Consider the following 71,897-nt stretch of genomic DNA (forward strand, 5'->3'; position numbering starts at 1 on the left):
CCCTGGGGACTGTAACATCTCAGGTTGTGCACCCTCAGGGGCTCTGAGACCCCTGGTGTCTTGAGGTCTGGCCTCTGGGATTTCTGGAGCTGGGGCCTCCAAAAATGTAGGGTATTTGCAAGAGAAGACTGATCAGATAGAAAGCCTTTTTTAGCCAGCAACTACACTGGGTGTTCAGGATCCCAGTTTATCACCAAGCTTTTATCAGGGTGAGCTTGTAAAGACAAAAGCCATACCTTCACTGCGGATTGGTCTGTGCCCTTTGTCATCCTGCCTGGATTAGGCTCTTTCCCAGTGACTTTAATAACAGGACACAGTAATATCTCAAGGATCTCCAGCACTCCAGACATAATCTTTCTTACCTCCATTGTGGAGAAGCAATCCATGATAATATGGATCAGTTAATCCTCCTAACACTGCTATTCCTCTTTTAGCCTGTTGGTTTAAGGGCATTAGAGGCCCGAAGTGATCTGAGGGAAGTCTGAACTTTCAGTTCAATGTGACGTTTGTTGTGAATCCTGGAAGAACCATTTCTTCTTCTGTAACCAAAACTTCTAGGCCACCAGAACGTAGGATCATGGGAACAGGAAGCAAACATTTTCCTTAGTGTTTTACAAGGCGTGATAATGAGTGGAACTGTTCCCTTTTTCATCCCTTGATTCCTAAACCCATGGATCCTGGCTATAGAAGAAACCATATCATACACTGGCGCTGATTCAAGCAAATCATATACTACCTTCTGGAGAACCCTGCTGGATACCTCCAGGTACTGACATCTAATTAGCACTGTAACAGTGTTTCCAAAAGGCTGTTCTGTCTTTTATCAGGCCAGCTGCTCCGGGATGGCAGACAACATTGTGAAACCAGTAGATTCCATGATAGTGAATCCACGGTCACACTTCTCTTGCAGTGAAGCAATACTGTGTTGAATACTGTGTTGAATACCATGACAGCAAATAAGGCATTCTGTAAGTCCAGGGTTGGTGGTGTGGGCAGAAGTATTATATGCAGGAAAAGCAAATCCATAACCAGAATAAGTATCTACTCCAGCAAGAACAAAGCATTGTCCTTTTTCATGTAGGAAGTGGTTCAATGTGGTCAACCCACCACCGGGTTGCAGGCTGGTCACCCTGAGGAATGCTAACATATCTAGAGCTCAGTGCTGGTCTTTGCCATTGTAAATCTAGTACTCATTAGTATCTGCAGCCTGGTGAATGAAAGTCCTTGTTATTGATCTCATGCATATTGGGGCCCTCTGAGTGCCAGCCTCAGTGCCCCCTCAGGGTTCAGACAGGATGCTTACAGCAAGCAGGGATTGGCTAAAGGGATCTGAGGGTGAACAAATCAATTCATACACATCTTCTCATTTCTCTGTATTGTTCAAAAATGTTCCTGCTCCCCACAAGGCTTCCAGTTTATATATACATACAGACACAATTAGCAATTCTTTGGTGATAGCAAGGGTACCAGGCATGCATTTGTAGCAAGGAGGGAGCTCGCTTGTTAGTCCCAGCCACCCAGCAGCTTAGCCCTGAAATAAACACACAGAAAGTCTATTAATTAAAACACTGCTTGGCCCATTAGCTCTGGCTTCTTATTGGCTAACTCCTACATCTTAATTTAACCCATTTCTATTAATCTGTATGATGGAGGAAGGTCATTGGCTAATAAAGGAACTGCCTTGGCCCATTTTATTGGTTAGAACATAGGTAGGTGGAGTAAACAGAACAGAATGCTGGGAGGAAGAGGAAGTGAGCTCAGACTCCACAGCTGTCCTCTCGGCAGCAGACGCCTCAGAGAGACGCCATGCCCCAGCTCCGACCCAGGATGGACTTAGGCTAGAATCTTCCTGGTAAGACCGGTGCTCACAGATTATTAGAGATGGGTTGATTGGGATATCAGAATTAGCCAGTAAGGGCTTGAGCTAAAGGGCCAAGCAGTGATTAAAAGAATACAGTGTCTGTGTAATTATTTCGGGGCATAAGCTAGCCGAGCAGGTGGCTGGGGTGTTGGGGACGCAGCCCCGCCGCCGCTCCTTATTACTACATCTGTATATTAGCACGAGGTCGTTGCCTACCAGCAAAGTTTCAGCACATCTACCTCCGGCACCAAATCCATGGCGTCTCCCTGACTCCGCCCTTCTTTCTCCCAGCATTCAGTCCAGTCCTCCCTGCCTACCTAAGTTCTTCCCTATCATCAGGCCAAGGTAGTTTCTTTATTCATTAATGGCAATCACAACACACAGAGGGGACTCCCACATCATGCATTTCACAGGGCCATGAAGATAAATAAGTCTGACAAAGTCGGGGCCTGTTATCTTACGTATGTCTCTGAGAAGTCGTGGCTGTGAGACTCCCTGGAAAAAACCAAGGTGAAGATAAGTATAGAATATTCATAGCTTGTTAAGGTAGAGCAGGGGCCAGTGGGTGGCACTCTCCTAAGACAGCTGCTAGAGAAATCAGGGTGCCCAGTCCTCCTTCTCAGAGCCTGTCTTTTGAGACTCTGAATGTGGTCTATTTGCAAGGCTTGTCTCCCTGTCAGATGTCCAACCATAAAAGATAATTATGTGTATGGGGGAGGAGTATCTTTATGTAGATTTGACTATGAGAAAAAAAGGTTACTTTGACTGAGTGATTACTTTCATACCAGAGCCCCAAAGTGTGGACAAAGGTCATCCAGTTACCAGTACAGAAGGGAGTTATGCCCAATAAAAGATTAACACACTGCTGAGGGTTGTTTGTTTTTTGTTTTTTCGGGTTTTTTTTTTTTGTAGATGAACCCCACCATGGAAAAGGGAGTGTTATGGCTTCATGGGGTGTTTACAAAAATGAGAACGACTATTCAAAAGGTAAATATTCCCAATGCTCTCTAATTTGGGTGTCCTGGGGGCTGGAGAGATGGCTCAGTGGTTAAGAGCATTGCCTGCTCTTCCAAAGGTCCTGAGTTCAATTCTCGGCAACCACATGGTGGCTCACAACCATTGGAATGAGGTTTGGTGTCCTCTTCTGGCTGCAGACATACACACAGACAAAATACTGTATACATAATAAATAAATAAACAAACAAATAAATACATAAATATTTAATTTGGGTGTCCTCCACTGGAATACGTGGTTCTCCTGGGTTAGCCTAATGATTTTGTCAGCTGTACTCTCACTGTATAATCCTGTGGACCACAGCACATGTACAACCCCCATCTCTGCCATCATGGCCATTTTGTTCATGAGCCCATTGTGTAATGCCAGGAATGGCTGAGGAAATAAGATGACTTTCCCCAGAACTTCACCAAATCTATGTGATTATTAAACTCCTTCTCACCAGAAGTCAGCTTTTGATGAACATCTTTGACAAGTATCTTCACATCCTTTCCCCATTTAGAGCGATCTTTCCACATGCTTCGTCCACAGGTGTCACAATTTTTTCAATCATTCTCTTTCCCTGACCATCCAGCCAATCCATTGGCTACAGCCTACAGATAAGTGAACAGTTTTGCTCATGACCATTTTCCCTTCCATGTGTTGTCCCAGGAAGGGGTTGTAATGCTACAGCGGTCCACTTCTGGGTGGTGTTTTCACAAAGTGCGGAACCGTCAGTAAACCAGCCACTAGTCTTCTCTTACTCAGCCAACAAATCATGCATTCTTGGCAGTGGATGGTATTATAACAGGAGTAGAAACCATAGGCATTTGGGCAACTTCTCTTCATGTAACTTCTTTATGCCTTCAAGACCTTCTCAGACCTGATTGTGTATATAGCCCTCCCATTAATAGATAATAGATTTCTGCTGTGTACATCTCCTTTATGACCTGGTGGGTCCAATAACACCCAGCTCATGATGGGCAGTTTAGGTCACATGGTAACTGGGTGGCCCATTGTCAAATGTTCAGTTTCCACTAAGACCCAATAGTAGGCCAAGAGCTATCTTTGAAAGGGAGAATAGTTGTTTTCAGATGATGGTAGAGTCTTGGTAGATCATCAAATGTCTCTTCTGAAATTCACCTATAGGAGTTTGCCAAAGGCTCCAAACAGCATCCCTATCTGCCAATGATGCCTCAAGTACCATTGGACCTACTGGATCATATGGTCCAAGTGGTAGAGGAACCTGGACCTGTTGAGAAGCCTTCTCCTGTTCTAGGCCCCACACAATGCTAGCAGCTTTCCAAGTCACTTGGTATATACACCCAAGTGGGGAATGTCCTATCTCCAGAATCCAGATAGTCCCACTAAACTTTGTGCTTCTTTTTTGGTGATGGGAGGAGCCAGGTGCAATAGTTTACCCCTCACCTCAGAAAGAATATCTCTGCATGCCCTATACCACTGGTCTACTAAGATTTTCACTGAGGTAGAAGGTCCTTGAATTTTGGTTGGATTTATTTCCCACCTTCCAGTATGCATATGTGTCACCAGTAAATTTCTTCCTGCTCAGTTGGTAAAAATCAGCATTAATGTCATCAATATAGTTCACCAGTTTGGTATTTTGTGGAAGAGATAGATGATGAAGATCACTTCTAAGTTATGACCCAGGGCAGGAGAGTTAATATATCCCTGAAGCAAAACTGTAAAGATGTATTGCTGGCCTTCCAAATGACAGCAAATTGCTTCTGGTGGTCCTCATGGACAGGTACTGAGAAATAGGCATGTGGGAAATCAATGGCTACATACCAGGAGATCTGTTACTTTGCTCAAGTAAGGACACTATATCTGGTACAGCAGCTATAATTGGAGTTGCTACCTAATTGAATTTTCAATAATCAACTGTCATTCTCCATTATCCATTTGTCTTCTGCACTGGACAGATAAAAGAGTTAAAGGGAGATATGATGGGAATCACCATCCCTGCATCGTTCAAGTCCTTGATTGCTGTGAACCCCAAGTTTTCATTTGCATTGATTATATAAAATAAACCTTGGTTCAAGCGACTGAGTTAGCAACTAGTTGACAGAAAGTAATCATAGATCATTAGAGGGCATCTGGGAGAGATAAAGAGACACAGGAAGTAGTAAGGAGGGGGTTGGAATGGTACAGATTTTCTGATTTGGTGATGGGAAGCAAAGGTTTTTTGGAGATAACAGCAAGGAAAGAGGGTTATCTAGTTGCTTCTCAGCCTCTTTGAGCCTGCAAGCTTTCACCCCAACCTTTGAATTCTGAGTCTCTTTTATAAATAAAATGATAGAGATTTAGTTAAAGCTACCTTTAGTAACAGTGACAGACCTGGTGCCGGCTGGAGCAGAATTCCTGCCAGGCTGTGGCCTCAGTGCCACACCACTGTTAGAGAAGCAAGCTTGTAACTGTGTAACTGTGGAGTCACAATTGCTGGCTGAAATAGCAGTAGATTAATGTGCAGTTACCATGCCAAAGATAAACAACAGCGCTCCAACACATGGCACAACCACATGGACAGAGAATTTACGCCAGCTGGTTCTGCCTCCATTGTCATCTCTGTGCACACACTCACAGCTGCTGGCTGCTGCTTGTGGCACTCTGCACAGCAGGCTCATGTTTGGAAATTGTGGGAGGGGTTTGAGTTCGCTGCTGACACTGTACACAAACACTGAGAAGTCAGCAGATTTGGTGAGATACCTGGGAAGTCTTTAGAGGAGAGTTAAATAATATTTAAAAAGCTTTTGTTTATAGTTTATATATGAGTGCTCTGCACGACCAAAGAAGGAATCTGATCCTAGTATAGATGGTTTTATGCCACCATGTGGGTGCCAAAAATTGAACTCAGCACATATGAAGGAGCAGTCAATGTTCTTAACCATTGAGCCATCACTCAAACCAATATTAATAATGGGAAACATCACAATGCAGGGCACTAGGACCCTGTATAGGGTTATTATGGATGGTTTTAAATGGAAAACTGAGATGAGGGGGATAAACGACTTAGCTGGAATTGACAAAATATTGATTGTAATTACTATCAGTTTGGTAATTAATATTTTGTCCTTAAAAAGTGGTTTGATAACTTTGCTAAATATGATAATCTGACAGATAAGATGTAAGCTTTGGAGAGACTTTCCTACGGAAAAGATGCAAGCCTTAGAAAGACTTACTAATGAAAAATAAGAAAAAGTTGGCTGATTAGATAAAAGTCTTAGGACATACTATCGATAAGATATAAGCTTTAAGAAAAACCTGCTAATGAAAATAAGAAAAATACTCACACAGACAGGAGAATTTAGAGTGTAACCTACTGCACCATAGCATTATGAGACTGAAGAGGAGTGGCCTAAATATATTAGAACACCAGCCTTAATTTATAGAATGACAACCAGATGTGAGTCCCCCCAAGGCTATACAGAAGTTAACTGGAATCCTGTGCAAATGTTAGATTTGAAAAGATCTATGAAGCAGCCATTTCATATGGTATGTCTTCACCCTTTGTGAAGCAGATGTTAGATTCATGTGCAATTAGGAAAAGAATTATTACTTAAGACTGAAAATATTTAGCTACAGTAGAAAACATAGTGGCAAGAGGAAGCTAGGGTCCTAGAACAACTATTGGTGGGGCACAAGGAACATCAGTATAATCTTGCCTTGCATTTCTTTCAGAGAAAGTCACCGCTGGTTTAGCAGACACTGAGGATTGCTTTCCTAGGGGAAACAGGCAATATTTTAAGGGGTGGGGCTGAGGATACTACTTTCTTAGGTGAGATAAACCCTTGAGAATGTGAGGGTTCAAAGTTCTCAGCTTCAGTAGGGTCCTCCCACACATCCCCACCCCAGATTATAGCAACCAATCCTTTACCAGTTCCTGCCCTTACTTTCACTGCTGATGCCCTCTGAGGCTCGGACCTGGATTTTCACTGTAGTTCAGCCAACCTTATTGGTGAGGGCTTTGGTTTGATTTTTCTGTAACTCAAACTTTGTGACTGCCGAAGAGAAAATTCTCTTCCAGGGCGCACTCAGAAACTTTTAGACTGTCCATTCACATTTGGATCTGGTCAATTTGAAGGGAGTAAACTTTCCCACTCTCACAACTGAATTTAGGTTTCAGTTCTCTGAGAAGAGCAAAACAGGTGTCTCTCACAAAGACCCATTTATCCAGAATACCCTTGCATTCAGGGATGAGGGAGAGAACAAACACAAGCCCTCAGTCAGGTCAGCCTCACAATATCTCACGGACAAATTCAGCAATTCCTCCGTGTCATGCCCAAACTTGCCCAAACTTGTGCAAGTATGTCCAAAAATGCATACTAGTGTAACTGCTGCTGGCTTAACCAATCATATTTGAGAGAACCTAATCGTACCTGAAACTCCCCTTAGCTGTGCTTAAAAGGAGCCTGCACACTCCTCTCAGGGTTGCCGCCATTTTTCACAGATGGATGAATGATCCTGCATATAGTGGAATATTAATAAATGCTCTTCGCTTTTACATACTATTTGGGTCTGGGGTCTCCTTCAGCATTTCCTCAGACCCTTACAGGTTTTAACACTAAGCTCATTGTTGTTCTTCTTTGTTTACTGATATTGGTTAATTTTATCATGGAGCTTATTCCTATTGTTTATCTGTTTATCCAGAGGTACTAAGAGTAACCAAGCAGCAACATCATTTTCCTCCAAACTGTCAGAAGTTTCATATCCAGGGTCACTAAATCAATTGTTACTCACTACTGATGAATCAAGACAATCAAAGGCATTTATTTCTTTAAGTTTGAAATATAGTTGTGCCTCTAGGATGTGGGCGAGGAAGAGGGAGATGGACAGGCATCCTACTCAGCCAATCTTCACCAGGTTCAACCCTCACTCCCAACCCGCACCCCCGCAGAGACACCAGAAAGCTAGTCAGTCTTTACAAATGTGCTGTGCTGGGAATGAGAGTGGAGTTGGTTGTTAGTTGGGTGTTTTAATGGTATTTGCTAGAGGAGTGGGACTCACATCTCACAGGGGATTCACTATCCGACCAGAAGAGGGCTCCTTGGGTCAGAGAGAGGGCAAATTCTTCTGGAGCCCCAGATCTCACCCTGGAGTCATGCTCACCACATCCGCCATCCCCGCTGCACAACCATGGACGTTCCCCTAATCCTTAATATGCACCCCTGCCCCTCATTGGCTCCGCCCTGCGCCCTGCAAATACTCTCCTCTGCTACTCTGGTGGTGGAGGCTCCAGAGAGCGAAGTAGCTGGTACACACCCTGGTCCGGATCGCTGAAGCCTCGGTGCAGGCCACACAGTCAGCAGCAGGAATCACAAGTTTAGCACCCGGTCCAGGCTGTGCCTGGTGGTTCCCTTTGTATGGCCTCTGGGCTCTCTCTCTCTCTCTCTCTCTCTCTCTCTCTGCTACTCTATCTCTTTCTGTCCACTTTGGTCCCTTGTCACCTTCTGTGTCCGTTTCAGGGGTCTGGAGATGAAAATACACCCCCCCCCCCAAAGCCATCCTGCTAGTGAGGACATGCAGTCCTCCCCTGTTCCCAAACAGGTGATGGGGAGGTGGGGGAACTTCCTTTTCAAATGGGTTGTCAGGTTGACCTCCTTTTCTGTCTTAAGCTTGAGGAGGATCCTCCAGGTCAAATGAATGTAACTGTGGCCCCAGGCCTGAGATGGCCTGCCTACTCAGCAGAAACAGTGCACCATAAGGCTATAGCCGGCCAGTCTTTAGTTGAGCCAGTGCAATAATGTGTTGAGTGTTCTGTAGTGTCCAGGAAAAGAGCCAGTTTTTACTTAACAAGTTGCATTTAACGGGGACAGAGAACAAAGGTAAAGGAGCGCTCCTTACTGGCATTAATAGCCCTGCAAGTTCATGTACTCAGAAGTAGGAAGGTAAGACTTTCTGATAGTAAACTAGACAGCAATTAACAGGTCAAAATCAATAAGCTGTCGATCTAAGCGGTGGAAATGTGTTGAAAAGTTAAAGAAGTTTTAACTGGGAAGAGAGTGGCATTTTATTATTTTTTTTTCTGAGGCAGTGTCTTGCTATGTAGTCTGGGCTGTTGTGGCGCTCCCTTGGAGTCCCCTGCTCCAGAGTCTGGACTGCCAGGATTTTATAAGCACAGGCCACCATGCTTGGCAAGGGAGGGATATTATCACTAACAGATTTAAATCTTTCCTCACTCACTTTGCCTTGGTAAGTAAAAAGCTCTAACAGTGGGAGATTATAATGTTTGTTTTCATTATTTTTAATTATGTGTATAAGTCTCTGTGTGGGTGTGCATGCACAAAGATTCAAGCTTATTATTTTTTCAGGACTCAGAACTATACAAGCTCCACAGTGACCATCCTCGACCCAGCTTCCTTAGTAGCTGGAGTTACAGGCAAGTCTTGGTAAAAACCTTGCAGGAGCCGTTTAAAATGGCTCAACGGTGGCCTCATTTTCTAGTAGAGGCTAAATTGTTATTTTAAAGTTTGATTTTCTAATGTAGGTTAAATTTAGCTATAACAAGTACATGTTTATAATGATCTTCTTTTGTGAATAGTATGTTTCATGAACAATAAACATTTCATGCATACCTGTTGGCCAACTGTCAGAACAGTGGATTGGATCTGAGAAATGTTAGTAATAGTAGAGTCAGTTTATCAGGAAGGAAAAAGGGCACTCTGGAGGGGAAGCGGGAAAGGAAGTTCAGAAGCGCTGACCACCCAGCTTTTCCTTTGATGCCCTCTTGTGTGTGTGTGTGTGTGTGTGTGTGTGTGTGTGTGTGGGTGTGTGTGTGTAGCACGCTTAATAAAAACCCAGAGACAGAAATTGGGGTTCAACCTGAAGGTCGGAAAAGCAAAACTGCCAGTCACTCACTGGCTCTTACCTCTACCTCATTCCTAAATGGCGATCCTGCCACTAGGAATCTCAGAATGAGACTGTGTCTGTCAGTTGTCTTCTCCCATCTTATATTCCTCTAGGGCTGGGATTAAAGATGTACACCACTGGGATTAAAAGTAAAAGCTTAGCGGGCAGGGGAGGGAGGGGAGTGCCTTTACTTGCTGAGTTGGTGTTCACAAGGACACAGTTTCACTGGGATCAATTGTAATATCACTGAGATTCATTACAGCTTTTTTGCTATTTGGGGTAAAATTCATGCATAGAATTTTAAACTGTTGGGTTCACTGTAGATACTATATCACGCAGCCATCACTGCTGTGATTCCAAAACATTTTGTCATGCCTTCAGGCTCCTATAGAGTTAATTTAAAAATTTTAGCTTCTTTCTGATACTTAAAATTTAATTTATGTGCTAGTTGAAGTATTGGGTCCTATGAGAAGTTTGAACAGCTTTAGTTTAGAGTATTTCCATAGCTCTAGCCTTTACTACTTTAGAGTGTTTTGTTCTTCTTCTTTCTTTTTTGTTTTCTTTTTTTAGGCAGGGTCTCCATAGTTCAGGCCATCTGGAACCCAAAATCCTCCTGCCTCAGCCTTTGAAGTTCCAGGGTGACAGTTCCTTGCCATCAAGCCCAGCTTCATTTACCTGGCATTAGTCTGATGGCAGTTGAGATAAAACAGCAGTGTCCCTTTCCTCTTCCAACTCTGGCACACAATCTTCAGGCAACTCTTTATTTAAAAAAAAATGCACGTGTGCACAGATGACCTTGAGATCTCTGCAACTCCTGAGTACTTGGCTGCAGCTACATTTTCAGTGAGTCAGCAAATTTGTAAATATGGATTCAAGCTGTTGAGGAGCCAGTCTAGGTTTAAGTTTCCCATAAAAGGCCCCGGGTGATGTGCGGTCCTGCAATCCCAGTGCTCAGAAAGCAGAAGCAGGAGGGTTATGTGGGTGATGTCAGCCTGGGTATGCAGGGAACCATTGTCTCAAAAATTCGAACAACAGCCTTACCGTGGGGTAAAGAGCTTCTGACATGGTTTTATAGCTTCTGGTCATCTTCTGGAATGTGTTGGGAAAAGAATGTCAGTAACTTCATTTCAGCATATTGATTGATTGATTGATTGATTGGTTGAGATAGAGGCTGTATTCTAGACTGACTGCATGTTGCCATGTAGCTGAGGATAAAAGTTTGATCCACCTGCCTGATGTGGGAGTGTCATATCAATCTGTTGATTTCATTAGCTAAGCAATAAAGAAACTGCTAGGCCCATTGGATAGGCCCACCCTTAGGTGGGTGGAATAAACAGAACAGAACGCTGGGAGGAAGAGGAAGTGAGGTCAGACTCGACAGCTCTCCTCTCCAGAGCAGACGCCTTCAGAGAGACGCCATGCTACCTGCTCCAGGGAAGACGCACACCATGCCCCAGCTCCGACCCAGGATGGACTTAGGCTAGAATCTTCCCGGTAAGCGCACCTAGGGGCGCTACACAGATGATTAGAAATGGGCCAGAGCAGTGTTTAAAAGAATACAGTGTCCGTGTAATTATTTGGGGCATAAGCTAGCCGAGCCAGGCGGCTGGGGTGTTTGGGGACGCAGCCCCGCCGCCGCTCATATTACTACAAATGACGCCCAGACATGTGGCTAACTAAACCCACTTAAAAAACCTGAGAAGGCTTAAAAATAAGGGAGAGAGCATTTAACACAGATTTTTGCTGTTTGTTGGTGGCGTGCTGTAGAGAGATTTCCTGATTCGGCAACAGCAGCATAAAAAACGCTGTGTCATTTCAAAGCGTGGCTTCCTGGGGCTGTGCCGCCAGTGCAAACTCTGGCTTTATGTTTGTGTTCCCGCTTGGGATCTGAAGGAGAGTGCTCTGAGACCTTGACGATGACTCAGAGCTCCCCGCCTGCTCCTGGGCAGAAGGCAGAATCAGGCTTAGGCAGGCGGAAGAGCATGGCGGATTCCTGCTGCCATACAGAGATGTGTTTTCAGACTGCATAGTGCTCTGTGTGTCAGATTTGGACGTAACTTGGATGAAAAGAATTTCTGTGCTGCGTGCTCAGTCTCAGAATTAAAGTGCTGAGTGCCGCTCTTACCTGGTGGCCCCAGAGCTAGCACAAAATGGTACGTCCTCCATTTTGAAATTTTCCTGACTCAGCAGCAGGAACAAACCTGTGTTGTTTTAAAATGCCGGCTTTCTGGGCCATCCTGCCAGGGCAAACTCTGACTGTTTGAGGCAGGAGGGCCGGCTACAGAGAGAGGACTTGAGTGTTGTCTGTTGTAGTTTGCTGGCTGGCAGGGACCTTGAAATGCTATAAACATGGCTACAGCCAGTACCTCAGCCATGAGGCTGAAAAGCTAAGGAATGGGCTACATCTAGCCGTCAAAGCCACGCCTTTAGTCCTACTGAGTGAGATTGCTTGGTAAACTAAAGACTCATGTGGTCAAAAAACAGAGAGATATACAGTAAAGAGAGATTCAGAGACAAAGAAAATTTCTAAATGGTTTACTGTGTGTTAAAAATATATGCAAGCTGAAAGTTAAAGTTCTTAAAGCAAAAAACAAAAAAAGGAAGAGAGTTGTTGTGTGTCTTAGTACACACCTTTAATCCCAACCCTTGGGAGGCAGAGGGAGATAGACCTCTGTGACTTCAAGGTGTGGTAGCACACGCCTTTAATCCCAGTGCCTGGAAGGCAGAGACAAACATATCTCTGTGAGTTCAAGGTATAGTAGCAAACACCTTTAATCCCAATGCCTGGGAGGCAGAGACAGGCGGATCTCTGAGAGTTCAAAGACAGCCTGGTCAAAGATGTATGCTCAAAAAGCAAAAAGTTAACCTAGAAATGTCACAGCTTAGATTCTTAAGCGCCTAGTGATTTAAAGGCGCAAATCAAAAGTGCTCCTGGATAGTAAAAAATTGCAGATTCACAATAGGACAGATTCAGACAACTGAATGAGTCACACTGTTGGATGAATGTACGTAGGCTTGGGACAGAGAAGAAAAAGAATATAGAGAATAAAGTTAATGGTTTAAAAAAATAAAGGTAAAGTCTTTAAAGAGACAGAAAAAGTAAAGTGATAGAGTAAAAATAAGCCGCGTAAAGATGGAAAATTCACAGAGAGTCTGGATTCTTTGTATTATTGTGTTTTCTTTAAAATTTTTGACTGTGAAGGAGCTAAGTACAGAGAGACATTTCATTATATGGGCTGCCAAGTGGAACCAGAACGGATATCATGAGGGTATGACTTTGAAATTTGGATCTAAGGACATGATGCTTTGGAAAGGAGTTTCTTATTTTGTTTTCACAGAGGATGAGACCCTGTTCATTTCTTCTATTCCGATTTGGTATGATGGACCACGTCCTCCTGAAGGGTTGCTGTGAACATCTTCAGAAAATTGCTTCGCTCAACTGCCAACTGAGATGACCCTGGCACACAGGTTATACCGTGAAAGGCCTAATTAACGACGCCCCCATTCAGCAGGAAGCAGTTTGGAGAGAAAAAACTGCGCCCATGTTCCCAAATATGGTTTATAAACGTTCTTTTACATTTAAAGGGGGATATGATATAGATATGAATAATTTGTATTAGTATAGACTTTGCTTTATTGATAGAGATTTACGGTCAATTTTGTTATATGTATAAATGTTTCTGATGTAACTTTTACTTGATAACTGTTTCGTTATATGTAATTTTGCTTTGTTAAAGTTAAAGCCTTTTTTTTGTTTAAACAGAAAAAGGGGAAGTGATGTGGGAGTGTCATATCAATCTGTTGATTTCATTAGCTAAGCAATAAAGAAACTGCTAGGCCCATTGGATAGGCCCACCCTTAGGTGGGTGGAGTAAACAGAACAGAACGCTGGGAGGAAGAGGAAGTGAGGTCAGACTCGACAGCTCTCCTCTCCAGAGCAGACGCCTTCAGAGAGACGCCATGCTACCTGCTCCAGGGAAGACGCACACCATGCCCCAGCTCCGACCCAGGATGGACTTAGGCTAGAATCTTCCCGGTAAGCGCACCTAGGGGCGCTACACAGATGATTAGAAATGGGCCAGAGCAGTGTTTAAAAGAATACAGTGTCCGTGTAATTATTTGGGGCATAAGCTAGCCGAGCCAGGCGGCTGGGGTGTTTGGGGACGCAGCCCCGCCGCCGCTCATATTACTACACCTGCCTCTAGCTCTCAAGGCTTGGGTTACAGGATGTACCATGAAGCCTGACTTCATGTGGTGCTGGGGATAAACACAGGGCCTCACACACGCCAGGTGAGCATTCTACCAACTGTGCGATTCCCCTAACCAGCTTGCTTCTTTTGATTTGCTATATAAAGGCAAACTAATCTTATAAGAGTTTTTTTTTGTATAGTTGCCCTTTTGTTGAACTTTTAATTCACATGTTTCTCTGTTCAGTGCAGCCCAGATAGGAGCCCAATTCAAAGTATTTAAAGAATTAAAAGTTTTTTAGGGTTATATTTTTTAAATGTGTATGTGCCGGTACCCACATGTGTATATGTAAACCATATGTAGGCAGTGCCTTTGTATATGTAAACCATATGTATATGTAAACCATATGTAGGCAGTGCCTTTGGCCACATGGATGATGGGAGCCTAACCCGGATCCTCTTTAAGGGCAGAAAGTGCTCTTTTAATTGCTGAGCTATCTTATCTCTCCAGTCACAAGAAGCAAACAAACAAAAAACGATATTTTCATTGAGTTATATATTTTTCTCCACTCCTCTCCTTCCAATCCCATCCCCTTCTACCCTCTCCCATGATCCCCATGATCCCAATTTACTCATAAGATCTTGTCTTTTTCTACTTCCTATGTAGGTTAGATCCATGTATATCTCTCTTAGGGTTCTCTTTGTTGTCTAGGTTCTCTGGGGTTGTGAATTGTAGGCTGGAAACCAAATTCTTATCTCTCAGTGATTGGTACAGTACTGCTAGAGGTGTATCTGTTTGATTTCATTTTACTTCTTCTGCAAAAGCGAGTCTAGCTTTTGGGCATCAGCTCCCCTGGAGTTGAAGCTACAGATGGTTGTGAGCTATCTGATGTGTGTGTTTGGGAGAACTAGGGTACTCTGGAAGAGCAGCGTCCACTCTTCCCAGCCCTTAATCTACTTATTTCTACAATTAGGTTGCCTTCAGTTTTGAGGTGGGTCTTAGTATTCAGGCACCTGTACTGGCCCGACCTTGGGGTATATATCCTCAGCCTTAGCCACTAAGAGTACCACCTGTGCACATTCACTATGTTCCCTTTTAAGGGCCCTGCCCACCTCTCATCCCTCCCTCTCTTCCTCTGTCTCTCTCCCTGTCTTCTCTTCTCTTCTGTCCCCAGAAGTCGGTTTCCCCACTCCCCTTTCCCTTTTTCCAATCACTTTCTCCCAGTAAAAACCCCTTCCACCGGAGCTTTGTCGCATGACGTCTTTCTTACTCTGCTTTCTCTAAATTACAACAGTGGGTACCGGAGATACAACATGCGGTCTTAACCACGCTACAGAAGCATTACATTTTTCCGCGTGTTTCTGTTTTGAGACAGGGTATCACTAAATTACCTAGATTGACTTTGAACCCAGTTTGTAGCCTTGCTAGACTTTGAACTTCTTATGCTCCTGCCTCAACCTCCCAAGTACTGGAATTACAGGACTCAGCTAGACATTCATTTATAAATTTGGTAGTTTCTGTCCAACCCACGCCCTTTTTAAGTCATTAATAGGTACGCTTAATGTTTTCTTTTAAAATCAATGTTTGGGAAAGCGAAATGGCTCCGCTAGTAAGGCACTTGCTGCTAAGCCCTATGAATTGAGTTCAATCCCTGGGAACCATATGGGAGAAGGGCCCAGCCAAATCTAGCCAATTGCCCTCTTGACTCACACTCTGGCACACATGTGCTTCTCCCACATTTTTAATTAAATACATGTAATTTAAAATGAAATTAACTACGTATAAAAATTCCCGCAGTGAGGAAGGCGATCCCTGCATTGGCCATTGTGTGTCGTGGACAGTGCACGTGAACGACCCTGTGCCTACGGACTATAAGAAGACAACAGGGCCGCTCTGGAGGGCAAAACCTACCCAGAGCTTCTGCAAGTCTGCGCTTTTGGGGTAGTGGCTGCCTGTGTCGCTGGCTCCCTTCTGTCACTCAGGTTTCATTAGCCAATCAGAGCAGCCACACAGGCTGTCCAATAAGGGGCGCTGCTGGACAGCGAGAGCCGGGTTCTTGGCCGCCATGCAGCGGTTCCGCTTTTAGGTTATTGAGGCGCTGCGTGGGCTGCGCTCTGAGCGCCGCTGCCAGGAGCTGTGAGGAGAGGACCAGCGAACTCAGAAGCCGGTCATGGTGAGCGAGGGACCACTGTCCCCAGACAGGGAGGAGCGGCCGGCTGAGCACCGGAGCCCCTGTGACGGGTCCTCCTGGCGCAAGGGGTGGGAGCTGTGTCCTGGTACCCCAGGCTCTGGTCAGCTCCGCCCCTCGGGCTGCGTCTGCGTAGAGCGCTGAGCACCGTGCTGGGAGGCTCCGCCCCGCTCGCCATCCTTGTCGGTGACGTCACTTTGGTGCAGGTCCTCAGGAGGTGTCCATGTGTTAGGGTATCTAGCTTCTCTGAGTTATCTGTAAGAGGTTCTGTACTTCACATTTCATATTTAGGTTTAGGGTGCACTTAGAGTTGATTTTGTAGAGTTATAAAGTCTGTCATTAAATATTTTTACATATGGGTGTTAAATTAAGGTAGCCCACTGTTAATAAAGGAATTCCTTTGTCAAATACAGTTGACCGTATTTTTGCACATTTATTTCAGACTTTTCTCTTCATCTGTTTATTTCGAGATAGAACGTTCGTTTTGGTTTTTGAGATAGAGCTTCTATGGAGTCCTGGCTCTCTGGAGCTTTCTTTGTAGACCAGGATCCTGTCTCTGCCTCCCGATTAAAGGTGTGCTCCGACCACGCCCACCAGAAGTAGTCTGTTTTTATTGTAGTTTTAAAGCAGATGATAGTAACAAGTGAGTGTACTGTTTCCAGTGTCTTCCTTCCTTCCTTCCTTCCTTCCTTCCTTCCTTCCTTCCTTCCTTCCTTCCTTCCTTCCTTCCTTCCTTCCTTCTTTTCTTGAGAAAGACACCCCTAACTCAAGTCTAGCCTCAAACTCACTGTGTAACTGAGGATAGCCTTGAACTTCTGATCTTTTCCCTCTCACTCACCTCAAGAGTGAAAGACTAAAGGTATGTGTCAACCCTGACTGTTTTTATGTGGTGCTTTGAAGGGAACCCAAGGCTTCCTGATACTAGGGATACGTGTGTGTCTGTGTGTGTGTATGTGCGCGCGTGCCCCACATGTGCATCAGATCCCCTGGAACTAGAGTTAGTTTCTGGCTTCCATGAGGATGAATCCAGATCATTTTCAAGAACATTGAAGGCTCTTAACCCATTAGTCTCTCCAAGCCCATAGTGCTGGGGGATCTCCATCAGAGAAGACTGCTTAGACATGGGTTTAAGCAAATAGAAAGTCTTTATTAGCCAGCCAGTGACCACATGGGTGCCAGTGTCTCAGTGTACTACTGAGCCTTTTGCAGAGAGTGAGCTTTTAAACATAAAAACCATATTTTGGATTGACCTACTTCAGTTAACAAAAGCAGTTAGCCAGAACAAAACTACAGAAGCCAAAATGCAAGCTTAGTACATGTACAGACTTTTCCAGAACTGTGTACCTTGATGGATTAGATCTTTGTTTTCATTTTGGCTGGTGGTGCTGCCTGTGTTCTGAGCTGTATGGCCTAAAGGGTGCTTCCATCATGGAGTCAGTTGTGCTAAGGCCTGAGGGTCTGTTACATTCCTCCTGGTCTTAGTGAATGAATGAAATCGTAGCTGCTCTAAAGAGGTGTAGTCCCAACTACTGAGCTGATACATACTTGGCCATGTAGCTTAAGATGTAGGTCCCTGATGTTAATCCAATTAAAATAAGAATAAAAGGCCCCACCAGTGCTGATAGAGTATTTAGCCAGGGGAAACCAAAAGAGCAGAGACTGATATCAGTTATATTTATTATATCAATTTTTCTTGTTTTGAGGTTTTTCCCTTTCCTAATTATTCTTGATCCATTAGCAAAAAGCAACAGGTTTCTCCCAAAGCCATACAATAGTTTCCTTTATCTCTCATCAAAAATGAATGTAAACCTCTTCAATTTTGTAGGACCTTATTGGCAAAGGAATCTAAATGTTTTAATTTAGAAATTAAAACGTTTAATACCTGTAGATCCTGATCAGCCTGTCTACTTAGTTTGGAAAGCATCAGAAGAGACATTTAGTCAAACCATTAGTGTACGCCCACCACAAGATCTCAGGGCCTTGATAATATTGCTGTTAACTAGATGAATTAGCCCATTAGACAGAATAACTGGCATCAGAATAAGGGGAGGTGACTAGGTTAACGGTTTTGAATATTAGGTAAGTTTCAACCTCTTATAAGTCCTCTAGTGTTAATTTGGGCTGTTCCTAGTCATAATGAGTTTTGTCAGTGGATGGGCTGACAATCTGGTTAGCTCCTATCCCTCTGTAGTACGGGAGCTGGGTATCTAAGCATACCAGTAATCCTGACCTATCTGACTGGGAATGATTAACTCTGTCCCTAGATTCCCTTCCTATGGGATAGTCTTGATTCCCCAGGTTTTTCCTGGTGTTTTTTTTTAAGGCCAGAATCTTTATGGAATTTCCAGATTTTAATTTTATAGCTATTGGATTACATTTTCTTTCATATAGTTCTCGGGAGGGGGCTTTCTGTGTATCTATCCATGTATTTTCAGGAAGCCTTTGTTTCAGAAACCCCATTTTGCAATGGAAACTCCCTTGTTGTTGACAACTAGGGGGACCAGCCACAGGGCATGCATAGAATTGTAAAGTGTATTTCTGTATTAAAAGATAAACTCCCACATCCTTCTCCAGTATAACCAGATAACACTCAAAGTAGACATCAGTGTGCAAAGGTCAAGATGGATATGGGATGCTGGTCTGTAGTCACACTAACCGATATCTTCCCTGCATCTCTCTTCCTCAGTTTCCAGGTCTGTGCCTGGAGTCAGTGGGCATGGGACCATGACCTTGTATTCATATCAAACATAAGATTCAGGAGGAGATGGAGGGGCAGGGAGTGGAAGGACCTGGGGCTTAAATTGCTAGTTTTTATTAATTTTTTTTGAGTGTGTGTGCTTTCTGTAGTTTTTTTTCTTTTTCTCGTGTGTGTGTGTGTGTGTGTGTGTGTGTGTTGTGGTAATGGTTAAATCTCAGTTTAAATAGGAGATGATAGCTTTTCTATAAGACATTGTACAGAATTGTACATTTCTAGTTCTTACGTGTTTGGAGGAATTTAAGGATGAGATCATTTGAGTCTTGTTTATCATTTTTTAAAATAGTCATGCATTACTGATTCCCTGTCTTTAATACACATAGGCCTACTCATACTACTTTTCTCTGTTTGTATGTTTTTATGGTAGAAGGTTCATTTCAAAGAATGTATTCATTTCATCTAAGTTACTAACTTTTTTGTTAGGAAATCATTCATTGTGTTTCTTCATGCATGGTCTTTTACATTTTCATGGTAATGATGACCAGAATATGTAACATATATATATTGTGTGTGTGTGTGTGTGTGTGTGTGTGTGTGTGTAACACATGAGTGCAGAGGCCCGTGGAGTTTAGAATAGGCCATCCGATTTCTTGGAACTGGGATGACTGGCAATTGTGAGCTTCCATGAGGATGTTGGAAACCCAACCTAGGTCTGCTACAGGAGTTGTGAGTGCTGTTAACCACTGTGCCCTTCTCCAGCTCCAGCAGCTACTCTTATAAATAAATTTTTTAATTGATAATTTTGCATATTTTTTTCCTAGTTTGGCTATAGGCTAGTTAAATTTTCCTGCTGTTTTTGTCATTGCTTTGAGACAGGGTCTCTTTATATAGCACTGGCTGTCCTGGAATAGGCTTATTAATTTAATTGATGTTTTTAAAGAACCGAGTTTTTCAGTTATTGGTTTTCTGTGTTGATTTCCTGTTTATAATTCAGATGCAGATATTTTGAGGGTGCCGCTTAACTCAGGGGGCTAGGATGGCAGGCAACTAATGGTCACTAAAACCATGCAGAGTCTCAAACTTTTGAGTTCTTGTCTTATACTAAGAAGAAAAAGAAAACATGGACAAGAAGTGAACACAAGTGAGTGCAGACTTATTAAAAAAATGAGAAAGAACTCTTAAGAGTGGGAGGGATGTGTGTGTGCGTGTGTGTATGTGTGTGTGTGTGTGTGTGTGTGTGTGTTTTGCTGTGCCCAGTGCTGTGCCCAAGAGTGGGAGGGATGTATGTGTGTGTGTATGTTTTGCTGTGCCCAGTGATCTTTTATGGGCTTTACAGTAGAAATTGGATGCAAACCTAAGTAATTCTAATTGTAACTGATAACTTTTGAATGCACTGGGAGAGGAACCAGTTAAGAATCCCTAAACTATATTCATCCTCCCTTGTTTATTTGTCCATTTAGGGGAAAGGTTACCTGTGCTAGGTGACTAGCTCATGATCCAACATTAGTCCCTGCTTTTACTGTTTAAGACAGTGGCTTTCAACCTGTGGGTTGCAACCTAGTTGACAAAAGGGTTGCAATATCCAAAAATGTTTACATTGTAGTTCATAACAGTAGCAAAATTACAGTTAGGAACATAGTTCTATGGTTTGGGGTCACAACAACAGGAAGAACTGTAAACTGCAGTGTTAGGAAGGCAGAGAACCACTGGTCTAAGTAGAGCTTAACTTCACTCTCTTTTTCCCTTTCCAGAGGGAAATCCTACTACCAGGGGATGAGGTGATGAGCAATCTGATTGCTTTGTGTTGGTGACAGATACTTTATGTTGGTTAGGAATAGCAGTTACAAATACCACCGGTAAGAATCAAAAGGAAGGCAGAGACAGGAACTCCGTGGGTTCAAGGCCATCCTGGCCTACCGAGAGAGTTCTAGGGCAACATAGAGAGACCCTGTCTCAAAAACAGTCAAGGGAGAAGTGACTTGGTCTTAGCTTGTAGAGTCTGTATAGAGGCAGATGTGTAGATGATGACACCTTGTTGAGTAGTAAAATTTACAGTATAAGTTGTTTTCCTTCAGACTGGCCATTTATACTTTGGGTTACTAAAGATTAGTTTCTACATGGTGGCTTGATAAATTTGGGGAATTTGCTTTTACTTTCGCTGCTTTGTATCTATAATGTATTTCAAATGTCCTCATCTTTGTTAGGCAAGTCATCATATTATTGTTCGGAAGACTTTGACAAGTGCTAGACACTTGTGTTGCTAGAAGGTTTGAAAATGTAGATTTTAGTGACTCTTAAGGACGCTGTTTGAGGGGCTGGAGAGATGGCTCAGTGGTTAAGAGCATTGCCTGCTCTTCCAAAGGTCCTGAGTTCAATTCCCAGCAACCACATGGTGGCTCACAACCATCTGGAATGAGGTCTGGTGCCCTCTTGTGGACATACACACAGACAGAATATTGTATACATAATAAATAAATAAATAAATAAATAAATAAATAAATAAATAAATAAATAAAGGGACGCTGTTTGAGCTGTGATTTTTATACAGGTATAATTTAGAAGAGATAGCATTTTAGTGACACCATCTTCCTCTTCCTCCTCTCTCCCTCCCTCCTTATATAGGAATTTGCAGGCAGGCTTTGAGCTCTTAGATCAAGTGATCCTACATCCCAGGTTCCCCAGTCCCTGGGACTCAGCTACTTTGAGTTCTTGTAAAATCATGTGTCATCTATTTCCTTTGACATTTACTGAATAGCTATTAGAAAGTTGCTGTCTATTGGCGTAATACTCAGGGACCATGATCAAAGAAGGGTTATGAAGAGTTTAGGAGCCAGAGTATGTGGAGGAGAGCTGTGAAATGCTATCTTCTAGGTATGGCATGGACTCAGGAACTCACGGCATCTATGGTTATTTACATAAGATCGTTGAAATCATTGACTAATGAGCTTGGCTTCTCTCAGAGGCACTATTAGCAATTGATAGTTGCTAGGGGAGAGAATTAATTTTTCTTTGGGCGTATGGCTGCTAGAATGTTGTTGGTATACATTCAGAAAGCACTAGTTGGACTTTATGAGTAATAAAAGCAAAAAAGAAAAATAAAGCCTAGAAAAAATGGCTCAGTGGTTAAAAGCATATTTGCTTTTTTTGTTTGTTTTTTGAGACACGGTTTCTCTGTAGCCTTGGAGCCTGTCCTGGAACTAGCTGATGTAGACCAGGCTGGACTCGAACTCACAGAGATCCATCTGCCTCTGCCTTCCAAGTGCTGGGATTAAAGGTGTGCACTGGAGAGCAGCTTTGCTCTTACAGAGGATGGAGGTCTGGTTCCCAGCACTCACACGGTAGCTGTCCATAACTTCAGTTTCAGGGGATATGATGCCCTCTTCTGAGCTCTGTGGTGCATACACATAGGCAAAGTATTCATATACATAAAATAGATAAATCTTTAAAAGCAAAACAAAAAGTGAAGGGAACATGAATTTGGGAGAGGCATATGTTGGGAAGAGGGAGGGATACAGAGGAAATGGAAGAAGTAGTTGGTGGTGAATATGATCAATACATTCTGTATTTATATATGAAATTATCAATATGTATAAATATTAAAAATTGTTCTTTTGGGATCACTATTGGTTATTTCACATTTGCTGCTTTATTAAATTTGACTGAGTGGAAACTGCTTTCAGGATTTTAATGTTTCCCTTGCTGGAGTCACAGCACAGGTGCAATTCCCCACTTAACAAGTTTTGACAACTTGTTAGCCTAAGCGTGTTGTGTGGATAGATTCTTCCATTATTGCTGTTCACTGAATGTTCAGAAAGCTAAAAGGGGTTCAGAAAATGCCAAATGTTTCCCTGAATCATTTCGACTGAGTGACTACTTAGTGACTACCATTTATGTTTGTAATGCCTCCTAGAATCTTCGGTACACTTTCTTCAGTAAAACTCCTATTTGTGCCTAAGAAGTTCCAAGGAAAAGCAACCTCTTGACTGTATTCTATTTTGTACATTACACTCTGTTCTAGAAAGAGAAATTGAAGCAACCCAGTAGCATACTCCAGTCCCTGGATGTGGTCATGAGAAGAATGTTCCTACTTCACCGTTTCCTGCACGAATGTCAGTCATAGCATTAAAACTCCTCTGTCATTGCATAGACATTTGGAGACTGCAGAGTTTGTGAACATCTTATTAGTTATCCCTAGTGCTGTCAATTTCACCCATTTTCTTACGCACACATACGGGATATTCTAGGACTCAGTGACCTTGGAGGATGTGGCTGTGAACTTCACCCAGGAAGAGTGGATTCTGCTGGATCCCTTTCAGAAGAAACTATACGTCAATGTGATGCTGGAAACCTGTAGTAACCTTGCTTCTGTGGGTAAGAATGCTGATGTTCCTTTGCTTTGTCGGTTAGACAAGTGTTTCTTCTTTATGTACTTTGGAATGTGGAAAGGGAAGAATAATGTGAATAAATCAGACATGGGTACAATGCGCATTAACTCTAGAAAACTTACAGTTCCTTTGAGGTTTGTAATAGTTTGTGAAAATTTTTCTGGGTCTGTATTTTAGGAATCAAATCAGAATACCAGACCATTGAAGAGCATTATAAACATCCTGGGAGAAATCTAAGGTAAATTACATGTATTAGTGGGAGAAAATGTATTTTGAGAAAATCTTAATGTGATATGAAAATTTATGAACAAGTAGTAAGGCAAGCACAAATTTAAATTACTCACCATTAGAAAAATTTCACAGAAATATGCAGTTCCATGTAAGAAAGCTGTTCATATTTGAAAAGGAGTTCACTTGTAAACAATATTGAGAAAAGTGTATGTCTGACCTTTTTTGTTCTGATAGTTTTAAGAGCCATACTGCAGAATCCCTAATCCATTTAGTTTGAGAACAGTTAGATTGTGCAGAAGACATACACTTTCCCTGATTTAGGGAATAGTGGAAATCCAAAACCTACTAATGACTAAATAGTCATCAGTGAAGTAACCCCTAGTAATGTGCCTGTCAGTGTTTACAGAAGTCAAATACTAGCTTTTGGTCTTGGGGAGTAAAGAAGGTAATCCATTTTGAGAAACCCCCAAGGTATTGGATATCAATAGAAGTCCATAAATTTCAATTCGAGTGAAACTTTGTGCTTGTAATTTGTTTGAGAAAGTTTTCATGTCTCATTCATCCTTTAATAGGAACATCACATCCCACCCTGGATACACACATGAGCTTGAGGAGTATGGAAAGAAGCAATATACCGCCAGTTCTCTCGCAACTATTCACATATACATGGGAGCCCACAATCAGAGAGGAACCTACGAGTGTGAAGTATATTCCGAATCCTTTGGTTTTCCAAGTTCACGTGGAGTGTATCAGCAGATTCACAGTGGAGAACAGCCCCGTGAGCATCATCAATATGACACAGCCTTTATTGGTCCCAGCTCATTTTGCATTCGTGGAGGGACTCACACCAAAGAAAACCCTTCTGAATCTAAACCATGTGCTGCCACTCTGAGTCCCTTCAACTACCTGCCATCTCCCAGCGGAACTCCTAATGGAGAGAAGCATTCTGGTTGTATGCCATTTGGCAAAGCTTCCAGTTGCCAAAATTCCCTGCAAAGACATGAAATAATTCACACCGGGGGAAAAACATATGAGTATAGGCAGTGTGGTAAAGTGTTCCAAGGTCACAGTTCCCTTCAAAGGCGGAAAATAATTCACGCTGGAGAAAAACCCTATGAATGTACACAGTGTGGAAAGTCATTCATTTATCCCTATTTACTTAAAATGCATGAAAGGTATCATACTGGAGAGAGACCTTATAAATGTAAGATCTGCAGGAAAGCATTTCTTTGTTCCTCTTTCCTGCAAAGACACAAGAGAACTCACACGGGAGAAAAACCGTATAAATGTAAGCAATGTGCTAAGCCCTTTAGAGGGCTCAGTAATCTTCGAGTACATGAAAGAACTCATACTGGAGAAAAGCCCTATGAATGTAAACATTGTGGGAAAGCTCTGCGAAGTCACAGTTCCCTTCAAAGACATAAAATAGCTCATGCTGGAAAGAAACCCTATGAATGTAAGCAGTGTGGTAAGACCTTCATTTATCCCTATTTACTTCAAACCCATGAAAGATCTCATACTGGAGAGAAACCCTACAAATGTAGCATATGCAGTAAAGCCTTTCGTTGTTCATCTTTCCTGCAAAGACATGAAAGAACACATACAGGGGGAAAGCCCTACGAGTGTAAGCAATGCGGTAAGGCTTTCAGAGGTCATAGCTCCCTTCGATTGCATGCGAGGTCTCACAGTGGGGAGAAACCATATAAGTGTAACATTTGTGGTAAAGCCTTTCTGTGCCCCTCTTTTCTTCGAAGACATGAAAGGACTCACTCTGCGGAAAGGCCCTATCAATGCAAGCAGTGCAGCAAAACCTTCAGGGGTCAGAGTTCTCTTCAGCTACATGAGCGAGCTCATAGTGGAGAGAAACCCTATAAATGTAAGGTCTGTAGTAAAGCCTTTCTGTGTTCCTCTTTCCTGCAAAGACACGAAAGGACTCACTGTGAAGAAAAACCCTATGCGTGTAAACAGTGTGGCAAAGACTTTAAAGATCAAGGCTCCTTTCAAAGACATAAAGTTTCTCATGTTGGAGGAAAACCTTACGAATGTAAACAGTGTGGTAAGTCCTTCATTTATCCATGTTTGCTTCAAGTCCATATAAGGACGCACACCGGGGAGAAACCCTATGAATGTAAGCAGTGTGACAAAGCCTTCAGAAGTCTCAGTTACCTTCGTATCCACGAAGGAAGCCACACTGAGGAAAAGCCCTATGAATGTAGACAGTGTGGCAAAACTCTCAGTTGTTCCAGTGCCCTGCAGTTACATGAGAGAACACACACTGGAGAAAAGCCCTATGTGTGTAAGCAGTGTGGGAAGGCCTTCAGAGGCTTCAGTTATCTTCGCGTCCATGAGAGGACGCACACTGAAGAAAGACCCTATGAGTGTAAACAGTGCGGGAAAACTCTGAGTTGCTCCGGTTCTCTTCAGCTGCATGAACGAACTCACACTGGAGAAAAGCCTTATGAGTGTAAGCAGTGTGGGAAGGCCTTCAGAGGTCTCAGCCGTCTTCGGGTCCACGAAATCATTCACACTGGGGAAAAACCCCATGAGTGTAAACTGTGTGGCAAGGCCTTCAGATACCATAGTTTACTTCGAGTGCACGAAAGGACCCACACTGGCGAAAAACCTTACGCTTGTCAACAGTGCAGTAAAGCCTTCAAAAGTCTCAGTAATCTTCGAATACATGAAAAGACTCATAGTGGTTTCTACGGATGTAAACAGTGTGGCAAAACCCTCAGTTCTTCCAGTTCCCTTCGAGCGCACGAAAGAGCACATAGTGGAGAAAGATCGTATGGCTGTAAAGAGTGTGGCAAAACCTTTAGACGCTTCAGTAATCTTCAGGTCCATGAAAAGACTCATGCTGAAGGAAAGCCCTACGGGTGTAAACAATGCGGCAAGTCCTTCATTTATCAGTATTTACTTGAAAAGCACGAGAAGGCTCATACCGCAGAAAAACCCTATAAATGTGTGATATGCAGTAAAGCCTTTATTTGTCCCTCTTTCCTTCAAAGGCATGAAAGAATCCATAGTGGAGAAAAACCCTATGAATGTGTACAGTGTGGTAAGGCGTTCAAAGGCCTCAGCTCCCTTCAGTTACACGAAAGAGCTCATGGGAGAGAAAAGCATTATGACTGTACACAGTGTGGTAAAGCCTTCAGATGTCACAGCCTCCTTCAGGCACACGAACGAACCCATACCGGTGAAAAACCCTATGAGTGTGAAGAGTGTGGCAAGACCTTCAAAAGTGCTGGGTACCTTCGAATCCATGAAAAAACTCATAGTGGTTTCTATGAGTGTAAACTGTGTGGGAAAGTTCTCAGCTGTTCAAGTTCTCTTCAGTTACACGAAAGGACACACACTGGAGAAAAACCCTACGAATGTAAGCAGTGTGGGAAGGCATTCAGAAGTCAAAGTTCCCTTCGAAGACATGAAAGAATTCACGCTGGAGAGAAACCCTATGAATGTAAGCAGTGTGGGAAGTCCTTCATTTATCCCTGCTACCTTCAAATGCACGAGAGGTCTCATACTGGAGAGAAGCTCTATAAATGTAATATATGTAGTAAAGCCTTTCTTTACCCCTGTTTCCTTCAAATGCATGAAAGAACGCACACTGGTGAAAAGCCTTACGCATGTAAGCAGTGTGATAAAGCCTTCCGGAGTCACAGCTCTCTTCAAATGCATGAAAAAGTTCACACAGGAGAAAAACCCTATGAATGTAAACAGTGTGGTAAAGCTTTGATAAGTCATAGTTCTCTTCAGAGGCATAAAATGGCTCATGCTGGAGAAAAACGCTATGAATGTAAGCACTGTAGTAAGTCCTTCATTTATCCATATTTACTTCAAATTCACGAAAGATCTCACACTGGAGAGAGACCCTATGAATGCCAAGACTGTGGTAAAGCCTTTACATGTTACCGTTCCCTTCGAAGACATGGAAAAACACATACCCGAGTGGGGGAAACCCCTTATGAATGCCTACAAACATGCAAGAATGTTTAGAATTTCTAGGTCTTTTCAAATAGTGGAAGTACTGGGAAAAGATCTAATGAATATAAGACAAATGGCGAAGGCTTTAGATTTTTGTTTGTTTGTTTGTTTGTTTGCTTGCTATGGAAAGCTTGGGAGAACTCACTGGAGAAAATTCCGTGACTCTAAGAGATGTGTTAGGATCTTCAATTCCATTTGAAGATATGAAAATATCTGGTGTTAAAGCCCGTGAATGAATGGAGTATGATATTCATTTCTTAAACTCAAATGCATAAACTAATGCACCATGAAGGCAGTTCTATAGAAACAGACATTGGATTGAAATTGCTGCAGTTTGGAAATTAAAGCTTATATTTTAACCACACTAAAAATCATGCGATAACTCCAATTGGAAGAAGATTCTGCAAATTTATATGTATTGAAATACTGAAGCAAACCATGTTCAAAGTGTCATAGCATGAATGAAAAGCTATGTAATTTGTGAATGTATGGTGTTTACCAGTGATTTGTGTTTGAAGAAAATTGCAGCAGCACCCGACATTGCAGGCCTGTCCTCTTGGGGACTGTGGTTTCGAGGCAGGAGATGGTAAATTCAGGGCCTGTTCAGACAACTTAGTGAGACCAATCTTAATAAAAATTGAAAAAGATATTGATACATAGCTCATTCATTTAGCACTGGTCTCCCAGTGTAATTCCCAGTCCCACCATCAAGAGAAATGGGAATGTCCCTAGGTAATGAATTTCTATTTCTTTTGCAGGAAAACATTGAGGCTAAGGTTTTCTAAGTGTAGACACAAACTTTTAGCAGCAGAAATAATTGCTGGTATAAATTGTTAGACAATTTTCTTTTCTTTTTTTTTAAATTAATTTATTTATTAAGGATTTCTGCCTCCTCCCCGCAACCGCCTCCCATTTCCCTCCCCCTACCCCGATCAAGTCACCCTCCCTCATCTGCTCAAAGAGCAATCAGGGTTCCCTGACCTGTGGGAAGCCCAAGGACCGCCCACCTCTATCTAGGTCTCCTAAGGTGAGCATGCAAACTGCCTAGGCTCCCCGAAAGCCAGTATGTGCTGTAGGATCAAAATCCCACTGCGATTGTTCTTGAGTTCTCAGTATTCCTCATTGTCCTCTATGTTCAGCTAGTCCGGATTTATCCCATGCTTTTTCAGACCCAGGCCAGCTGGCCTTGGTGAGTTCCCGATAGAACATCCCCATTGTCTCAGTGTGTGGGTGCACCCCTCGCGGTCCTGAGTTCCTTGCTCGTGCTCCGTCTCCTTCTGCTCCTGATTTGGACCTTGAGATTTCTGTCCCGTGCTCCTCTGTCTCTGTCTCCTTTCATCGCCTGATGAAGGTTAATATTCATGAGGATGCCTATGTGTTTGTTAGACAATTTTCTAATTATAGTGTATCCTTATAGTGTATCCTACCGTACACTTAAACTATGTGGTATAATTTCAAGACTCTTCTAGTCTGTGGAATGTAGCTTCATTCCATATTTTAGTCATAGCACCAATAAATACTATGAAACAAAAGATTTGGTATAAAAATAAATGTTCTACAAATGAAGAATACTTACTGAGAGCAGAATTTTTAAGGACTAGATTTTCTTCTATCAGAGACTTTTAGGTGAATATAAAGTCATTGGACACATTAATCTACTATAACTCTTATCAACAGTGTAGACTTTGTTTGTAGTACGTTCTTTGCCTAAAGACACTGTAGGCTTCATTTATAGCATATTGATGTTTTCCCAAAGAATACATTAGCTTATAACATTTACAGTGTGTATAAATTTAATACTTAGGATTTTTGTAATAACACTGTTTAAAATGTAACCATTTACGATAGCTTAAAACTGTTTCTTTGTATGCTTATTCTTTAATTTTTGCATTGTATATTTTTTAAAAAAATTGTTTGTGAAAAAATGTTATCATTTAGAACACTGAAGCAGGAGGTTGGTGTTTGTAGCTATCCCTGATTAAATGCTGAGACACTGAGATTTAGAATAACCAGGTCATGACAACTGTCACCTTGCACCTTCTTGTCTGTCATGGAAACTTCTCAGGAACAGTAAGATGTTTAGAACTGATGACAGTTCTTCCTTAAGCAGTCCTTTGAGAAGGACCTGTTGACGTTCTTGAGAAAGTCTCACTTTTCTGAAATAAACACATGGTAGTGTCCTTATTGGTCTTTTTCATTGTTGATTTGTTGTAAGCAGGTAAAACACCATGCACATTTCTATGTTAATGGAAATCTTTTGGTATTAAGTTTAAGCTTTCAAATGTATGATGATTCTGTTGAGGTCTGTAAATGCTTTTGAATTCCTTTGGGCTCTTATTTTCCTTCTGCAGTTTCTTTGAGATTGGAGACTTTTGAAATCGAACTAGGTGCATTGTCAGATTTCCATAAGCCCAAGGGAGATAGGACAGAGTGTTTTAATTTGAATATGAAATTATCCCCACAAACTCTTATGGTTGGACACAGATTTTTAGTCTGTGGTTCCTGATTCCTTATTGGATTGCAATAACTGAGATTCAAAAACCATCTGGTAACATGTAAAGGTTTTGAACACAGTGATTAAAACTTCAGATTTATATGTACATTGATTTTTATATCACTGGCATCACTCACCCATGTTTGTATTGTGTGATTTAACTGTACCTCCACTTTGTTTTGATCATGCAATATGTGTATTGCATGTGATGTTATGCCATGCCATGTAATTAACATAACAACTCTTTGAAGCACCTTAGCTCACACAAGACTTGCTGACTGTTGCAAATTGAAATACTTTTACTAAATTCCAAGCGTTTTCTGCTCTTTTGGAAATACTGATTTAATTGTGGAAAACAGACTTTTCTATTTCCCAAGTGTCATTCATCAACATATAAATACCAAATTAATTTATCTTTGTATTGTATAGTATAGTGTAGCTTTAAAAATTGCTTGAATTGCCCGGTTGTGTGTTGCACGCTTTTAATCCCAGCACTTGGGAGGCAGAAGCAGGAGGATTCCTGTAAGTTTGAGGCCAGCCTGGTCTACAGAGTGAGTGTTAGCACAGGCTCTAAAGCTACAAAGAGAAACCTTGTCTCTAAAAACCAATAAAAAAATTGCTTGAGTTACTTACTTTTATTTAAAAAAAAACTCATTCAATGATTATTGCGTAGCAATAAAGAAAAGTATTTTAACAACTTAGGAAATGGCCCTAAGTGTATTTCTGCCTTTATTTATGTGATGTTGTCCATATTTGACAATTATAAAACCAAAGTATCAATTAACTCTGAAAAACATTCTCTATGTGCTACACTATCAAATATTCAGCTAAGATTTTGTTTTATGTAAAAATAAATATGCCCATTCTATTAATACACAAATTTACTTTCATGTTATTAAATGATGAGATATATTCACCAAATTGTTTTTCAGTAGATTTCTTTGATTTAGTAACAATAAATGTATCATTTGAACACCCACTTCATATACGTATGTATATTCTCAGGGTTGCATAACAATTTCTTATACAAAAGGAGTCACAAATAAAAAACTGAATTATTCTGGTGGTGTCCAGCTTATGACACTGTTTGCGGGGCTGGAAAAACCTTTGGCAGGTATGGCCTAGCTAGAGTTAAGTGGGTCTTTGAAAATCAGGCTTTCAGAATTACAACCATGCCCCAGTTCTTGGCTGTCTTTCTCTGTCCTCATACTATTAAGGTGAAGATTTACAGGTACATAGTCTGGCTACCATGGAGATACTGTCACATTATTATTTCCATGCCATGATAGACTGTATCATCTTAAACCACATCAAGAAATATTTCCATAAATTCATTAGTATGGTATTTTTGGCAGCAGACAGACAGGGGAGAGGGAAGGAGAGAGAGAGAGAGAGAGAGAGAGAGAGAGAGAGAGAGAGAGAGAGAGGTCCTTCTGTATATGTATTGCTTTTATTGGTAAATAAAGAAGCTGCTTTTAGCCAATGGCTTAACAGAATATAGCCAGGCTGGGAGAGATACATATAGAGAGAGTAGGTAGATTCAGAGAGACACTATGTTGACGCGCCGGAACCTTGCCAGTACGCCACAGCCACGTAGCAATACACAGATAAATAGAAATGGGTTAACTAAAGATATAAGAACTAGTTAGCAATACTCTTAAGTGATTGGCCAAGCAGTGATTTAAGTAATATAGTTTCTGTGTGGTTATTTCTGGAGTCTGGGCAGCCAGGAAATGAATGAGCAGCCTCCCAACAAATTGGCAAGAGAGTAGGCAGAGTCAGACATCTTGACATGTAGCCTTTGCCGGGGACAAATGCACTGGAACGAAACTAGTAAACCACAACCACTTGGCGATACACAGATTAATAAAAATGGGTTAAATTAAGATGAAAGAGCTAGCCAATAAGAAGCTAGAGCTAGTAGGCCAAAGAGTGGTTTAATTAATACCGTTTTTGTGTGGTTATTTCAAGTCTGGGCAGCCAGGAATGGACAAGCAGCCTCCTACTACAGAGAGAGAATGAATACACCAGGAACTGATTGGTGCATTGTAAAGATCTCCCACATAAAATTTTCCTTCTGCAATGTTTATTTCTAGAGATTTTTGTTTAGTTTAGGCTTTCTCAACGTTTGTGGATCAGAGCAGTGAAAAGGTTAGGTTTAGATTTTGGTTGTGTCCCTCTCTCGATGTCTCTATTCTGTAGCTCTGGCTGTCCTGGAACTTGCTATGTAGACCAGGCTGACTTCAAAATCACAGAGATCCACCTACCTCTGCCTTCCAAGTGCTGGGATTTAGGTAAGGTGCATGCTTTTCACTATTAACTTTGTGGGAGGATGAGTAGCTAAGGCTGTTTCATTCGGGTAGCCAGGATGCATGCTCTGGTCGGAATTCGAGTAACAGAAGGTGGCTCCCATTAAACGCTGCCGTCACGCCTTAAACGCCAGTTTTCCCACTATGAGCAATATTGTTTTTCTTTATTATTGAGTCTGTTATAACCACATCAAAGGATTAGGGCAGAGTTCTCATTTTATACATAGGGAAATCCAGACTCACAGAGATAAGTGTTTTCCTATTATAGTTAAGCACAACTGCTCTTCTTATCCCTCTTTTTTAGTGATTCGTTAAAGTTGAAAATGAAGCCTCCTTCATTTTCACCCCACCTAAGCTAAACAGGGTGAGAGGCCTGTGACCACTTGGAAGGTTGCGGCAGGTTTATGAGGATTTAAGATCAACCGTGGTGCACAACAGAGGGCTGTGCAATCTCCCCGCCCACCTCCACGAACCTCCTAGCAGCTGCCAGAGCCTAAATCCGCAAAAGGCTTGAAACCGGTCCAGGGGGTGGCGAACCAGTGATAAAGCTCAGGCTCCGGAAGGTCCTCCCACTCCCGAGTCTCCCCGGCTCCGCCCCAAGCCCGTCTTCTGGGGTCTCTGCAGTGGCGTTCCGGGGCGGCGGTGTAGACGCGGACGAGTGGAGGAGCCTGGGCGCACTCGGTGAGGAGCTGGGAGAGGGGCTGACCGAGGCGACAATTTAGTGCCAGGTCCGGGGACTGAGGGGGTGTCTCGTTTTGCAGCTACGCTTTGCGTAATCCCCTTTGTACGACCTCAGGGCCGATTGAGGCGACAGGGTCTTTAGTGCCGGGACACTGTGGCCCGGATACTCCCCTGCACTCTGTCGGTTGGCCGCCCACTCGGTCTCCTTTCCCCTTGGGAACCCTGGCATCTCTTCATGTCCCCGGGGATCCCTTCTGAAAGATTTCCAGGCTAGGGTTAAAAAGAGCTCCCAAAACCTCTTTCCGTACCCAGCAGTTTCTTGTCTGTGTGATCCTGAGGATATCTGCCTGTCGTAGGTCCAGTGTAGGACAGGATTGTGTCTTCAGCCCCCTCTGTGGCAGTGTGTGAAGGAGATCGCCATACTTTCTGCCCTTTGTGCAGTTTTCCTCCCTTGTCAGCCCTGCACAAAGATAATAAAGTGAGAGCGGCAGCCTCAGCCCTGCAAACTTGTACTTCCCAGTGAGAATAGGTTTGGAGTCAGGTTTGCGGCGTATTTACAAAAGTTAGTGTTCTATTTGATATAGTGAACAAGTGGCTTGTCCTCAGGATAACAGGTTTTCTGCATTTGTATAGAGTCTGTGTACTCTGCAGCGGGGAATTCTTTTCCAAGTGTGACTCATGTTTCTACTCAAAAACTTTTTACTCTGGCTAGCAAAGGGTTGGGGAAAGGACGGGCAAAACTTTTCCAGGCTTTCACAGCTACTGGGAAAATCACTTTTCATGATTATTATTATTATTTTAAAAAGTTTCTGTTAGGCTCCTCCACGCCTCTGAATTTTAAGATTGTTGTCAAGACCTTGGAAAGTAAATATTTGATACTCTTCGGTGTTCCTTTTATGGGTTTTCCAAATGCGGAGCAAAGCTCAGTCTCTAGACGATGAAATCAATCGCTGGATTCTGAGAAGGTACCTTGATGGTGGAGTAGTGGAAACTTCTCAGGAATGTCCTGTAATGCTCTGTCTAGCTTTTAATTGTTTTAAAAGTATTTTTATCTTTGAGAGGCTCATGCACTATATTTTTATTTTATTTCCTGGGTCCACATTCCACCTCTTACCAGTCTAATCAGTGCTACCAATAGATTTGTTTGTTCTGAGAGAGGTCTTGCTTGTTTTGAGACGCGGTGGAATTTACAGAGATTTACTTGCCTTTGCCTTCCTAGTGCTGGGATTAAAAGCATGCAAAACCACTCTGGACTTCACTGTTGGTTGTTCTTAACAACTTAGTTTGAAAACTTCTAGTTAAGCTATAAATAACATTTGTGTTTTTAGATGGTGGAACAGAAACTGATGTGTGTAATTTTTTTTTTTTTTTGATAGGCTCTTACCTCTTACCTCTCTGGCTGTCCTGGAACTTGCTATGTAGAGCAGGCTAACCTTGAATTCAGAGAGATCCTTCTGCCTCTTCCTGAGTGCTGAGATTAAAGGTATGTACTACTATGTTCAGCCATGTGATGTGTTCTTAAGTATTGCTTACTTATCAGGAACACATAAGAGTGTTACTTCCGATCATTCTGGAATTCGAATGTAGGCTGAAGACCAGCTGAGACACCCAGCCTTGTGGACTGAATAACCCCCAGATTCTTGGCCTTTCCTTTGGGAGACAACTATTGTTAGATGAATCAGATTGATTCTTTTAGTTCTATATCTCTTTAGAGAATCCTCTATGTGAATAAAATCATGCCTTTTCCTTCACTGGGAATTGAATTCTCAGTTGACTTGCTGGTTCTTTTCAGATCTGTAAGGATGATGTTCAACTCTCTTCTGGTTTGTAGTTATTTTTAGATTTATTTCTTTTAAGTGTGAAGTGATTACTTATATTCTATTGCTTGGGAATCAGATATTGGTGTAAAAACCTAATTAATCAGAGAAGCGGCAGAGAAGTGACTAGTGATGTCCCCTCACTTCCTCCTTCCTTCAATCCAAAAGGATCTTTGAATTTTTGGAAGCCCCTCCCTCTTCCTTGCTGTGTCTTTTTGTGTGTCCTGAGTCCTCTAAAACCTTTATGGCCAATTTTGGTTCCCCAGTAGCTAGCTCTACCCTTTGATTCAAGGTCAGAGTGTATTCAAAATATCCCACAACATAGGAGTATGAGTATTTTGCCTGCATGCATGTATGTATCTTGTGACTGAGGAGGCACTGGATTACCTAGACCTGAAGCTACAGATGGTTGTCACCTTCCATGTGGGTGCTAGGAACTCAACCCTTGTCCTTTGCAAAAGCAAGCAGCAAGTGCTCTTAACTGCTGAGCTATTTCTCTTATCCATATTTTTATAAGTATGTTTACAATTGCATTTCTTGTTTCTGCAGTTGGTGACTTCATTTCCCCCCATTGTTTAAATTTTTTTTCTTTTTTTTTCTTTCTTTTCTTTTCTTTCTTTTCTTTTTAATGTGCATGTGTTTTTGCCATGGGTGTCAGGTCATCTGGAACTGGAGTTACAGACAGTTTTGAGCTGTCATGTGGGTGATGGGAATTCAATGTGGGTCCTATGGAAGAGCTGCCAATGCTCTTAAACACTGACTGAGCCATCTCTTCAGCCCTAAAGTTTTCTTCCTCTGCTTTAAGGTGAATTGATGATAGAGGATTTTGGTATAAAATGTGTGTGTGAGAGAGAGGAAGCAAGCGGGGGGGGGGGAGCGAGCACTTTTTGAATCACTTGGTTTATACTTTTAAGTTAATTTGAAAAATTTGGCAACATCGTTTAGATCTTTTTTATCCTTACACCCTTTCAAGGAGGCAGTCGCCACTTGCTCTGGCAGCTCTTTGCAGCTCACTGACACTGTGTTCATATTTTTTTGGAGTCCTTGTCCATTTCTGTTGCTAGAACTTTAGTTTGTTCTTACTTATCCATCTGGTTTTATTTTATTTTTTATAAATCCAAGATATTTGCATCTCTATAGATTTCTGTCTATTTGCTTTTAGTTCTGAAGCATTTTATAGTAAAATATGCATACCTAGGTTTACTGTCTCAGTATTTTAGGGACACAAGTTAAGTACATTTATAATGTCATGCTACTTTTTGAGGGGGTGTAGGTAAAGACTGCTCATTCATTTCCCGGCCTCCCAGATCCAAATAATCATAGAGAAACTATATTAATTACAGTATTGCTTGGCTTATTAGCTCAGGCTTCTTAGTAACTAAATTTTATACCTTAAATTAACCAATTCTATTAATCTGTGTATTGCCATGAGGCTGTGGCCTACTGGTAAGGTTTTGGTATGTCCTCCTTCAAGCAGCTATGTAGTAATATGGAGTGGCGGCGGGGCTGCGTCCCCAATACCCCAGCCGCCTGCTCGGCTAGCTTCCAATGACCTTCCTCCATCACAGCTACATGGCATCTCCCTGACTCTGCCTACTCTCTCTTTCTGTCTCTTCCAGCCTGGCTATATTCTGCCCTGCCATAGGCCATAGTATCTTCATTCATTAAGCAATAAAAGCAACACATATATAGAAGAACATCTCACATCATCTCCCCCTTTCTGTCTCATTAAAAAGGAAGGTTTTAACTTTAACATAGTAAAATTACATATACAAAACAGTTATCAAGCAAGAATTATAGTTATAATATTTCTTTGTGAGTCTAAAATTTCATAGCTAATTTATCTTTTATCATAACTAAGGAAAATAACTATTTGTCTTCAACTCCATCAAAGATGCCAGAAGGAAATAATGTTACTTAAGTAAATGTGAAATGAATTGTAAGCAACTTTCAAAACTCTAGAATTGACAGAGATATCTCACTGCCTGGACAGCCACCCAAAGTTCTTCTGTAACGTTGGGGCATCCATCTTCAGCCTACAGGCCCATAGTATCCAGTAGACTTTTCCATGAAGCAGGAAGTTTGAAGATCTGGTCAGTCTTGTAATGGCAAAGTTTATCAGTTGCTTTCTTCTGTGTCTTGCAAAGTGTCTGGCAGTTCTTTCACGAAGCGGGAACTGTGAAGGACTGTCTCACCTTCTTTTGGCAAGTTCAGTAGTCACTTTTCTGTGGGTACTGCATGCCTTCTCTTAAAGGAGCCACACCTCTGTTTGCCGCCAGCAAACAGATCCTATCTGAAAAAATGAGGCTACCAAAAAGCTGTGCTTAACTTGGTTCTTTTTTGTCTAGAATTCCTTCCCAAGCTCTCTCAGTTTTTATGTGGATGTAGTTGCCCCATGCTGGTGGAGACTCCTCTTTTGTTTCTCAGCTGTCCTGACCCGAATAATCATACAGAAACTGTATTAATTGAAACACTGTTTGGCATATTAGCTTAAGCTTCTTATTAACTAACTCTTACATCTTAAATTAACCCATTTCTACTAATCGCTGTGAGGCTGTGGCCTACTTGTAAGGTTCTTATGTGTCCTTTTTTTTTTGGTTAGTTACATTGCATCTCCCTGACTCCACTTACTCTCTATATATCCTTTCCAGCTTGGCTATATTCTGCCCTGCTATATGCCAGAACAGCTTTATTCATTAACCAATAAATGCAATTCATATACCGAAGGACTTCCCACATCAGAGGCTCTGCAGGTGTCACAGGCAGGGAAGCAAACCTCGAAGAGGTGAGAAAGAAAGCTCAGTTTAGATTGACTTTGTCCATCTGGATCAAACTTGGGGAAGTCTGATACCAGGTGGTTATATAATAGAACAATAACAGAATATCAGACATAATAGAATGTGGGAAAAAGTTTCCAGACACAACAGTCATTCCCATTCCAGGTTTCCAGGCAACAATGAAGTTTAAGGTGAGGCGACCTTGAAGGTGGGTTCTGTATCTAAAAGGCCTAGGATCTGCTGTGGTCTCTGAGATACTATAGAGGTCAGCAGGCCATAAAGTACGCGTGTGACAAAAGATGGGGAGGAAGAGTCTGGGATATGCATTTTTGGTGAGGACACCGGGCCACTAACAGCCTGCACTCTCAGCTTTCTGGGTGGAATGCAGGCATTTTATCTTCTCCATTGAGGAGACCCCCTTACATGTTTAACATTCCTGTTTTCCCTAGTGATCCCTGGGCAAAAGGAGCTTTGTGCCCCTAACAACCATCACTGCTGTCGATACCCTTAACAATTCCTTTTTGTGTTTTTGCTTCTTTGAGATGGAGTCTCTGTAGCTCAGGCTAGCCTGAAACATTTGTTTCTTCTGGCTCAGTCTCTGAAATTCAAGAACTGAGTATAGATGTGCGCTGCTGCATCCAAATTTTTCTCATTTCGAACAGAACCGAGTGGTTTAGTGCCCTGGCTGTTCTTCCCTTTGCCAGGGTGTTTGCTTCTTGGCACTCACATCTGGCAGCTCACAACAGCCTGTAACTGTAGCTCCAGGAGATATGATACTCTACACACACAAGCTATAAAAATATTTTTTAAAAAATCAACTTTTAATATTAGTGCTTTTTTAAAAATTTTTTTTTATTATCCATTTCATGGATTGCTGGTTTAATCTCTATTATTTTTCCTTTTTTTTTTCCTCTTGGAAGATGTCATTTGTTGACAGTCGCATGTAATCCAGCCTAGCCTTGAACTGCTGATCCTCCTAGTGCTACGTGTTCCTATTTTTTCTGGCTAAAAATGTGCAGGGAGAAGGTATGAGCAGTCCTAGGAGTGCCTTACAGAAATTGCTGATCAGTGGAGGACTTTTCAATTTTACCCTTGGTGCACTGGGCACCCTTCCTGTTATGAGGCATCACTCACTGGGCTTTGTGTAATGCGTTATGCTAACACTAGCGACACTGAAGAGGAGGAAGAGCGAAGAGTGCCTACTAACTAAAAATTCAGCTCTCGGGTGCAGAACGAAGTTCCACTTAAAAGCAAACTTTGTTCAGCTACCCGTGTTTTGAGCTCGGCTTCGTCCCTACAGGAGCTGCTCCTGTCACTCAAGCCTCGCTAGCCAATCAGGGTAGTTAAGCAGGCCGTCCAATCAGGATCTCCGGCAGGCGGTGAGGGGCGGGTTCTCTCAGGCTGCTGTGCTGTGGGTTCTCTGTGGCCGAGGGAGGTGCGAGTGTGCTGCGCTGTGTGAGCCGGTACCGGAGCTGTGGGGAGAGCGTGGGCGAGCTCGGAACCGCACCATGGTGAGCGATCGGCCGCTGTCCCCAGACCGGGAGGGCCGGCGGCGGAACCTCGAGCGCTGGTGTAGCCGGGCCTCCTCCTCCTAGTAGGGGCGGGGCGACCTAGGCCCTGGACCAGCAGCTCCGGAGGCCGCTTCTGCGCAGAGCGCTGAGGGCGAGAGGCTCCGCCCTGCTCCCCAAGCTCCGCGCTGGTGACGTCACAGCTGTCGGACCGCTCCTCACGGATTCGTGATTGTGTTGATGGGACGGCCAGCTGCTGAGTTAAGGTGGTCTAGTTTCTGAGTCTTAGACGTTCCGATGTTTGCATTGCTTATTTAGGTTTAGGAGCTGCTTTGAATTAGTTTTTGTGAAAGTTGTAAAGCGTGTCCAAGTTTTTGGTTTGCTACTTTGTTAAATCAGTTACTCTTAGATGTGTGGGTTTGCGTCTGACTTTTTTGTTCTGCTTATTCTTATTTGCGAAATATTGTGCTAATTTGATTATTGTAGTTTGGACACCGTAAAGTCGGATAGTGTATTGTTATGCTTCAGCATGTTGTTAACTTCTTTTTCTTTTTTGAGACTGGCTCAAACTTTATCTTAGCTGAGGATGACCCTGAACTCCTGATCTTGCTACCTAAACTCACCTCCACAGTGCTGAGATTAAGGGTGTGTGTCTGTATGCCTTTTGTTGTTGTTGTTTTGTGTGCTTCTGGGAAAGGAACCTCGGGGTCAAGCACACTACCGGCTGTGCTATATAGCCTTGGTCCTTGTGCTGACCATTCTGCGTATCTCTTGCCATGTAATGTTTAGATCAGCTTTGTCGTTTTCAACATAAATTCTGAGGATTTGTGTTGGAGTGTGTTGACTCTGTGGATCCTAACTTTGAGGCTTCCTTTTCAAGGTCATGGAAATAGCCTCCACTTCTTAAGTACTTGGATTACTTATTCGTTAGAACCGTGTATTTTTTTTTATCTGTGGACTTAGTTACATTAATATACAAATATGTCTCACTTATCTTTGGTGCTGTATAAGCTGCGTGGTGGTTGTAATTTCAACCTCTCGACAGTCTCAATAGTGCTCTTTTTCTGGCAGTGTTTTGTTTGTTTTTTGTTTGCTATTTCTAGTATGATGGCATGATTTTTACTAGCTAACTTGTCAATTTGGTGGATGACATTTTTACCTTTTTCCTTTTTTTGTTGTTGATGGCGATTAAAACATCTTCTTTGCATAGTGCTGGGCATGTGTTTTACCGTGGAGCATTGTTTATAGTCTGAATTTTAAGGTTTGAATTGACTTTCTGTGTCTGCATCGATTCCAGCATGGTTTTAGTATATACTTTGTTTCCAGACAGTCTTTTGTTCTGCAGACCAGGTTGGTTTCAAACTCTTGGCAGTCATTTTATTTCAGCCTGCCAAATACTGGGATTACAGGCATATACAACCACACTGGCTCTGGGCTTTTTTTTTTTAAATAATTTCAAAAATACACTTGAAAGTTGAGGTAGCTGATGTTGAGAGTTTTTTGCGTTGGTCATTCTTTAGGTTCATGCGTTTTTGTTTTGCTTCGTTTTTTCGCCTCTGTTGTTTTGGTGTTATGGTAATGTTGAACTCAAAGTTTGAACTAGGATGTATTTGCCTTTTCAGAGGAAGTTTTGCAGAATCAGTGCCATATCTTAATTGCTTGGAAAAACTGATGGTTGAAATAGTTTGAGTCTTATTTAACCTTGTTTTGAGAGTTTCTTTAGCACATTATAGGCCTACTCATACCGGCCATCTCTCTGTTTACCTTTTGATTATTTCATAGAATTTGTTCATTTCTTCTGAGTCACTAAATATGTGGTCTGGAGTTGTTCATAGGATGCCTATGGTTCTTTTCATCTTCGTGCTAATGATGGCCCTATTTAATTCTCTCATCCAGGTACTGACCAGGCCTGATCCTGCTTAGTTTCCAAGATCAGGTGAGATCAGGTTTGTTCAAGGTGGTACAACCGTATGTAGGTGGTGCTCTATAATTGTAATCATTAATCTTTTTTTAAAGCATGGTTGTAAGCTTATCAATTCTATCAATATTTTTGAAGAACTAGGGTTTGGAGTAATCGGTTGGCTGTCTCTTGATTTTTCTATTCACAATTTTTTTTTAATTCTCTAATTATTATTTTCCTGTGCTTTGATTTATTTCTTTTTCTAATGTCCTATTATGGAAGACTAAATGATTTATTTTTCATCTGTCTTCATTTGTAGTACATGTATTTATTGATTTAATTTCTCACAAACACGACTTGTGTTTTGTGGCATAATTATTCATAAAATGTACTTTAAATTCTTTTGAAATATTTAGATTTCTCTTGAGACCTTTCCTTTACCATGTGTTACCTAAAACTTTGATTTCATATCCAGGTTTTCCAATGTGCTGCCTTTAGTTTAGGAAATCTTAGTGCCTAACATTAAAGGTGCCAAAATCAAGGGGCATTTGCTCTTTCTGTACAGGGTGGATGTGTCCAGGTGACTATCCCAGGATTTGTATTAATTTTTCTTTTTTATAATTTTATTATTTATTTTATGTGCATTGATATTTTGCTTGGATGTATGTCTGTGTGATGGTGTCCCCTGGAACTGGGGATCCATGCAGTTGTGAGCTACCAGGTGGGTTCTGGGAATTGAAGCTGATTCCTCTGGAAGCACAGCCACAGCTGAGCCACCTCTCCAGTCCTGGGATTTGTAGTAAGTTTATAGTGATATCTCAAAATATTTCCTGCTCCTGGGCTGGAAGGAACTTTATTGGCTATGGAAGACAATTGGTGTCTTCATTCCCCTTACTTTACCATAAGTGTCAGGACAAGCTTGGTGTACCTTGGAGACAGCTACTCTTATCATCAGCATATAAATCTGATCCAAAACACAGTTCACAGAATCCCAGCACTTGGGAAAACAGAGGCAGGCAGATCTATGTGAGTGAGTTCGAGGCCAGCTTGGTCTGCAGAGCAAGTACCTGTGTGCAGCCAGGTCTACACAGGGAAACAATGTCAAAAACAAACAAACAAACAACACTACCATTCCCTTAGTTAGCCAAAGTAGAGACTTTTGTCATATTCATGGAAAAAATGAAAGAGGATCAAGAAGTCAATAAAGTTGGAAATATTTAGAGAAAAGTTACCTATTGGTCTTCCAGCTTTTTTTTTTTTTTTTTTTTAATCTAATTCTGGCTCTACTGGAATTTGCCATGGTTTCTTCAGTAGGGACCTTTGGCAGTCCTGTTGTGTGTGTGTGTGGGGGGGGGGGAGGGGGGCTTGTTGCTACAGGGTCTCTATAGACCAGGCTGGCTTCAATTCAGATTTGTTTGCCTTTGCTTCCCAATAGCTGAGAAGTGTGCCACTGTGCCTAGATTTTTTTTTTCTTAACATGCTAACCTGGGTTTCCTAGACAATGAAACTAATGCTAGAATGGGCAGTCTGTTTTCATTGGAATTTAACTCCTCTGAGAGAAAAAAAAATGACAAAACTTACAAGAGTTTTGGAAACTCTCAGGATTGGTGTTTAATTCTTAGATTCAGATTCCTGTCTGGTGCTGTTGTAAAACACCCTGGTGAAAGCAACTTTGGGGAATAAAGGGTTTATTCTGCTAACAAGTCCAGATCACAGTCCATTGAGGGAAAAGCAGGGCAGGAATTTGGAGCAGTCACACCCACAGTAGAGAGCAGAGGGAGAATGATTGTATGCATGCTTACTTGTTCAGCCCCCTCTTTCCATTTATGCGGTGAGATAGTGCCACCTCCTGTGGATGGGTCTTCCTGCCTTAGTTAATATAATCAAGACAGTCCTCCACAGCCGTGCTCAAAGGCCAACCTGATCTAGATAGACCCTCACTGAGACTCTCTTAAGAGGTGATTAGTGTCAGATTGGCTCTTAAAACTAACCATCCCAGTGACTAAACATTTGCTTTCCCAAATCCAAACCTAACATAATCCTAAAATAACACCAAATGAAATTGTTAGTGTCAAGTAAGAGTTACAAGAATTTAGGCATCAAACACCACTCTTTTCTAAAAATCAGAATTAACCATGCTATATGATGTTATACCTATGGAATTGAATAAACTGGCTAGAGAGAAAATTAAAATTACAAGATAATGAATTATTTTCAAATACTCCAAAACATTAAAACATTTTAAAGAATACCAACAATTTTAAAAATTGAGAACCAGATTCAGTATACGTAAAGAGTATGACTTCGAGGCAGAATAATCTGTTTTTAACTGGTGAGACGGCTCAGTAGGTAAAGTCATGCTCTGCACAAGCCTTATGGTCTGAGTACTAATCCCTGGGACCCACATACAAGCCAGATGTAGTGGTACATGTATGTAATCTCAGTCCACATATGGTGAGGTGGTAGGTCGGAACAGAAGAATGCCCTGGAAGCTGGCCTGGAATATGTAGTGTAGTAACAAAAATGAGAGACCTGCCTCAGGTTGGAAAGCAAGGTCCAACATTGAAGATTGTCTTGATACCCATGTGCATGCTACAGTAATGGTGGATATCTCTCAGACAGTAGCATCTGCAACTTAATGGCCTATGGTCTCGAAGGTCTCCATAGTACCAGAAGGTTAAACAAGGTTCTCCCTACTCATAACTCTAGTCAGAACCCATAAACAGGAATTAGGAAAGACAGCTCTAAGTCTCTTGGACCTTGCTACCCATAACCCAAATAATAACCCATAAACAGAAATTAGGAAACCCAACTCTAAGTCTCGCAGAAGAATCATCCCTCCAAGACTTAGCGATGTCAGGTATATGCTTTCAGCCTTTTACCTGTATCTGTATCTAAAGTCATAATGGTGAAAAGTGGCACCCCAGCATGGCTTTGACAGAGGGGTAGTGTGTATGACAGGGGAAGCTGGAAAGGTGGAAGGAATGGTAGGTATAGGAGCTCTGAGATAATGGGATAAAGGAGTAACATGGGCATCATAACTAAAGATCGGTGGTGTCCTTAGTTGTGGCGTAGTTTAAAGCTCCCTGGAGGAACAGGTTTAGGGCAAATTCCCTGAAATGACATCAAGGGAGTAAGAAGGTACGACTTGTGCAATTATAGAAGCCAGAAAGGAGAAAGGAAAGTCTGCAGGTGTGTGAGGGTGTGTTTTACCTTGGGCCTCATTGGGAGAGGACAGAGACATTTCTAAGAGGCTCTCAGGAGTAGGATTTTGGGGGTGAACACTTTTAGGTTTTAGGTTTCAATTTTCGCTTTAGGTTTCAGTTGGGCCTTTGGGGAAAGTCTTTAATGACAGAAGTGGCTGCTAGTGAGCATCTGGGACTAGAGATGCCTCACACTTAAAGGGGAACTTTTTATAAGACGTAGGGTTGTATAATGAGATAAGGGATCTAGACACCCCTGGATATTTATAGGGCAGGAGATTAGTTTTATGAATATTCTAAGGTTCCTTTAAATGTCATAAATGATACTGGAGGTTGGACGCAATGTTTCTACCTAGGAAGGGAATCAGGCAGCTGGGTAGAACCAAAAGGAATGAATGAAAAAGAGTCTATCATACATGTTAAGAGAGGTTTAAGTGGGCTGGTTAGAGTTTCCCATTACTGCTAGGGAGGAAGACTGGGGACAGGAATGTTGAATCAGGAAGGTAGGGAGGAGAATATAGTTCTTATGTTGTAGTATAGTCATAGCCCTTGCCATATCTTGGATCATCAGAGGTTCATACATAGAGTCCCAGGGAAAACTTGGGAGTTGTGTAACCCCAGGGTCATGTCTTCAAAGGGGAAGTTTGTTATTGTCCAGGACCAAAGTTAAGGATGTTGTCAGTTTTCATGTTTGACCCTAGCCTGAGATTTTTAGATATGGGATGGCCCTTTCATGACGGGGGAGGGGGCAGTTATGATTCTAATGGCCCTCCAGTTAGCAGATTATACATGATCTCATAGGAGGTTTATTATGACTGAGCTGTTTTGCGCTCTCACAGCTGAAACACAGAGACTGACTGCAAGGATCATCAGTGGCTCACATGTCACCAAGATAAGGTGGTTCCTCTAGATGGAGTCCTGCGCTTTCTGAGATGGTTAGGGAAAGGGAAGTTGCCACAGCAATCCCTTTAATCTGGCTTGGCTTTTCTGGCCTTTGAATCCTCTTAATTATTAAGTAGAGCTTTGAAGACTGTGTCTGTCTAGAAAATAGCAGGAGAGGAATTTAGTGTCCCTGTTCTGATTTTTGAAACTTTTGTCTAATACCTGAAGAAGTTTCAAAAAATTTACAAATAGGTTGCCTTTGGCCCTTAAGAGTCCAGGTTAGTGTATTGGTTACAAGCCTATCTATATTAAAATAAAAGAAACATGGTATTTAGATGGCTCACTTGTTATGTTTCATAACAGAGCATTGTTAATGGAGTTGATAGCAGCAGCGTTTTGCTTTCTAAGACATGGGGAATCATGTATTCCTGGGGATACTTTCCCCCTTGCTTCCCACAGAGGAGTTCTGATATAATCATCTGAGTTTCCTGTCAGGTACCATAAAGGAACATGTCTTTTCTGTTTTCAGGGTTAAGACTATGGCTCTCATCTCCTCAGCTGCCTGCTAAAGTTTAGGTATGGAACATCTTTGTACACGTATAGCAAGAGTTTAGAATGCTGTAAGTAGGGACTGGAGAGGTGGTTCATCGCTTAGCCCTGGCTGCTCCTCCACAGACTCGGATTTCATTGCCAGCATTCACATGGAAGCTCATAACCATCTATAACTCCAGTTCAAAGGGATCTAGTGTCCAGGTATGGTCTCCAAGAGGACCAGGCATGCATAGGGTGCACAGACATATGTGTGGGCAAACACTTATAAAAATAATTAAAAAGTAAAATGTTATAAATATATTCCCCAGATTAGGTTAAAAGACTACAATTAACCCCTTGAATTCCTTAATGAAGATAGAAGGGACTTTTGGGCAAAATGATCATAGTTGTTAGATTTGGAGCAGATCAGATGGAGAAAGAAACAGGGACTTGATGGTGCTGAGGTCCCCACTAGCCACCTCACAGACAATATATAGATTTCCAAGGGTTAGTGTCACTTTTACTTGGTTCTTGAGTTCTCTGTCAAACTTATGGGTGGATATGTGAAAGGAGTGTATCTGGTTAGGGGCAAGAGTCAGCGGCTTATAGGTGGAGAGAGGCAGTTTTCACAACAAGAGAAATGAAGTTTTTTAGAATTGGAGACTACAGTTAGCTGTCTTTTCTTTTCCTCTATCACCTTAAAATATCAGCAAGGAATTCCTTTGGCCTGTGTCCATCCGTTGTGAATGGGAAGTATATCTTTCTGCAAGGACTGAAAAGGACCTCTTTAGCTTGTCCTGTGATGGGAGACAGTAGTCTGGGATGCAACTTAAAGACTTTTAGACCTTGTTTGAGAGTCTTCTAAATTAGGAGACTTTGACCGTTAACTCACCTCCACAAGCACCAGAGAGATAAGAAGAGAGTTTCTTTGTAAGCTATCAAAATGCTGGGCAAAACAGCATAAGAAATACCAGTAACAGTCAGTCAAAAGTATTATCCACGACATGCACAGACAAAGACTGTTTTGAAATACATAGGAAGCAGTAAGCTCACAGAGGGAAGTTGCGTAGCTGAGAGGGTGAAGGACTTCTTTTCATAACAGTTAGGGAAACTGACTTGGATTTATTTGATGTGGTCCATAGCAGAGTGGATATGTGAAATACCTTTTCTTGTGGAATAGCAAGTTTTGCATTTTTTTCTTTAAGCTGGCTATTTTTATTAAGTCCCAGTAAACCTCCAAAGTATGAAAATTTGTTTTTATTTTTGGTCTTTTGTGTTTACAGAATAGTATGAAAGTCTTTGGTATGTTCTAGGCAAGCCATCACATTACTGTTTAGAAGACTGACAATTGCTAAGAACTTGGACTAGGCGAAAGTTGGAAAACTAATTATTGGTGGCTACTAATAGGTGGATTTTTAAATATCATGTGATTTTATAAAGATATAATCCCTAAGAGGTGACATTTTGGTGACACTTCTCTTCCCCCCCTCTCTCTCATCCTTCACTACCTCTTTCCCTCCTGAGATAGGAGCCTTTAAATAGAGTACGGACTGGCTTTGAACTTCTGGATGCAAGTGATTCTATATACTGGTTTCCCAAATATCTGGGACTATAAGCACATATCAACATATCTGACTATATTGCATTCTTAGTAAAAGCATATGCCATCTAATTGTTTCATGTTATTTTTTTGTTAGGATCATTAGTCATTCTTGCTATGGTAAATTCTAGATGGTATAAATTACCTTTGAGGCTTCTAAATGTTTTCTCTTGGTATAATCACAAAGGATGGGCTCAATTTCCCCACTTAACAAATGAGAATATGTATGAACTGTTGTCTACCAGAAAAATTCTGTAGCCTCATTACCCAGATCATTGGGGGCAGGAGCAGACTGTCTTGGTACCCCTGTGTGTATAGAACATTCATAAAATGCTGTTTGTATAAGTCATTTAGAATAAGAGAACTGTTCTTACCATTTATGTTTGCGGAATGTCTCCCAGGATCTTAGGTTCCCCAATAGTAGAAAAGCCCACACTTTTGTATGTAGAAATATATAAAGAAAAACAATATCTTGAATGCTAATGTTAGTTCTATTCTATATATCATTTGGCAGAACTCTCTTATTATAGGTATTAGAAATCCACTCTAGAAAGAAAAAGTGGGGTGGCCTGGCAGCACATTCAACTTGCAGGCACAGTAATTAGGAGTGTTTCTACTCTGCTATTTCTTCTTTGTTAATCACCCCCGCCCCCAATGAAATCAGAGTCTCGGTATTTTCCTGGCTGATCTAGAACTCTGTTGCTATATCCTTTCTTAACATCTCAGGGCTAGCACTTTGAATTTCAGTTTGACTGAATAAATTCCTGAATACCATAAAATTATATGAACATCTTATCAACTGAGTGTAAATCTCTAAATCTGTTAGTTTCATCTGTTCTTTTCTGTATACATTCGGGATGTTTTAGGATCTTTTGGCCTTCGAGGATGTGGCAGTGAAGTTCAGCCAGGATGAATGGATATTGCTGGGTCCTTCTCAGAAGAAGCTGTACAGAGAGGTGATGCTGGAAACCTGCAGGAACCTCACTTCTCTAGGTAGGAATGCCTCCGTTTATTTTGTCAGGAAACACATGTTCCTTGGTCCTGTGATTGGGAATTTGGAAAGGGAAGAAATCAGTGAATAAACAGGCATGGGTCCAGTGTACATCATACCTAGAAACTCATTTTTCTGTAGTTTCTAACAGTTTGTGATTTTTCTGGGTCTACACTTTAGGCATCAGATGGGAAGACCAGAATATTGAACAGCAGTGTGAACATTCTTGGAGACATCTAAGGTACTTTGAATATACAAGTGGAAGAAAGTTTTGCTTAAAAAACTCTTAATGTGGGGCTAGGCAGAGGTGGTGCACACCTTTAATCATAACACTTGGAGGCAGAGACAGGCACATTTCTGTGAGTTTGAAGCCTGCCTGGTCTACAGAGCAAGTTCTAGGACAGGCTCCAAAGCTACAGAGAAACCCTGTCTTGAAAAATCACCCCGTCACGCAACAAAACAAAGCAAAAAAACCCAAAACCTTCTTAATGTGTTACAGAAGTTTATAAACAAATAAACAACAACAACTAAAGGAGCTGGAGTGAGGGCTCAGTATTTAAGACTACTGGAGGACCCGGGTTCTGGTCCCCACTCCTACCTGATGGCTCACCACCATCTGTTCCACAACTTCCAGGGCATCTAGTATGGTGTGCACACATACATATAGGCAAAACACCCATGTACATAAAATAAATAATGGTGAAATTTTAAATTAAAAAAGAAAATGAGAGCCAGAACATTAAAATTTACTTATTAGAAAAATTTTACCAACAACACATACTTTAGTGTATACATTTAAAAAAAATCACTTGGAAACAGTACTTAGACAACACCCATGCACATATATAAAGATTAATTTGTGTATTTCATATATATGGCTATTTTGTATGCACACCAAAGGCATTGAATTCCATGGGCCTATAGGTATAGGCAATTGTAAGTCACAGCCTGAGTGCTGGGGATTGAACTCAAGACCTCTAGAAGAGTAGCCAGTTCTCTTAACTGATGAGCCAGCTCTCCAGCCTTTGGGGTCCGTTTTGATAGTAACTCTTTTAGGGAGTATAGAATCATCAGTTCATTTTGTTTGAAACCATTCAGGTTGCAAAACATACACTGGTTTTTATGAGTAGTGTAAGTCTAGCACTTACTAGTGTGCGGAGAGTCATTAGTGAAGCAGCCATTGCTAACCTATTTATACTTTTTTTTTTTTTTAACAGAAGTCACATGGTAGATACAATCTATGAGCATAGAGAAGGTGGTAAGTTTCAAGAAACCTTTACCTGGATACCAAATCTCCATAGTAGTACAAACATTTCTACTGGAATAAAACCATTTGAATGTGGTGTGTGGGGGAATGTTTTCACTTGTAATTCACCCTTTAATGAACATACCATGTCTCACTTGAGGGACAAACATTCTGAGCACAAATATGGTAAGAAGCACTATAAATGTAAACAATGTAGGAAAACCTTGAACCCTCAAATATTCGATGATACTCAGATACTTTATAAAAGTCAATTGTTTTAAAAATATTTTCATTTTCCAGGTTCATTTGGAATACAACAGCGACGGCACAGTGGTGAAGAATCCCATAAGCCGTCTGGAATGGCCGTCATTTGCCCCTGTTCATTTTCTATAGATGGAAGAATCAACACCGAAGATAAATGTTCTGAGTGTTTACAGTGCGGTAAAGCTCTAAGTTCTGGTTCCCGTCAAAGTCATAAAAGAGTTCATAGTGGCGAAAGCCCCTATGAATGTGAACAGTGTGGACAGTCCTTCAGACAGCAAAGTTCATTTCATTTACACAAATTAACTCATATTGGAGGGAAACCCTATAAATGTAAACAGTGTGGGAAAACCTTCAGATGTCACAATTATCTTCAGTTACATGAAGTTTTTCATATCGAAGAAAACCCCTATGAATGTAAACAGTGTGGAAAAACCCTCTGTTCTCCCAGTTCTCTTCGATTTCATGAGAGGATTCATAATGGAGAAAAACTTTATGTATGTAAACAGTGTGATAAAGCTTTCAGATGTCAAAGTTACCTCCGAATGCACGAAAGAACTCACAGTGGTGAAAAATGTTACGACTGTAAACAGTGCGGTAAAGCTTTCAGAAGTCACTGCTCCCTTGAAAGACATACAGTAGCTCATCCTGGGAAAAAGCCTTATGCATGTAAACAGTGTGCTAAGTCCTTCACTTATCCATATTTACTTCAGACACATGAAAGATTTCACACTGGCGCAAAACCATACAAATGTAAGCTATGCAGTAAAGCCTTTCTGTGTTCCCCCTTTCTTCAAAGACACAAAAGGACTCATATTTGGGGAGAACCCTATCAGTGTAAACAGTGTGGTGAGGCCTTCAAAAGTCACAGTTCCCTTCGATTGCATGCAAGGGCTCATACTGTCGAAAAACCTTATAAATGTAAGATATGTAGTAAAGTGTTTCTATGTCCTTCTTTCCTTCAAAGACATGAAAGAGCTCACATTGAGGAAAAACCCTTTGAATGTAAGCAATGTAGTAAAGTCTTCAGAGATTGGAATACCTTCCAAACACATGAAAGATCTCATATTGTAGAAAAGCCCTATAAATGTAAGATATGTAGTAAAGCTTTTTATTATCCCTCCTCCCTGGAAAGACATGAAAAGATTCATACTAGAGGAAAACACTATGTATGTAAATATGCATGTGAACAATGTCATCAGACCTTCGTTTTTCCTTGTTTACTTGAGAGGCATTTAAGAACTCACACGGATGAAAAACCCTATGAATGTAAGCAGTGTGGTAAGGCATTTAGGAGTCTCACTTACGTTCACATACATAAAAGAACTCACACTAAAGAAAGACTGTATCCATGTAAACAGTGTGATAAAAGCCTCAGTTGTCCCAGTGCCCTTCAGTTACATGAACTAACTCATATTAGAGAAAAATCCTATGCATGTTTGCAAGTTGATAAAACGGCCAAGAAATTCAGTTATTTTCAAGTACATGAAAAACCTCGTACTGAAGAAAAAGCTTATGAATGTAAGCAGCAATGTACAATTCTCAGTTGTCCAAGTTCCCTTCAGCTACACGAAAGGATCCATCCTGGAGAGAAACCACATGAATGTAAACAATATGGCAAACCCTTCACAGCTCTCAGTAGTTTTCGAGTGCATGAAATACCTCACAATCTTGAGAAACCCTCTGAATGCAAGCAGCATGGTAAAGTGTTCAGTCTTAGTAATATATATGAAAGGAAGAAAGCTGAAGGAAATCCCCGCGAATGTAAGCAGTGTGGCAAGTCCTTTGTTTCTCGGTATTTACTCCAAATGCATGAAAGGGCTCATTCTGCAGAGAAGCGCTATGAATGTAAAGTATGTGGCAAATCCTTCATTTATCCCTCTTTTCTTCAAAGACATGAAAGAACGCATACTGGAGAAAAACCTTATGAATGCAAACAATGTGGTAAGGCCTTCAGAGTTCAGAGCTCCCTTCGATTACATGAAAGAACTCATTCGGAGGAAAAACCTTTTGAATGTCAACACTGTGGTAAAGCCTTCTGGCGCCTCCCTTCTCTTCAAGTACATGAAAGAATCCATACTGGAGAAAAACCCTTTGAGTGTCAACAATGTGGCAAAACATTTAGATGCCACAGTTCCCTTCAAAGACATGAAAGAACTCATAGTCACGAAAAACCATATGACTGTCATCAGTGTGGTAAGACCTTTAGATGTCACCGGTCGCTTCAGAGACATGGAAAGACTCATGCTGGGGAAAAAGCTCCATGAGTCTGAACAGTGCAAAAACTTGTGGACTGTCTAATTTCCTTCTAATGTTTGAAAGTACTCCTGGGAAGAAAATCTGGTAGTGTAAGACTAGTGAAAGCTTCAGGGTTTTTGTTGTTGTTGTTTGTTTGTTTTTTTAATCATAGACTTCCTGGAGAAAAACCTATCAGGAATATGTGTTAACATATTCAGTTCTAAGCTGAACATGGCAATGCATGCCTTTAATCCCCGTACCGGGGTGTCAGACGCAGACAGATATGAGTTCCAGGCTGGCCAGGGCTACAAATGAACAAAAAGATGTTGGTTTCCATTTGAAAACTTGAACATCTCTGGTGGAAGACCTTAGGAATAAATGTAATGTTAGGATACTTCATTTTTCATATGTCCTCTTGAATACATGATAATGAAAATAGGGGTAGCTCTTATAAGAATGGATTTTGGATTGAAACTAGTTTGGAAAGTAAAGTTTGCAACATTTTAACCGTCAAGAGGACTATTGGAAGTAAATTTTAAATATATTGAAATCCTGATGCAAGTTAACCTATAACGTCCAGATTTTTATAATATGAATTTAATGTTATATAGGTTATGAATATATTGTATTTACCAGGGATTTGTATTTATTGATGTTCCTAGAAGGGCTTGATGGTGCAAACCTGTAGTACTAGTTACTTAGGTCACTGACGGAGGAGAATTGCAAGTTCAGGACTTGGCCAAGCAATTTATGTACTGTTTTGTCATCAAAAACTGAAGAGTACTGCATATGTTGTTCATTGGGTAGAATACTTGATGGACATACCTGAAACTGTGAGTTCAGTCTCCAGTACTCTTATCAGAAGAATGAGTTGCCATTTCTTTTAGGCATACATGGAGGTAAAAATGAAGTATAGTCTTCCAACAATAGAGGTAGTTTGTAATAATATATACATTATTAGACAATTCCATAACTGAAGGTCATTGGGTGTTCTCCTGATGTCGTGATAAAGTATTCCATCAAAAGAAGCTAGGAAGGGTTTCTTTTGGTTCAGAGGTTGAGCTGTGTCACAGTTTGACATGGCACAGAAGTCACGGCAGGAAGAGCTTGTTGGAGCTTGTCACGCTGTGTCTACAGTCAAGCAAGGAGTGATGAATACCCACGACTTTCTAGTTTTCTCTCTTTTATGCAAGTCTAGAACCCAAACCCAGGGAATAGTGTCACCTTGAGGGTGGGTCTTCCTGTCTCAAGTTAAATCCCTTACAGACAAGCCCAGAAGCTCATCTCCCAGGTGATTTTAGATTTTCTCAAGATGATAATATCAACTATCACAAATATAGTATAGTTTACCGCAATCTACTCCAAATGTGCAGTATAATGTTTTACTGATTTAGGAAACTGAAAATATTTGGTATAAATATATAAAAGGATAATAGTATAAGGATAATGGAGTCTTCAGGACTGGATACTGCTCTGCGTGTCTGTGGGCTCTAGTTTAGTGAACGTGAATGTTAAGGACCTTACTATACATTAATATTACTGCAATTAACTTTATAGACACTGTAGACTTAGATTTTATTATGTATAAAAGATCATTTTATAGTGAATTAGGTAATAACTTTTTAACTTGCAAAGTTACAATTTTTTGATGCATTTTTACTTTCTTAGTCACCAGTTTGCAAATAAGAAATTTGTATACCTTTGGATTATATTGGGTTGAGAAGCTTGATTTTTTTTTTTAAAAAAAATGCTTTCTAATTTACTGAAATGTATTTTATAAAGATTGTTTAGTGAATTTTGGTTTGGGATTAGCCAATAGTTTCTGAAATGGTCGTAAGTGTACCTTTGTCATTTTGTACTAATTTACATGAAGGGCACTCAACATTGATGATCCAACTCGGGAAAACATCGAGTCTCTAAATTTTGCATTCTCAGATATTCAGTTTTGTTTTTTTTGTTTGTTTGTTTGTTTTCTTTTTTTCGACAGGGTCTCACTGTGTAGCCCTGACTGGCTGGAACTCAGTATTGTATACCATGCTGACCTTTAATTCAGTGATTCACCTGTTTCTGCCTCTTGAGTTTTGGTATGAAAGGTGAGTGCCACATTCAATTAAGATTTAATACCTAATTAAAAATAAGCATCTCGGGGGCTGGATAGATGGCTCAGTGGTTTAGAGCATTGTCTGCTCTTTCAAAGGTCCTAAGTTCAATTCCCAGCAACCACATGGTGGCTCACAACCATCTGTAATGAGGTCTTGTGCCCTCTTCTGGCCTGCAGGCATACACATAGACAGAAAATTGTATACATAATAAATAAATAAATTTAAAAAAATAAGCATCTCATCTCAATTAGTATGAAAATTGGTTTTTATCTTTAATAAATGGTAATGTTTACTAAAGATTGGTTTTAAAATAGATTTTTTTTTTCAAATGCTTTAAGATACAATTATTTTGTATCTCTGTGTGTAAAGAGAGGCAATGTAGCCAGAAGGTGATTCACATACTGTGAAGAGCTGCCAAATAAAATTTTGCTTCTGTTGACACCTGTATATTCTGTTTTGTTCTGTTTGTACATTAGATCATAGAAAGGATTGGGTTAAGATTAAAGATTAGAGTTAGGGTTAAGTAGAAATTAGGTTTCTGGTAAGGGTTAGGGTTTTTATTGTTATACGTTAGGATAAATCATAGTGGTAGGGCCAGAGATTGGGTACTAGGGATAGGGGTTTAAGTTTTAAGTTTAGGTTTTTACATTACAGATTAATGTTTGGGATATGATTAATATTAAGTGTGGTTGAACATGAGGTTGTATATCATTAGGATTCGGGATGGTATTAGAGTTAGGGTATTGGTTGGGTTTAGTGTAATGATAGTGTTAGTAGCTGGTTAGAGTAGGATTCAGGATAGGATTAGTGTTAGGATTTGGGATGTTACGTGTTAGAGTGTTAAGGTTGTCAATAGAAGTAACATTGGGGTAAGAAATTGAGATTAGGTTTAGGCTATGGTTAAAGGTTAGTGTGAAGTGGCAACGCTTTATGTCTTCCAAACAGACCTGTCGTGGCTCGCATAAAAATGGCCCCTATAGGCCCGTAGGTAGTGGCACTATTAAGAGGTTGCCTTGTTGAGGTAGGTTTGGCTTTGTTGGAGGAAGTTTCAATAGGGGCCAGGCTTTGAGGTCTCAAATGCTCACGTCAGGTCTAGTGTGACATTTCTATTCCTGCTGATCTGGGTGTAGAACTCTCAGCTCCTTCTCCAGCTTCATGTTTGCCTGCATACTGCTATGTGTCCTGCCATGATGATAATGGTGTGAACCTCTGAAACTGTAAGCCAGCCTCAATTAAATGATTTTCTTTGTAAGAGCTGCCTTGGTTATGGTGTCTCTTCACAGCAATAAAACCCTATTAAGACACCTCCCTTATGTTTAGAAACTTTTAAATGAAAAGAAGTGGTAGAGAGGTTGGAAAATTCAGAAGACTAACAATATAATATATATGTATTAGTACTCAAGACGTTTCTAATGAGTCATGTTGTGTCAAAACTTAGTTGTCTTAGAAGTGCACTTGCGGGCTGGAGAGATGGCTCAGCGGTTAAGAGCATTGCCTGTTCTTCCAAAGGTCCTGAGTTCAATTCCCAGCAACCACATGGTGGCTCACAACCATCTGGAATGAGGTCTGGTGCCCTCTTCTGGCCTGCACACATACACACAGACAGAATATTGTATACATAATAAATAAATAAATAATTTAAAAAAAAAAGAAGTGCACTTGCCTTAGGCCTTCCTAGGTCAATAGCCACTGTGGGAAGGGACCCGTATTAGGTCTGGACTAAGAGAGTGTTTCAGAGGTCTAAGATTGTTTGCTTCATCTGGTTAATAAGAGAAGTTAAGTATGAGGTAAATCTTACTTAGCAACCCATTCTGTCTTCTAAGTACACATTACATGGTGATTAAAAACATTAAGTTGTGCCTTTAACAGTGATCCTCTGTCCCACTTTTCTATGTAGTGATGCATTGTCACGTCATAGGCCTTCTCTGTCCCACCACTGCGCTCCTCTGGTCCATGCCGGTATGCCAGTCATAATGCTTACCTGTTTTCACAGGTTTCTGCCTATCATAATATTCTTTTGATCCATCAAGATATAAGTTTCATCAGCACTCTGCTCTACCATCTCAGCCCTCCATTGTCCTGGCACAGCGATTTATAGTCTAATCACAGTGTTCTTCTCTCCATCAGCATCAGCATCCAACTTTTCTGTCATTCGCCAGTGGATCAGTCAAGCCACTCAATTGTTCGATCACAGTGTCCCACTGCTCCCGTACTCCACTGTTTCAACACTGCTCCTCTGCTTCATCACCAGGTTCCACCATCATGTCTCAAGTGTCCATGGTCCCATCACAAGGCTTTAGTACTCCCACACAGTAGTACTTCATTGCTGTATAATAATGAGATATTGGGATAATATGATGTTCATCCAGTTTTTAGTTGTTTGCCGCTATGCTCTTCGTTGCTATGACAAGGTACCACTGTGATATCACAGCACTGTTCATGATTTTATCAGTTTCCATTGCTCTATTACAGTGTGCTATTGTTCCACCATTGGTGCCCTTTCATCCTGTTGTCACGCTTCATTGTCGTACCAGTATCTCACTTTGTGTTTGCTTTTGAGATGTGTCTCCATATGTAGTCCTGGGTAGTCTGATACTCGATATGTAGAGCAGGCTGGCCTCAAACTCCCATACCTCCTCAGTGCTAGCATCGAAGGTGTGTGACACCATGTCTGGCCAGCTGTTTCAGATCAGTCCTCTGCTGTCCCACTAGAATGCTGCTTTGTCTGTCACAGTGGTCTACTGGCCAATCAACCAGTCACAGTATTTTTTCTTTCTCCATGTGTTTAGAAGTACTGTCACAACGCTCCTCTCCTACCCTAATGCTCTCTGTCGTATCACAGTGCTGCAGTGTCATTACAGCCCCCCGCTGTTCTGTCAATGGTTTACTGTTCACAGTGCTTCTCTTTCTACGGCAGAGCTCAGTAAGTGTCCACCTACCCACCTCAGTTCTAGTTCTCATAATCCTTTATTCCATTGCGTTTCTCAGCTGTCCAGTCACCGTTTTGCTTTGTCCTATCACGGTCTGTTTTTCTCTCACCTCTGTATTCATCACAATGATTCCTTGTGTCATCACAATTTTAAATAGATCTAAATCGGTCTCTACCCCTGCACTGACCCACACTTCTGATGTTCTTTCACAATGTTTCTTTGCCCCCATCTTATTTTCTTTCGTCCCATTACAACACTCTTATATATCCTCAAAAGCTCACTGTCCCTGTCATAGTGCACCAGTGTTCCATTGTATTCCATTACTGCCCTGACACAATGTCCCCCATCCCATCATAATGTTCTTATGTTCCACCAAATTGGTCCATTATCGTGTCCTAATTCTTTTCTAATAATAGTGCTTCATTATGCCGTCACCATATTCCACTGTCCAGCCACAGCGCTCATTCCTATTGTAATGTAACACTGGGACTCCTGGGGAACTTGGCAACCCAGAAGCTTCCCCACTAAGTTCAAGAAAATAGACAACAATCTCCTTTCCTACAAGAGGCGGGGCCTATAAACAAACTTACTAAGCCTGGGAAGATCTCTGCAGGGAAGCAGGAAGATTCAAGCCCTGGAGAACAAGAGAAGTACTGCTCTGCAGACATGGAACTTGCAGGATCTGAAGAGGTCAAAATGGAGTTCTGAGGGAATTATCAGGAAAGGGTTTTCAAATTCCTCTCCTCTAGAACCACTTGGAACAGCTGCAGAGCCTATTTCCCCCTCTTCCACACAGCACCATGTGCAGCTTGCTAGAACCAGAAGAATCTGAGAATTGCTTTTCAACTCAGTGCAGCTGTGTCAGCAATTTAATTCCCTAAATGCTAAGAAAAATTCTTTTGTGCAATCCCTGTGCTTGCATGTATGTCTCAGTGATTTAGTTTACACATTGTTTTGCTAGGTTCTAGAATTGTTCTGTCTTTTCACCCAGGGACTCCTTACTCTACTTTTACCATCTTATCCATTCTTATTTGTATGTAATTTCCTTCTTCATACTTAGCACCTCCTCTTTTGTACTTAAAAGAAAAAAAAATCTTATAAGTGATTTGCCTGCATGTTTGTCTCTGTACCAAGTGCAGGTTGCCTGCAGAGGCCAGGAGAGTGCATTATAGTCTCTAGAAGTGGAATTTCAGACAGTTGTTAGTGATTATGTGGGTGCTGGGTACCAAATGTAGGCCCTCTGTAAGAGCAACAAATACTTTTAACCACTGAGTAATCTCTCCAGCCCTCTTTGTCCTCTACAACCATCCAGGGTTTTACATATGACCTTCATGGGCATCTGCAGTCACATTTCGGACCATAAATGGTTTGAATTTTAGTATACCTATGTTAATTTCTCAATAGGGTTAGTGTTTAGTTTTGGTATAGGACCATAGTTTGGTTAGCTTAGAGTTAGGGTTATGCTTCAGATTAATAATGCAGTTAGTTTTCATGTCTGGGTTAGGATTAAGATTGGCAGTTTAAGGTTATGGTTAGAATTAGGAATTGGGCTTAGGGATAGGCTAGTGTTAGAATTGTATTATAGGATAGGGTTAGTGCCAGGGTAAAGGGTAGCGTGAGGGTTAGGCAATGTTAGTGTTAGTGTTAGAGTTAGGCTGAAAGTTAGGGATAGGAATAGTGTTAACATTAGGATAAGGGTCAGGTAGAAGACTAGGCCATTGTCAGGGTTATGCTTAGGATAGTGTTTAGGTTGACAGTTAAGGTTCTCTTAGGAATGGAATAAGGTTCAGTGTTAGAGCTAGGGTTAATATTAGGGTTTTGTTATGGTTGGCTCTCTCCATGAACTTTTCTGCTTGCTTCTTATACAGCTCAGAAACACCTGCCCAGGATTGCATTTCCTGTAATGTTCTGGCCCGCTAGCTACAAATATTAATCAAGAAAAATTTCCACAGTCATGCCCACATGTCAGTCTAATGGAGAGTTCTTTCTTTCTTTCTTTTTCTTTTTCTTTTCTTTTTTTTTTTTTTTTGATTTTCGAGACAGGGGTTTCTCCATAGCTTTTGGTTCCTGACCTGGAACTAGCTCTTGTAGACCAGGCTGGCCTTGAACTCACAGACATCCGCCTGCCTCTGCCTCCCAGTGCTGGGATTAAAGGCGTGCGCCACCACCACCCAGCTGGAGACAATTTCTTAATTGAGATTTTGCCTTTCCAGATATGTCTACGCTTATTTCAAGCTGGCAAAAACTATCCAGCCCGGCTAGTGTTAGAATGTGGTCATGATTAGGGTTAGAGTTATTATCTTAGTTACTTTTACACGACTGCGATAAACCTCATTTCCAAGGCAAATTATAGAAAAAAGGCATTTCAGAGTTTAGAGTCCATGAATGCAGGACAAAGATGTGGTACAGGAACAGTTGAGAACTTACATATTGATCCTCAAGTAGGTAGAGAGAGATACACCGAGAATAGCTAGAATCTTTTGAAATTAAAGCCCACCCCCAGTGACATCTCCAGCAAGGCCATACCTATTCTTAAATGGCTCTTCCAGCTGGGACCAGTTATCTAAACATATGATGCTATTGGGGCCATTCTCATTTAAAACACCCCATTAATATTCTCTGTCATGTTAAGTTTGGAGTTAGGGTTCTAATCAGATGTTGGCTAGAGTTAGGATGAGTGCTATTGTTAGTCTTATGGATACACGAGAGTTACATTTATTTAGGGTTTGTGTTAGTCTTAGATTAGGGAAGGGCTAAGATTAGTGTAATAGCTAGGGCTAAGTGTGGGTTAATTTTAGGGCTGGGACTAGGTATATTATTAGGGTAAGTGTTAGGGCTAGGGTTGTGGGTTATGTTTAAATAGGGTTAGGATTAGGGTTTAGGTTTAGGCTAGTTTTAACATCATGTTAGTTTTAGGAGTGAGTTTATATGATTAAGTTCCAACTTAAAGTCAGGGTTAGATGTAGGGCTGGGCCTAGGACCGGATTAATGTTAGGAATAGTAAAGGCTTACAATTAGGTCTTAGATAGTGTTAGAATTTGTTAATACTGTTATAGTTATATGTTTAGAAATGGGACTAGGGCTAGGATTAAGGCTAGACTTGGATTGCACTTATTGCAATGGCTAGAGTTAAAGTCTGTGTTATGGGTAGTTTATGACAATGTGGCCTTGTGATATCATGAAGCTCCATTGTATCTACTATGCTGAACTGTGACACTGAAGTCCTCAGTTGTGCAAGCACAATGCTGTATTATGCCAGCACGCTGCTACCTCGTGCCAGCACAGCTGTGTAAATCAACACAATGCTCATCGTCATCAAAACACTCCATTAGCTTAGAAGGCATCAACAACTCATCCAAACAGTGTGTATTCACAGTGCTCCATTTTGCTATCACAGTATTCTATTGTGATATGAGGTTGTTCCATTGTATCACCACAATCTGGAATTTGACCTCTACTGGACCCTCATAATGCTCGATTTTGACATCATAATGCTGTGTTGTGACAATACAATAAAATAATGTGTCAATACAGTGCTCTATGCTAAACTATAACAACACAATTCTGAAATTTGGTATTATATTGTGGTCACATGACATCAAAAGACTTTACTATGTCCTCTCTATGCAGGATAATGTCATCACAATGATGTCATTTTTATGGTGCCATTACAAAAATTCATTGTATCACCACAGTACTGCCACTGCCTGTTGCCATGGTAATAGTATATAACATCATCATAGTGCTCCATTTTATCACTAGAGTGCTGAATTGTGATATGATAATGCTTCTTTCTGTCATCACTATACTATATTCTGTTGTCAAACTATTCACTTTACCATCCGAATGTCGAATTATGACATTGACATGTTCCCTGTGCCATTGCATTGCAAATTGTGACATATTCCACTGTGATAAAAGATGTTGCATTTTGCTATCACAATAGCATAATTTTCCAACAGAGCTCTTCATCTCATGATCTACAGTCCCATAACAATGCTACACTGTGATGTCACAATTGTGTATTTGTTCTCATAAAGATCAGTTTGCTATTATACTGCTGCACTGTGACATCACAATGCATTATTGTGGCATCATAAGACTGAATTATAAGAAAACAATGCTTCACTGTGCCATTACAATGCTGAGTTTAGCATCAGAGCACTAAACTGTGACATCAGAATGATGAATTGTGATGTCATTAAGTTCCATTGTGCCATCCCAATACTGAATTGTGATATCACAGTGTTCCGTTTCGTTATCACAATTCTTCAATTTGTAATCAAAATGTGGAAATGGAGCATCACATTGCTTAATTTTCACACTACATTGTATCATAATGACATTTCCCTATTGCACTGAGACCGTACAAAGATAGTGACATCATAATTCTATGTTTTATAATCACAATGTTTTTACGATGTCATAGTGCTGAAGTGTTTTGTAATTTAAAGATTTTGTACATGCATGTGATGTGCTTTGATCAAATTCACTCCACTTTCCTCTCTCTGTTCCCTCCCAATGTTTATGTTTTGTTTTTAAAAGCCACGAAATCTACTGTGTGCTGTTTATAAATTCCCAGGTGTGGGGCCATCTACTGTAGCATGGACAGCCTCTCGGGGGCTGCAACCCTAAAGAGAACTGACTCTTTTTAGCCTGAGAGGCACCAGCTGCCAATGAGATCCTCAGCTGGTGATGGGAATGACTTTGTGACAGTTGTCTGCTTCATGTTGGGATTTTATTTGATAGGCTATGGTGTCTAGGTAGATCATTATTCCTCTGTTATAGGGTGACTCCATGTAAATGATTTAAATGTATGTGTATGTATATGGTTTGGGAAGTTTCCACAGTCGTAGGTTCCCATGGTTTTTAGTGTTTAGGCCTTTCCCCACGGACTTTAGTGTTAGTTTTCCCTCATCATACCACCACTGCCTCTACCATGCCCTTCTATCTCCCACTTGACTTAATTCCTGCTTCATCATTCCCCATTCTCCATACCATCTGCATTCTCTCTCCTCTTTCTCCAGTGCCCCCATACTCCCTTACTAGTTTCCTGACCTCTATGGGTACTTTGATTTAAACACATATATTTAAAGAGTCAAAGCTGCCATCTGCATGTGAGAGTGCATGCATTATTTGTCTTTCTGGGTTTGGAGTAATCTATTCAGAATGATTACTTCCAGCTCCATCCATTTACCTGAAAATTTCATAATTTTTATTAACATCTGAATAAGAGTCTATTGTGTAAATGTACACCCATTTTAATCTTCTGTTTATCGGTTGATGGACATCTAGATTGTTTCCATTTCCTAGCTATTATGACTATAACAACAACAAAAATGGATGAACAAATATTTGTAGTGGGATATAAATAGTTTTGAAAATATTCCCAGGAGAGGAATAGCTAGATTATGTGGTAAGTCTGTTTCTAGATTTTTCAGGAACCTTAACACTGATTTCCACAGCAGCTGCACAAGTTTGCACTCCTCTTAGCAGTGAATAAGCATTTCCCTTTCCCCACACTAGCATTGTCTTTAAAATAATACTGAAGCTACTTTTTGGGATTAGATGAAATCTCAAAGTAGTTTTAATTTATACTTTCCTAATGGCTAAGGATGTTGACTTGATTGACTTTCACTACATCGTAAGACTATTCCTTTCTTTTTTAAAAATATTTATTTATTTATTATGCATACAATATTCTGTCTGTGTGTATTCCTGCAGGCCAGAAGAGGGCACCAGACCCCATTACAGATGGTTGTGAGCCACCATGTGGTTGCTGGGAATTGAACTCAGGACCTTTGGAAGAGCAGGCAATGCTCTTAACCTCTGAGCCATCTATCCAGCCCTCTTTTCTTTGTTCTGGTGTATAATTTTTTGTATCGGTAAAAAAGTGGTATCTGTGTCCTTCCTTTAGACAGAGATCTCTGACCTCACCACAACTCCACTCCATGCCATGTGAGAACAATATATTCTGCCTGTCCCTCCTTCATGTATGAACAACCTCTCTCCTGTTACATCTGCCCCTGCCACCCAAGGACTAACTGTAGAGTCTTTTGACCTTTCCGCAGAATTTGGAGGCTCAGAGGTGAGATTCTTCTAATGCTACAGAAAGTATACTCCTGGGCTCAGAAGCTATGCACAGTTATAGCAGATCCAGGACTACTTCTGACACACCATTTACACATCAACACTGAATTGTCCCGAGACTGAACTCCCACTACCATTCAGCTAGTCTCAACCTGAAAAGTTAGAATGTCAGCAAAGAGATTCAAATGCCTACTCAGCAAAGTTAAGACCTGATAGCAATACTAAGAAACACTATCAACAACCTGTGATGGGATGCCTAGGTCTCGTCACAAACAGCATGAATGGCTCCTCCAAAAATTAGTACTCCTATAATAAAATCCCCTGAGAAAACCAATTTGGATGACACATAAGACAAAGTTAATTGTCAACTTCACAGAATTTGGAATTTCCTGGGACACCAGCTTCTAAATATGCCTAAATAATCCTGTGGGGATTATTTTGATGATGTCAGTTGGGATGGGAAGACCCACCCACTGTGGGTGATACAGTTCCCTGGGCCATGATCTTCAACTATGTAAATGGAGAAAGTGGGTTGAGCACTGCATCCATTGCTCTCCGCTGATATGGCTAGGTGCTTCAGGCTCCTGTTCTCTTGAATTCTCTGCCCCAATGGCCTGTGCCCTTGATTTATGAGCTGAAATAAACCCATTTCCCTTGAGTTGTTTTTGTCAGTATATTTTATCGCAGCAACCGGAAATACTACTAAATCAGTAGTATGATGTAAAGAAGGGTCTAAATAAATTTATGCTTAATTTTGAGGACATATACTAGCCAGAGATGAGAAAAGTTCAAATAATGAAGGTTTTAATTTTTTTCAATAAACATTTGAATTCTGCATCCTAAATATGAATAATGACTGTAGTTGGAGGCTGCTTTTTTGTTCTTGGCCACCCAGACCCGAATTAATCACACAGAAACTATATTGGCCTATTAGCTCACACTTCTTATTGGCTAGCTTTTATATCATAAACTAACCTATTTCTATTAATCTTTATTTTGTCATGTAGTTGTGGCCTACTGGTGAGGTTCTTTCTGGGATCTGCTTCTTGCAGTGGCTACATGGCGTCTTCCTGATTCCACCTACTCTCTCCTCCTCTATCTGTTTGGAATTCCCACCTTGCCCTATTCTGTGCTTCTATAGGCACAAAGGAGATTCTTAATTAAACAACGTTATTTATAGCATAGAGGGGAATCCCACATCACCTCCCTAGTTTTGTCTATATAAAAAGAACGGTTTTAACTTTAACACAGTAAAATTGCATATGACAAAATCAGGTGTGGTATCTTAAAGGGGGCACAAGATTGAGGAAATGGGAGATTTAAAGAAATTGAGACAGAAAACACAGGATATATTTGGGAGGTCTGTTAGTTTCTTTCAGAGCCTGTTTGTATACAAAACAGAACAAAGCACAGCATAGTTAATCAGTCAATATCTAACCACAAGACTATTCCTGTTCTTAAGCAAGAAGTGTTTTTTTTTTCTATCTGAATGTTTCCTTTGCTGGCATTCACCAACCTTTCCCATGGGCTTAATCAGAACTTTCTCACAGCCCCCAGGATACTGGAGCAAGCAGAGCAGGCAAGCTTGAACTCAAATGACTTTTTAGCCAGCATGGACTCCAGATGGAAATTGAGTCACGGTGGGCTACCACAGCAAGGCTTGTGTCAGGTCCTGGCTTCAGTAGTCTGTGAGGCTAGATCATCTCAACCAGCTGTCTTGAAATTGCTCTGAGCAGGTTGTAATTCAAAGCCAGTTTTTGGGTGGTCTTTGTCAGTTTAGTGGCATTACCATAGTCCTGGTGAAATCGTTATTGTCAGGTCCCATCCTCCTTTTGGAGACTTCAAAGGTCACTGATAGGCAGGGTCATGGGTCACTACAGAAAGTTTTAATTATTTTAAGTGTCATATACAACAGATCTCAAAGATGGAAAAGGATCATAATCTGTTATGTACATCCAGAGTATAAAAACTTAATTTCTAGTTATCTGGTAGAGACTCAAAGCTGAAGTCATGTATAAGAACCAGATGTAGTCTTTTTCTAGAATTAGTAGTACATATAACCATTAATATCATAACAAAAGGTTTAATATATATTATATATTAGTATATATATAATTTTGATATATTTATATCCTAAGAAAAGCTTTAAGGAGTCAAAATAGGACCAGAAAATTGTGAGATTAGTGGCAATAGAATAGTCCCTTAATTTTGGTGTTTCTTCTGTCCCATATCAAGTGGGTCTTCTTTTATGAGACAGATATTTTGGATTTTCCATTAACAAGAATTCTTGGGTTTACATAAGGAGAGAGTCACACTCCAACTTCAAATTCAGATTCAATTTTTAATTAGACTGGGACTACAAAAAGAACATTTTCATTATATGCCTGTAGAAAACAGAAGAAACAATTATTTGAGAAGATTTATGATATATTATCCTGTTGGAAATGTGATATACCAATATCACATTTACTCTTTTTCTCTGGATGAATTATCCTTTCCCTTCAGATGTCTCATTTGTACAATGGTTTTCAGATTCCTTAATTGGATACCTTCATTCTCCCGGAAAGAGAAAAACAAAACCCTGCCTTAACTCTAACCTTCGGGAGTGTTTTTTTTTGGCAAGTTATATCTGATCAAATGAAAAACATTTGTTAGTCTTATAAGTTAGTTTAGATTGAATGATCACACTGGTTGAAGAACTATCACTTCTTCTAATCAAGAGGTCTTTCTTGTTCGAATCTTATCTTTATAATATTTACTTTATGATTTCTCCTGAGAAACAGAAGGATTGATTGCAAAACTTCAACTGTCCTTTTGCTCCTACAGTCTTAATCCCAGCTCTTTCCTAGGTCTGTAGCAGGGACGTTTCAGTGTGTCTTTCTTCTCTGACCCCATCCCCAGTGGATCACAGAGATTCAAGAATTCCCCTCACAAGTCTCTTTATGAAAGCCAGGAAAATATTATCAAACACTGGGAAGAAATGACTAAAATTGTCCAAACCCTAAGGAAATGAAACCAATAAGAAAACCCAAACTGAAGTAATTCTGGAAATTATAGTTTTAGAAATTCAGTAGGAACTACAGATGCAAGCTTTACCAATAGAATACAAGAGATGGAAGAGAGAATCTCGGGTGTTGAAGATACACTAGAAGAAATGGATACAATAAGTCATACTCTATGTTAAATCTAAAAAACTGCTGACACCAAACATCCAGGAAATCAGAGACACTATAGAAAGATCAAATTTTTCAGAGAAACAGGAATAGAAGGACAGAAACCCAACTCAATGTTCCAGAAATTATCGTCGACAAAATCATAGAAGAAAATTTTCTTAACCTAAAGAAGGAGATCCCTATAAAGGTACAAGAAGAATATGAAACACAAAACAGATTAGACCAGAAAAGAGAATCCCTTTAGCACATAATAATTAAAATACTAAGCATACAGAAGAAATAAAGAATATGAAAGCTACATGAGAAAAAAGATCAAGTGACATATAAAGACAAACCTATTAAAATTACCCCTGACTACTCAATGAAGACTCTAAAGCCAGAAAGGCCTGGACAAATGTGCTGCAGACTTTTAAGTGACCATGGATTCCAGCCCATACTATTATACCCAGTAAACCTTTCAATAACTATAGATGGAGAAAATAAAATGTTCCATGATACAGCCAAAATTAAACAACATTCTATCTATAAATCCAGCCTTATCAAAGTACCAGAAAGGAAAACTCCAATCTAAGGAGGTGAGTAAAATCAAAGAAGGGGAGCACACATACACACACATATATACATAAATAGGTATATATATATAATAGGGTACAGATCTAAAAAGGGAATTCTCAATACAGCAAACTCAAATGGCTAAGAAACATGTAAAGAAATGTTCAACATACTTAGCCATCAGGAAAATGCAAATAAAAACTACTTTGAGATTCCATCTTGCACCTGTCAGAATGATCAAAGACACAAGTGACAGCTCATGCTATTGAGGATGTGGAGTAAACCAAACACTCATTCATTGCTGGTGGGAATACAAATGAGCACAGCCACTGTGGAAATCAACGTGGCAGTATCTCAGAAGGCTGGGCATTGATCTACCTCAAGATTCAGCTATACTACCCTTGGGCATATACTGCATGTGGAGGTTTTTGTCCTGCCAGCCAGCCAGCCAGCTGCCAAATAACCACACAGAGACTTATCATTAATTATAAATGCTTGGCTTCTAGATTATGCTTGTTTTTAGCTAGCTCTTATAACTTAATTTAGTCACTTATATTAATTATGTGCTGCCCAAGGCTCATTTACCTCATCTATATACTTCTAATCCTGCTCACTCAGCATTTTATGGCATCGCCTTGAGACTTCTCCTTTGTTCTTTTCAGCATCCTCCTAATCTGGTTTTTTCACCCAATATCTTCCTGCCTAGCTATAGGCCTGTCATCTCTTTATTAACCAAAAAGTAATATATATATATATATATATATATATATATATATATATATATATATATATGCAGTGCACAAAGATTGTTCCACTATAACATAGTCAAAAGACAATTCATCCAACCATACGGACAGTTGCTCAACTATGTTTATTGTTGTTCTATTCATAATAAGCAGAAACCGTAAACAATCTAGATGCCCCTCAATCAAAGAATGGATAAAGAAAACGTGGTACATTTACACAATGGGGTATTACTCAGATGTTTAAGAAAATGACATCATGAAATTTGCAGGCAAATGGATGTAACTAGAAAAATTATCCTGAATGGGGTAATGCAGACACAGAAAGATACATATGGCATATATTCACCTATATGAGGATTTTAGCTGTAAAGTAAAGGATAATCAAACTACATTCCACAGATCCAGAGAGGTTAAGTAACAAGGAGGGCTCTAAGGGGAACACATGGATCTCCCGGGGAAAGGAAAACAGATTCGATTATGTGGGTAAACTTGGGGAGAAAAGCATGAGAATAGGAGGATGAGTTCTGGAGCATATATTAGTCAGGGTTCCATAGAATAACAGAATGTATAGAATGAATTTATATAGAGAGGGGAAGGAGATATAAAGACTTACAGATTGCAGTCCAGATAATTCAACAAAGGCTGTCTATTAATAGAAAGTTAGAAAATCCAGTAGTTGCTCAGCCCATGAGGCTGGATATCTCAGCTAGTGTTTAGTATATGCTGGAATCCTGATGAAATGGACTCTGTCAGTGAAGAAATGGACTTGTTAGCAAGTTATGAGCAAGCAGAAAAAGAGCAAAAGGTTTCTTCTTGTATGACTTTATGTAGGCTTCCAGCAGAAATGATGGCACAGATTAAAGGCTTATCTTCTAGACTGAAGATCTGGAATCAAGATGTATGACTTCCCACCTGAAGAACCAGAATAGAAGTGAATCTTCCTACTCCATATTTTTAAAAAAATCCCTCAGTTTCATTTTTGGATTTTAATTAGTTCTAGATAAAGTATACAGGATTGAGGGAGATAATGTAGGGAAAGACAACTAGAGTTGAGGGGCATTTGATGTGTGGTATAGAAACCTACTGCAGTGGAAACTTCCTAAAATTTATAAAAGTGATCCTAATAAAGTCTCCAAATAATGGAGGAGACTAAGTACCAACTGGCCATCTCTTGTTAGCAAATGAAGCTTCCGGCACTATGTTGTAGGAGGTTGCTTGTTTGTTCCTGGTTGCTCAGCCCCAAAAATCACCACACAGAAACTATATTATTTGCAATAGAGTTTAACTAATAGTTTAAGCATATTTCTGGCTCACTCTTTTACCTTAATTTCACCCATTTCTATTAATCTGTGTATCACAATGTGGCTATGGCTTACCAGGTAAAGTTCTGTCCTCAGCATCTGTCTCTAGTGGGGCTACATGGCTTCTCCCTAACTCTGCTTGTTTCTCCCAGCATTCAGTTTAGTTTCCCCTGCCTACCTCTATTTTGCCCTGCCATAGGTCCAAAGCAGTTTCTTTATTCATTAACCAATAAAAGCAACACAGAGACAGAAGGACCCCCCCACACCATTTCCTCTTTTCTTTCTTTTTTTTTAATTGAGAAAAGGAAAAAAAACAAGTTTCCACCTCCTCCCAGCCTCCCATTTCCCTCCCCCTCCTCCCACCCTTCTCCCCCTCCTCCCACCCTTCTCCCCCTCCTCCCACCCTTCTCCCCCTCCTCCCACCCTTCTCCCCCTCCTCTCACCCTTCTCCCCCTCCCCCCACTCCTCTCCCCTTCCCTCTCCAGTCCAAAGAGCAGTCAGGGTTCCCTGCCCTGTGGTAAGTCCTAGGTCCTCCCCCCTCCGTCCATATCTAGGAAGGTGAACATCCAAACTGGGTAGGCTCCCACAAAGCCAGCACATTACGTAGGATCAAAACCCCGTGCCATTGTCCTTGGCTTCTCATCAGCCCTCATTGTTCGTCATGTTCAGAGAGTCCAGTTTTATCCCATGCTTTTTCAGTCACAGTCCAGCTGGCCTTGGTGAGCTCCCAATAGATCAATAGATCAGCTCCACTGTCTCAGTGGGTGGGTGCACAAGGAAGGTTTTTTTTTTTTTGGTTTTTCGAGACAGGGTTTCTCTGTAGCTTTGGAGCCCTTCCTGGAACTCCCTTGGTAGACCAGGCTGGCCTCGAACTCACAGAGATCCGCCTGTCTCTGCCTCCCAAGTGCTGGGATTACAGGCGTGCGCCACCACCGCCCGGCTCACAAGGAAGGTTTTTAACTTTAACATAGAAAATTACATATAACAAAACAGGTATCAAGCAAGAATTACAGTTATAATATTTATATTTATTTTATCTTTTATCATAACTAAGAAAAACTATAATTATAACAATCTATTCTTCTATTCCATCAAAGACTCCAGGAGGATATAATATTACCTAAGTAAACAAGAAGTGCATTGTAAGCACCAACTAACCATAAAACCTTTGATGCTAGGGAAATGGTGGCACAAAGCTTGTGAAAATAACTGATAATTTCAGTGAATGAGAGTAAAGGTCATTATTCATTTTTTTGGTTGAATTAAGGAAGTTTTATTTTCTACCAAAAAGGGCCATCTCCCTAAAATGTGGTTAGAAAGGCAGCATAAAACACAGGAAAAACTGGGACTTATATAGTTCAAAACTGCAAGACTATGGATTTCCAGGGAGTTTTGGTTACCTAGAAACTTGACAGAACATATTATTAGTGTGGAGGTCAGGGTATGGTCAAAGGATAGAGTGTGGAACTTGTCAAATTCCAGAAGATTGGTCAAGACATGGTTAAACGTAAGTTTTTATAGAAAACAAGAATGAACTTATTTTGACTTTGCAATAAGATTATTTCTAACATTAAAATGAAGTCAGGCTGTTCCACTAGTAACCATCCAATGCCTGATTTGACTTAAGACAATTCCATGAGAAGAAACCCATACCCAAAACTGCTTAGGTGATGAATAACCTTTGATTAGATAGGCCAGAGACCTAGGGTAACATTAAATATTACTGATATGAAAAGGAATAATAAAATGCTTTATTATGATACTATATTATATCATAAATCAGTGCCTTACTCAGCCAGCATCAGAGAACCTTCTTCCTGCAGCAGAAGGGAACAAATATAGAGACCCAAGGCAGACATTGCACCAAGGATGGAACCTTGGAACACACAGCATTAAATTGGATGTCTCCATCAAATTCCTACCTTTGGAACTCAGGAAGTCATAAGGAAGAGGAAACCAAAAAGTGTGAGAACTATGAGGGGCTCCATTTATAGTGAACGAAAGCTTGGCTGGGTATAGTAGTCCGTGCTTGCATCCATGGTCTATTAGTTTCTGCAGAACATCTATCCAGGACCTTCTGGCTTTCATGGTTTCTATAGAGAAGTCAGGTGTAAGTCTGATAGGTTTACTTTTATAAGTAACTTGGCCCTTTTCCTTTGCAACTCTTAATATTCTCTCTTTTATTCTGTATGCTTTGTGTTTTGATTATTATTATATGGCGAGGGGATGGTTTTTTTTTTGATTCAGCCTATTCGTTATTCTGTATGCTTCTTTAGGTTGGGAAAGTTTTCTTCTATAATTTTATTAAATATATTTTCTGGACCATTGAGCTGCACTTCTCCTTCTTCTACTCCTATTATTCTTAGGTTCGGTCTTTTTATTGTGTCCCATATTTCCTGAATGTTTTGTGATGAGTTTGTTGGACTTGCTGTTTTCTTTCGTCAGTGCGTTCATTTTTTCTATGGTATCTTCAGAATCTGAGATTCTTTCTTCTATCTCTTGTACTCTGCTGGTTATGCTTGTTTCTGTACTCTCTATTCGTTTACCTAGATTTTTCATGTCCAGCTGGCCCTCTGTTTGTTTTCTTCTTTGCTTCCATTTCAGTTTTCAAGTCTTGAACTGTTTCCATTATCTGTTTGATTGTTTTTCCTTGGTTTCCTAGGGTATCATTCACTGATTTATTCAGTTCTTCAAACTTTCTGTTATACTTCTCATCCATTTCTATAAGGGCATTTTTTACATGCTGTTTAAGGGCATCAATCACCTTCATAAAGTCAATTTTTTCTACTTATTCTTGATTAAGGTGTTCACGTCCTCCTGTTGTGAGGTCGCTAGGTTCTGGTGGTTTCATGTTGTTTTTCAGATTGTTGGGTGAATTCTTGCATTGGCGCCTGCCCATCTCTTCCTCCGAATGCTCCCCTATGGATCTTCTTTTACAGGATCAGGTCTCCTTGCCTACTGATGTACCTTCCCAGGGTTGACACTTCCCATTGATGGCTCTCCTGGTGCTCCAGTGATGTCTCTTCTGGTGCTGAGATCAGATCTTTGTGCTGGTTGGGTAGCTCATAAACAAAGCACCTACATTGCTTGCTGCAGGCAGGGTACTGAAACAAAGGAACTCCTGCCCACCCGGTTGCCCTCAGGATTTTGCCCAAGGGCCCAGACAGGCTGAGCT

The 71,897-nt window shown here is 40.9% G+C and overlaps 2 protein-coding genes across 7 annotated transcripts; both read left to right on the plus strand.

The window, feature by feature from the left end:
- Positions 1-15,940: 15,940 nt before the first annotated feature.
- On the plus strand, positions 15,941-30,857 carry LOC142836908 (uncharacterized). Its single transcript, XM_075951607.1, has 4 exons — positions 15,941-16,080; positions 23,035-23,161; positions 23,353-23,413; positions 23,979-30,857. The coding sequence occupies exons 1-4, from the start codon at positions 16,078-16,080 to the stop codon at positions 27,400-27,402; spliced, it is 3,615 nt and encodes a 1,204-aa protein (XP_075807722.1). The 5' UTR covers positions 15,941-16,077; the 3' UTR covers positions 27,403-30,857.
- A 1,926-nt stretch (positions 30,858-32,783) lies between these two features.
- LOC142836747 (uncharacterized) lies at positions 32,784-54,377 on the plus strand. 6 transcript variants are annotated; one of them, XM_075951299.1, is made up of 7 exons: positions 32,784-32,874; positions 34,251-34,357; positions 40,873-40,912; positions 47,959-48,085; positions 48,264-48,324; positions 49,301-49,341; positions 49,630-54,377. In XM_075951299.1, the coding sequence occupies exons 4-7, from the start codon at positions 48,052-48,054 to the stop codon at positions 51,855-51,857; spliced, it is 2,364 nt and encodes a 787-aa protein (XP_075807414.1). In that variant the 5' UTR covers positions 32,784-32,874; positions 34,251-34,357; positions 40,873-40,912; positions 47,959-48,051; the 3' UTR covers positions 51,858-54,377. The 6 variants fall into 6 exon arrangements, with proteins under 6 accessions (XP_075807414.1, XP_075807415.1, XP_075807413.1 ...); XM_075951300.1 differs by lacking the exon at positions 40,873-40,912 and having other exon boundaries at positions 32,790-32,874; XM_075951301.1 differs by lacking the exons at positions 32,784-32,874; positions 34,251-34,357 and adding an exon at positions 38,867-38,979.
- Positions 54,378-71,897: the final 17,520 nt, after the last annotated feature.

Source organism: Microtus pennsylvanicus, chromosome 17 (assembly GCF_037038515.1).
Source record: "Microtus pennsylvanicus isolate mMicPen1 chromosome 17, mMicPen1.hap1, whole genome shotgun sequence".
Taxonomy (NCBI): Eukaryota; Metazoa; Chordata; class Mammalia; order Rodentia; family Cricetidae; genus Microtus; species Microtus pennsylvanicus.

Excerpts from the sequence above, each read along its gene's own strand:
- LOC142836908 (XM_075951607.1), top strand. Across the intron at positions 23,162-23,352 it reads TAGTAACCTTGCTTCTGTGG|GAATCAAATCAGAATACCAG; the intron begins GTAAGAATGCTG and ends TCTGTATTTTAG. Across the intron at positions 23,414-23,978 it reads CATCCTGGGAGAAATCTAAG|GAACATCACATCCCACCCTG; the intron begins GTAAATTACATG and ends ATCCTTTAATAG.
- LOC142836747 (XM_075951298.1), top strand. Across the intron at positions 48,086-48,263 it reads CAGGAACCTCACTTCTCTAG|GCATCAGATGGGAAGACCAG; the intron begins GTAGGAATGCCT and ends TCTACACTTTAG. Across the intron at positions 48,325-49,300 it reads CATTCTTGGAGACATCTAAG|AAGTCACATGGTAGATACAA; the intron begins GTACTTTGAATA and ends TTTTTTTAACAG.